Here is a 72,089-nt window from a genome sequence, read left to right as displayed (position 1 = left end):
GCATTTTCTTCCTAGTAAAAGAAATCTTGGTATGACTGAGCTGATAAATGAATCCACCCTGCAACTCTAATTTTGGACTTCTTGTTTGGAGAGATAATAAATTCTTTATTGTTTACACCCATTGGATATAGTGAAAATTGCACCAAAAAGCATCCTAACTGGTCCTCAGAGGTAGAAACCTGAATCTATTTCAACTTCTGGAAGATTGTTATGAGCCACAGACTGTCAACTCCTACACGAGCTGAGAAAACAAGCATCCATGGTCAACTGGGGGCATTGAAGAAATCGCAGTTAAATTTGCTCACCTGTAAAATGGGAATATCAGCAGTAACAATGTCAAAGTTTCATCCTGATGATTAATTTAACTCAGGCAAAGCTCTTAAAGCAGTGCCTAGCACATAGTAAAGACACAATTTAATTGTGAAGTGTTATTCTGGAGATGAGGAGGCAAGAAGGATTGATCATTTGGGGCTAAATTAGAGACACCAACTAGGAACAAAGATACTCACTTGCAAAGAGAAAGATGATGGCAGACACCTGGCATGGCAGGCTAGCCGTAAAGTCACATAGAGGAGATCATAATTACAGTTTACCAGGGCCTCTTCACGTTCATTCCCTTTGCATGAACACAATTTCCCCCATACCCACAGTTTACCATTAATGCTTATGTTTTCAACTTACATAGGAGTTGATAGTTTCAAGTTTATAATACTCTTCCAGAAATTGAAAGTAAATTCAGGTTCTTACCCCTGAGGACCAGTTAGGATGCTTTTTGATGCAATTTTCACTATATCTAATGGGGTTTAAACAATAAGGAATGTATCATCTCTCTATACAAGAAGTCCAAAATTAGGGTTGCAGGGTGGGTTGATTTAGCTGCTCAGTCATATCAAGCTTTCTTTTACTAGGAAGAAAAACCATTTTCCCAAAGCCCCATGTACTCCCCCTAAGTACATGGGTGAGCTGGGTGTGACTGCAGCTCTCATCCAGAGTTTGTCTTTAGGATTGGTTTAGTTCACCTGGTGTGACAGACTGAATAATGAATGACCATTCTTCCCAAAGATGTCCATGTCCTAATCCTTGGAACCTATGAAAATATTAATTTAGTTCAATGACAAAAGGGACTTAGCACATGTGATTACATTAGGGATCGAGAGATTATCCTGAATTATCCAGGAGAGCCCAAGATCCTTATAAAAAGGAGGAAAGTCAATACTAGGAGATGTGATAATGGAAGCCACAGACTGGAGTGATGTGAGGAAGGGGCCACAAGCGAAGGAATATCGGCAGTCTCTAGAATCTGAAAAAGGCATGGAAACAGATTCTCCCCGAAGCATCCAGAAGGAACACAGCCCTGCCTACAGATGAACTTTAAACTTCTGATCCCTGAACTGTCAAAGAATACATCTGCATTGTTTTAGGCCACTAAGTTTGTGATAATTTGTTACACCTGCAACAGGAAATTAATATACCTGACTAACCAGCTGAGACATACTCCCTAACTCCCTTTGTTAGTTTGTATGTTTCTCCTGCAAATAACAGAAGACTGAACTCAAAATGGTTTCTGCAGTTAAGGGATCTATTGTCTCACACATTTAAAAAAAGAGTAACAGAGTCAGGATGTTACAAGTTGGTTCATTCAACTGACATCATCAAAGATCCAGGATTTTTTTCCCCCAAATCCTTGCTCTGCTTTTTTCAGTACAAACGTTTACCTTTTTGGGTTGGCCCACTCATGGTCAAATGTGGTTGCTGCAGTTACACTCATGGTCAAAAGTGGTTACTGCAGTTCTGAGCACACGTTAATGTCTAAAAGTTGGAAGAGAAAACCTCCTCTTTCCTGTGTCATTTTTAAAGTACCAGGAATATTTCCCAAGAAGTCTCCCAGTAGTCTTTGCTTCTCATAGCATTAGCAAGAATGGAGTCATTCAGCCATTTCTAAACCAGTTGCTGAAAGAGGCAAAGAATCAAGATTCACCTCCTGGGACAACTGAAGGTCTGACCTCTTTTGAAGGATGTGCTGGCCTAGTTCCTGGGTTGTGTTAGTGACTAAGAAGAGGGGGAGAAGGATAGCACAATTAGCAAATAGCAATGTCTGTTATACACCCTCCTCAAGGTTCCTTGTGAGCAGTCAACCTCACCAGACAGGACAATCTTCCAAGGTAAATCAGGGCTGTCTTTTAGGCAAGGTGTGCAAATGTCTATAATTCTCATTCTTTTTGCTCAGGATCTTCTGACTACTGAAACATTCATTTAATTTATATTTTTATTTGCATAGGGTAAGCCCTAAATAAATGTTTACTGAACTTGGGGTCAATGTTTGTGCCTCCAGTGATATTATTGTATTATTGTTTGGTTCTCAACCATGTGGGCTGATATTTACAACCTATTGGAGATTTCATGAGGCATAGATATAGAAAAATAAAAGTACTAACTTTCATATAACATTTTCTTTGTGTCATACTAAGAACTTTACATAATTCATTTAAACTTAGCTATAGGAAGTGCTACTGTTTTTAATTCCCATTTTATAGGTGAAGAAATTTAGGCACAGAGAGGAGAACCATTGCTAATCCACAAATTCCTAAAGCAAAACAATTTTCATCATAGCAATATGTTGTTTTAATTATGGCTATATTTAAATGGACGAAATGTCTAGAAAGAAAATATTGGTAATTTATCTGGATGACTCCAAATAAATATTTGATATGGTAACAGGAAAAGAGCAATTAGAGAGCCACCCCTTACCATTGCTTAACCTTTCCCAAAGGGGTGGCTCTCTAATTATATTTTTTAAGACAGTGATAACAAATTAGGAAATACATGCCTGATACATGATACAAACTGCAGGGGGATTTTATCCAAAAAATTATTTTAGGTATAAAATTAAACAATATAAGGAGCACTCAAACCTAAATAAAGGGCCGACAAAAACAAAATGATAAGTAATGTGTATGTGGGAAAGAAACCAACAGAAAAATATAAACTATAAATTGTGGCATAAAACTCTGATATCAACTAGAGGGAAAATGTGAGATTTCAAGTAGTTGATTTGGAATCAAAATCCTGTGGCTTTCCCTAGTTGGAGACCAACATTTTTACTGTTTGTATAACTATGTTGACTATTCTCTGCATTAACCTCTTCTTTCAAAAGTATGTATGGAATATTGTGCTATAACCATTCTACACTTGTAAGCCTAGACTATGTTTTGGCTAGTGGGTTTTCCCAATCACTAGTTATCCATTTTACTGCTATTGGTTTTATACAGCCTATTGTATAAAACTATTGTTTAATTTTATACAATACTATACAATACAGCATATTGTATAAAACTATGTATCTATTGGCTTAATACAGCCAAATGTTTTCATCAATCATTTCATAAATGTAGGGATAGTAATAAACTTCATGTTAAATTTATTGATTCCTTCTAGGAGAGACAATTATGCCTGAAAATGCTGGTATCATTATGCTGTTTGGCACTGTAAGGGAAATTGAGATGGTTTTAAATAATCTACCGAACAGTAGGAATTTCTATACCGAGTAAATAAAGATTTTTTTTTTTTTTAAATTCCCCTCATCTGAGTTCTATTAGAACTAAACTATGTGATACAAAGTAAACCAAGGAATGCCTTCAGGAACACAAAATCCTGAAACACATAAAGGGAAATAAAAGGCTAATTTATGGTAAAATACGAAGCATAAAACACAAAAGTTCCTAAAGCAAAACAATTTTCATCATAGCAGTACGTTGTTTTAATTATGGCTACATTTAAACAGATGAAATGTCTAGACAGAAAATACTGGTAATTTATCTGGATGACTCCAAATAAATATTTGATGTGGTACCAGGAAAAGAGTAATGATCCAGATTTTCTTCTTTTCAGAACTTGACTCTAAAACTGTTCCTTGTTATAACTATTTCCAAAAGGAATTGAATAAAATAGTTCACTGATAATTACGAATGTACTTCCTCTTTGCATTTAGTTTCCCCAGGCTGATTTACTCTTGCCAAGCAGTTCTGAACACATGATTTCCTCTGAATCTCTCGATTTTAAATTGACATTTCTATGGAATGCTAAATCATTGAGGGTAGAGTTTTAATTAGTCTCAGGCCTTTGGAAACCAATTTGGCAGAATACACAAGAGTCCTACAATGTTTGGGTATCTGACCCAATGGTTCTGATTGCAGAAGTCACTTTCAGGAAATAAGACAAAATTCAGAAAATGTATTTATGTTCAATAATGTTCGTTCATGTAGTAAATATACTAGCCAAGACAAGAAATAGTCTAAACAGCCAGTTATGGCAAGATGGTTAAGCAAATTATGATACAACCACTGAATGAGATGTTACTGTCTGCAACAGTTACAATAAAATGAGAAAATTCTTAAATATGACAAGTGCAGGGACATGTAGACGGCAAAAGGCAAAATTGCATTTGGCATTTGATCTTACTTCAGCCATATAAAACAATATGGTTGAATTTTAGTATCTCAATAACATTAAAACTGCCTGTTGATAGTTCAGAAGAAAGCTAATTATTTAGGCGCATATACACATACATGTGTGTTTGCAGGTGTACATGTGTGCATTATGAAACTAAAAAAAGGAATGAGAAACACAAAATTGGGGATAACAGTCACCTCAGGCAGGAAGGCACAGGGTCCGGAGGCACCAGGGAAAACCAGTACAGGAGACATAAACATTTTACTTTTGGACAGGGCAGAGGGTCTTTGTTATTTATTACATCATTTCATGATGAATAAACAATGAAGAATGGCCATGCATGGACCAGTGATTAATATGTGCCATAAACCAATAATTCTGATTCATTCCATTTTCATCATTATTAAAAGAGGAGATTATGAGTCACTTTTTTCGCGTTATACATAAATTTCTACAATTTCTGAATTTCTTTTTTTTCTTTTTGAGACAGAGTCTCGCTCTTTCCCCCAGCCTGGAGTGAAGTGGCGCCATCTCGACTCACTGCAACCTCTGCCCCCCAGGTTTAAGCAATTCTCCTGCCTCAGCCTCCTGAGTAGCTAGGACTACAGGTGCACACAACCACCCCTGGCTAATTTTTTGTATTTTTAGTAGAGATGGGGTTTTACCGTATTGCCCAGGCTGGTCTCAAACTCCTGAGCTCAGGCAATCCACCCACCTCGTCCTCCCAAAGTGCTCGGATTACAGGCGTGAGCCACCGCGCCTGGCCAATTTCTAAATTTCCATAGTTAGCATTATAGTTTTAAAATGTAAAAACAATAAACTGATCTAGAAAGCTTGCAGATTAAAAATAAATTCAATAGATATGTTATACCTGCGTCTGGATAAGCCAGACTTACCCAATTAAGGTGAGGCAATTGAGTGGAAAGCTAGAGGTTAATTAAGACTAAACTGAAAACAGTTAGTGGTTATATTATCTGGGCCTGATTTTATTTTTTTAGTCCTGATTATTTAGTCTTCTCTGAGTATCTGACCAAACTGAGCCTTAAGGTAACAAACTCAAAGTATTATATTTTCTTATAATAATCATAACAGCTAACATTGATTTAATAATTTTACTATGTGACAGGTACTGTGCCAATATTTTTCATCCATGGTCAGATTTAACGCTCACACTAAACATATGATAGTTATTAATATTATCCAAATTTGACAGATGAGAAAACTGAGGCACAAAGATAGGTGCCTTACCCAAAGATCACACCAGCAGTAAATAAGGGAGCTCAAAATTGGAGCTTAATATGGATCAATCCTCCTGCTGAGAAATCAAAAAACTTTGTCCAACGTTCATCTCAATAAATAGTTACCAAACTGGAAGTGTAATAAGCCTGAGAGGGGAGCCTAGGATTCGGCTGTTAGAACCCTGTGTGAGGGTAGATTTAGGGCATAGGCTCTCAGGGTATGGGTCAGGAAACCAAAATTGGAGAAGTACAGATCTTATTAGTCCGTTCTCATGCTGCCCAAGACTGGGTAATTTATAAGGAAAAGAGGTTTAATGGACTCACAGTTCCACATGGCTGGGGAGGCTTCAGGAAATTTACAATCATGGCAGAAAGCACCTCTTTACAGGGTTGCAGGAGAGAGAATGAGTGCCAGCAGCGGAAATGCCAGATGCTTATAAAACCATCAGATCTCGTGAGAACTCAGTCACTGTCACGAGAACAGCATGGGGGAAACCAGCTCCATGATTCAATTACTTCCCACTGGGTCCCTCCCAGGACAGGTGGGGATTATGGGAACTCAAGATGAGATTTGGATGGGGACACAGCTGAACCGTATCAATAGGATATAATACATCCCAAGGATATATTGGCAGAATACTATAGTGCTTTGAGCATGAGATCAAGGGCTATAACTGCTTAGGTTTATATACTGGCTTCACCATCTTTTAGCCCTGTGACCTAGGAAAGATACTGGAGTTCTCTGTGTTTCAGTTCCTATAACTGTAAAGTTGGGATAATAGTAGTACCTACCTCACAGAGTCATTGTGTGTATTCAATGAGTTAATCTATGGCAAGCACTTAGAATGATGCTTGGCACATAGCACTTACTAAATGTTAACTAGTATAATTTTAGCGTACATTTTCACAGTTCTTGATCTTTATTCTCTTTCTCTCTCACCACCTCTCTCACCATCGCCACCTCTGTTCCCCACCTCATTGCACAGTCACAGTTTGCTCTGAATTACTTGGGAAATGAAACAAGGCATAAATATAGAATGGAAAATAACCTTTATAATATTATTAAATTACTTTCATGATATCGAGTAGACTCAAAAATGCAGAAACAAGTATTTTTTGTATTTAAAACACCATAATTTTCTTTCTATGAATAGCATCTTTGCATTCAAGTCTTAGCTCTATCATTAACTATATAATCTTGAGAAAGTCTCCACTCAGCCTCAGTCTTCTCACTTGACAGATAGAGGTGACAATGCCAGGATTGCCTCCTGAATGCTTTACTCTGGAGTGCTTCGGCAGGTTTCTTCTTTCATTCCATGATCCACATTTACATTTAGTGAGTACCAGCTTTGTGCCAGACTCGTGTTGGAGGCCTGACATGCAAAGTATCTGTTACTTTGAGTAATTCATGCTGGAGGAACATGCAGTCCTCGACTGGTGTGGGGTGTGTGTGTGTGTGTGTGTGAGAGAGAGAGAGAGACAGAGTGTGTGCGCGTGTGTGTACATGAATGCATGTGCAGGGATGATGAGGCAGGGTACGGGATATGGATATTCCAATTGCAAATAACAATTTTCAAATTCTGAAAAATACACGAACCACAAAGAGGGGACTAATTGCTGGATTTATCTTGGCCATTCAGGAACAGGCTCCTTTCATTTTGCATGAAACATATGCATGTTTCCATGGGGTTTTCTTTTTACCTATAATTGCCCACATATGAAATATTTGTTTTACATTTGTGTTGGATCTTTTACGATTCAACAAATCTTTAATCCAGCTTCTCAGGACAGAACATTTGTTTTTGTTCGGCAGAAATTTTCTCACTTTTCATGTTCAATTATTCAGTTAGTTAGATAGAAAATAATGATATTACTACCCTTTCATGCTTATCCCTTGACATTTTCCATAAATAGAAACTTTGTTCATTGGCTAGAATCCTGTTTAATACTATCAAATGTCAAAGGCAGGATTTAATATACTAGTCTCTTTGGAGAAAAGAATGTAGGTCTCTAATTCAATTACAAATGAAACTGAATTTGATAGCCCCAGACTACCTGCCAATAATATTTCTGTAGCCACAAATAACCTCTCAACTCAGCATTTTAGTTTTTGGTCAGGTCAGAAAAAGTTCTACTTTGGGTCATGTTAGTCATTAGTTTGCACATTTCTTCAAATGTTCATTTAGTACCCACCATGTGCATATCCATTCAGCAGTAAAGCCCACCAAACTACCCAAGTCCATACCTAGATGGTCAACATTAAGCTACCCTACCAATGCAAAAGGCTATGGTTTTGGCATCTAAATAAAGGAAAAAGACTCCAGAAAAAACCCTAAACTTTTTTTTTGACCTATCATCAGGATATTTGGTATTGCTTAAACTGAGCCAAAAATATTTTAAAATCTTGCTTCTCAAAATGTAATTCGAGAAGATATACAAATGACTAATAAACCACAAAAAGATGCCTGGTCTCACAGTGATAAAAGAAATGAAAAATAAAGCAAGACAAAATACTATTTTATCCTATTAAATTGGTAATGACTTGAAAATTGGTAATATCCAATGTTAACAAGGGTAGAGAAACAGGCACTCTTACTTAGCCAGTGGGCCTTAGTATGGTATGATTTTTCCACTATAGATAGATCAGAAAGCTGAAAAAAAAAAAAGTATTTTTTTTCCAGAAGGAAAAAATCCTAATATGTATCCTTTGACTTTGAAATTCTACTTTTAAGGAATTATCTTAAGAAAATAATCATAAATGTACACAAATGTTTGCCTTCAAGGATAATTGCTGCTCTGTTTTCAATAATTAGTTTAAAAAATGAAACATCCAACAATGAGGAATTGGTTAAATAAAGGATACTATACCCATACAATGTAATGTATGTAATCATTAAAAATAATGTTGTTAGAATATTTTGTGACAAGAATATATTTGTTTTTTTCTTTTTCTCTTTTATTTATTTATTTTTTTTGAGACAGAGTTTCACTCTGTCATCTAGGCTGGACAGCAGTGACATGAACTTGGCACACTGCAGCCTTCACTCCCAGGGTTCAAGCCATTCTCCTGCCTCGGCCTCCTGAGTAACTGGGACTACAGGCCCGTGCCACCACACTGGGCTAATTTTTGTATTTTTAGTAGGGACAGGGTTTCACCATGTTGGCCAGCCTGTTCTTGAACTCCTGATCTCCAGTGATCCACCTGCCTTGGCCTCCCAAACTGCTGGGATTACAGTCGTGAGCCACTGCGCTTGGCCATATTTATGATATGTTAAGTAAAAGAAAGAGATGAACCAACATGTTAGCAGTGATTATCACTAAATATATGAATCTAAGTTGATTTTTAAATTTTTTTTCATTTTTTGTTTTTCTGTATTTTATGTGGTAAATGCATTTGCCACTTTAATAAAAATACTTATAAAATATAATGTAATACTTTTAAGAAAAACATTTATGAAATATAATATAATGCTTTTTAAACTCCTATAAACTTCTAAATGCTATAAAGCAAACAGATACTGGCACTCACCTTACAATCCGTGTTAGAATAACTTTGTTAAAATTTGTATTCTGCTAGTTTTGTCAATTGAGCTCCAAATAATACAGAATGTAATATTTGTTGAAAACACTGTAAACACATAGGATTCTAGTGCCCCTTGTTAAACATTTTGTATAATACATGAAGTGATTATGCACTATTTCAATGGACAGCTGAGATTTGCAAACTTGCACTCCTGTCCATGGGAAGCACATGGAAATAACAGGAACTAATGACAGATGTAGGTACTTTTGTAGTTGAATCCAAAATAACAGAGGTATAAAGCAAACCCTCTTGCTATCCAGGGTGGCCTGCATTAAATTCCTGCCTCTGTCCTTCACTGACTGTTGTATAGACTGAATTTTGTCTCTCCCCCAATATTCATGTGTTGAAGCCTCCAGGGGATGATATTTGGAGGTGGGGTCTTGGTAATTAGATCATGAAGGTAGAACCCTCATGAATGGGATCAGTGCCCTTGTAAGAAGAGACAGGAAAGAGATGAGCTCTCTATTCACCATAGGAGGATACAAGAAGGTGTCTGCCAGTCAGGAACTGAATCGGCCAGCACTTGGATCTTGAACATTCAGCCTGTGAGAAATAAATTTCTATTGTTTAAGCCACTCAGATTACGGTATTTTGTTAGAGCAATACAAACTGACTAAGACAGCTATGTGACCTTCGCTGACTCATTTAACTCCAGTGAAACAGAGATAATGATATTTACCTCTGCCTGTTGTTTTAGATTTAAATGAAAACTGGAGTGACAAGGGTAGAACTTACATTGTATCTGGCAAATAAGTACTCAATAAGCTTTAGCTATTATTAGCATCAATAAGTTCATCACGTGACTGGTGCATTTGAAACCTGCTCAGTCCTATGTGGCTGATGTCAAAAAGCAAGATTAGTCAACAACCTCCCACGTTCCTCAATGTTCCCCAGGGAATAAAAAGTGCAAGAAATTGAATTTGCAAATGCCCTTGCATTCCTACTTTATTTTCCTCTGTGTGTGTTTGCCTTAAGGAATTTTTTGTTTAAAAAAAATGGAGTAGAAGAAAACAGGAGCTGTACACCATAGTTAATACTGCAAAGCCTTGGAGAGTAATATATTCATTGCTTTGTGACCCAGAGCCCAGCAGGGGTTACGGCTTCAGAGTATTCACTTTGATTTGCATAATTCTTTTTCCTCCTTTAAAGTTATTTATTTATTTATTATTGTAAAATCTTTTAAGTCCCTGGATGGGTGAAAATCTGAACAAATTGGTAAACATTCCTGAAGTCCAGCAAAGAGTCTTCTCAATACAAGGAAATGTTCTAAATTATTCAGTGCACTGGGGATAGGGAACAATGACCATTTAATGTGGTGAAATAATTAACCTGCTAAAACAATGAGCGCTCACAGGAAAAATGCAGAAAAAGTTTACTTAAAAGAGGAAAACATTAGTGAGTTCTCTGTCACCTTCCAGTAGAATCAGTAATTGAAAACTCTAGCTCCATGTCCAAAAGTAAAACCTCTCAGCCCTGCACAAGGCAGAGGAAAAAAAGTTGTTTACTTCCTGAAACACACAAAAGCTCATTTTTCAGATCTTAAAAACAGATATAATTTAGAAAAGGGATAACCACAAACAACACTTTCTGCTGAGAACAAAAACCAAAGAAAAAAAATATTTATGGACATTCCCAAGAAACCGCTATGGCAAATCTCACTGGAACTTTAACTCATGTGGAGGCTTTGAAACATCAGCACACAGCAGGAAATGAAAGGGCACTTTTCCCTCTATCCATACCTCTAGAAATTGCAAAGAACGCCCTTATTTTTAGTAAAATTACTATCACATTTACAAGCAGCAGTTCTGGACGTGTGTCCTCAGCTCTGTGCCAGTATCAGTGTGTCACTGTGGCTCCAAATCCACCAGAACGTTTTGTTTTTCAAAAGCAGTTTTGCCTGAAAATACATTCACGTGGAGAGTAAGGAATGAGAGCTGTAGTGAATAATGAAAACTCGGGGTCTGAGAACAAGAGAAATCTGCAAGAGGTCTCAATGAGTATGTTATGAAGAAAAGATCTTTTTTAGCTCCCGGTGAATTCCTCAGCAATTACTGGTTTCTCTTGAAATGATAGCAGTTGCGAGAACTGAGGCCAGAGAGCCATTGCTTGCCTACATCATGGGAATATCCTTGGCCTCTGAGAAAAACAAGCTGCATGGAGTTATTGTGGCATGAGATATGTTTTTCAAAGCCTTATGGGCCTCTTTTTAATAATATATGAAGCAAGCAGACAAATAATCAAAGTAAACAAAGAAAATTTGTCCTTAATTAGGATTTCATAGATATTGCAAAATCGAGAGGCGCGTTCATACTATAAGATAGTGTTTCCAAGCACAGAAACGTGTCTCAGTGTGCCCAACTACTCTCCAAGAAGTCACTGAAACATTTGGACAAATAAAATCCAAGATAAATTGTTGTGGGATGTTGCAGGTAAAAATCACTCTAATTTTGGGGGATTACTCAAAAAAGATATAACAGAAAGCCCTGAAATACTTCTAAAATCATCATATTTCCTTAAAGACAATCTATTATTTTCATTTTGCAATTTTTGTGCTATTCCTAAGACAGCTTTGCCACCCTCTCCCATGAAACGCCTCATTATAAAAGATAGGCATGTTCATCAGAGACAACTGGAAAGAATAAAAAAAAAAGTCACCTATCATTCCACTGCCCAGGTGCTGACATAAGTAACATACTGACATATTGTCTTCTTTTTTATTTTTATTTTACTTTAAGTTCTGGGATACACATGCAGAACGTGCAGGTTTGTTACATAGGTATACATGTGCCATGGTGGTTTGCTGCACCCATCAACCCATCATCTAGGTTTCAAGCCCCACATGCATTAGGTATTTGTCCTAAAGCTCTCCCTTCCCTTGCTCCCCATCCCCCAACAGACCCCAGTGTGTGATGCTCCCCTCCCTGTATCCATGTGTGTTCCCATTGTTCAGCTCCCACTTATGAGTGAGAACACGCAGTGTTTGATTTCCTGTTCCTGTGTTAGTTTGCTCAGAATGATGGTTTTCAGCTTCATCCATGTCCCTGCAAAGGACATAAACTCATTCTTTTTTTATGGCAGTGGATACTGGCATGTTTTTATTTCTTGATATTTTTCTACATACTTTTAAAAACTTAGCTGAGATTGTACTGCGTAAGTGAGGTTTTTCCACTTAATGTATCATAGAAATTCTCAGAAGTCATGGAGAACATAGTTGCCATTTTGAAGGCATAATCATGCTTCATTACCCAGATACACCATATCAGGCTTAACTGTTTTCTCTCTTTTGTGTATCTGTACACTGTTGGAATGTTTTATTATTGCAATTAATGAGAAACCATCCCTGTTAAAGTATGAAAGAATTTTACCTTTATTTATTTGTGTGACTATGTGTACATCTCAATTTTGAGTGCCGACATCAGACATTCTGATTTATCTAATATTTGTTTTCTTTGATGTAGTTCCTCAAAAATTAAGGAGACTTATCTGTATCTAGAGCATACAAAGAACTCCTACAATTCAATCATAAAAATACAGGCCTGGTACAGTGGCTTACACCTATAATCTCAGTAGTTTGGGAGTTGAGGCACGAGGATCACTTGAGCCCAGGAGTTCAAGACTGGCCTAGGCAACATAGTGAGACCCTATCTCTACAAAAAACAGAAAAAGTATCTGACTATAGTGGTACACACCTGTAGTCCCAGCTACTCAGGAGGTTGAAGTGGGAGGACTGCTTGAGCCCAGGAAGTTGAGGCTGCAGTGATCTATGATGTGCCACTGCACTCCACAGCCTGGGTAACAGAGCGAGATCCAGCCTCAAAATAAATAAATAATTAAGAACAAATTTTTTCTAAAAAGACAAATCATTCCATTTTAAAGTAGGCAAAATAGGGCAGGTGCCATGGCTCACACATGTAATCTCAGCACTTTGGGAGGCTGAGGTTGGGGGATCACTTGAGCCCAGGAGTTTGAGACCAGCCTTGGCAATATAGTAAGACCTTGTCTCTACAAAATCTAAAATTAAAAAAATTAGCCAGGCATGGTGGTATACATATGTAGTCCCAACTACTTGGGAGGCTGAGGTGGGAAGATTGTTTGAGTCCAGATATTGAGGGCTGCAGTGAGCTATGACTGTACCACTGCACTCTAGCCTGGGAAACAGAGCAAGACCCTGTCACAAAAAAAAAAAAGGAAAAAATCTGTCTTTACAAGACAGCTTTCAGACATTACAAATAAAGAATTATAGAAGACTCATTTTATACCAATTTCTGCTCCACATATAGTAAATTGTGTGTGAATATAGACAATCTGCATACCTATTTGTATAGTACAAACGGCACACCAGGAAATATTGTAGTGAATTGTTCATGTTTCTCTCTTCTATTTAGCAAATACTACATTCTGTTAATGTAGCAAATATTGTAATTTAGAGTATTCTATTTTAACTTTAATTGACTTCATGAATGATACATTTTTAATTATTTAATATTTATTTTTAATTTTATTTATTTATTTGAGACAGGGTTTCACCTTTTTGCCCAGGCTGGAGTGCAGTGGAGTAATCACAGATTATGGCTGCCTTGACATCCTAGGCACAAGGGATCCTCCTGCCTCAGCCTCCTGAGTACCTAGGACCACAGGCACGCACCACCACTTACAGCTAATTTGTTATTTTTACTTTTTGTAGAGATGGAGTCTTTCTATGTTGCCCGGACTGGTCTCAAACTCCTGAGCTCAAGTGATCCTCCTGCCTTGGCTTCCCAAAGTGCTGGGAGGGGCGTGAGCCACCATGTCCAGCTACATTTTTGGTTTTTTAAACAAACATATGAAAATTTAAAATTTTACTCCAAACTTTTGTTTTTTAAATACAGATTATGCAGATTCCAATCATTTTCTCCTAGTTTAAAAATTTCTTCTTAGAAAATGTAATTAATATTTGGTGTGATAGGAAAGGAAAAGCCTTTTGAAGTCAGGTAAACTTGAGCTCAAATCCCAGCTTAGGGTAATTAATTAGGTAACTTTGAAAAGTTGTCTAACCTCTCTGAGACTCAGTTTTCTGACTTACAAAATAAGGATAATATTTGATTCACAGGGTTGTTGAGATTAAATGAAACATCTTGAATAAAAGAGCCACATATAATTCCTGATTCATAATGGGCCCTTGAAAACTTTAATCTTTCTCTTTTAATTTATATATCGTATGTCTCAGAATATAAACATACTCACAGGAAATATTTTATATAGACACACACACGCACACACCATTTCATAAAAACGTATATTGTAAACAACTTTTGAAATTAAATTGACTACTTAGATGCAATATCGTGGGATTATTTCTAATGTTGTTCAAGGGTACTGGAGCCCAGGCAAAATAATTAAATCTCTAGCAAATTTAGTAATAAAAAAAGTCCCCAGCCATTGGCCATTGTAATTATTCTATTTCTGGGAAGAAAGGGGACAGGTTTATTTGTAGTATCCCGTGCTTAATCATTAGTATTAAATGAATTAGTACCAGAACGAATCAAAGGAGCAAACAGCTGATTACGGCTGCTTTGTAAAAGAAAGAAGTAGTTGACGTTCACACAGGTTAAAGCAGCCAAAAAGCCCTCTAAATAAATGACCAAGCTCTTTTTCTCCTTTTAAACTTGTTTTCTATGGTCTTTAGTTTGTGATTACTTAGATATTCACTTATTTCAGAGGCCTTTTTGTGCAAATTCCAATTTAAAACTCAATCACGTTCTTATTAAATTGGGCTAACGACTGCTTTTAAAAGAAGAAACAAACTACAATAATTTATCTACAAAATTTGACTTTCTATGACTATACAGGCAATTCATTCAATTATAAAAATGACAAAATTTAGTCATAAAATGATCCAGGCTGAAATGAGAAAAGATCATGAAGGCTCATAGATTTATTCATGATTATTGATATATATATATATATATATATATATATATATATATGGTAAGGAAGGATTGTGATATGCATTATAGAACATGGATAATCTGTTTTGTTAATTCAGTAATTCCCTCATACTTTTCCCCACATATATTTTGCAACCATTGTTTGTTATTCAATATAGCTGGAGCGACTGTCCACTTGCATCTGTGTCTATAATTGGTGACCTAGTTGCATTTTACAATCTGGCTAGAAATATCAGTATAATTAGCATATATCTTTCCTTTGGCCTTTCAAAGGGGTATTGCCATCACTAAATTTAAATTCCAGTGGTGAAACCACAGAGAGTGGAATCCTAGCAACTAATTATAAAATAATCCATTTTTTGCTTATTCTGGGAGTTGACCACAGCATAGGGTTGGCACAGGACCTAAATGTGAGAGACAATTCATCTGACTCGACCACACTTGCACCCACCCTGTCCATTGGAGGCATTCTTGAAAATCTTCTTTAGTAATCTATTTTATTTTATTTTATTTTATTTTTGAGACAGGGTTTCACTTTGTCACTCAGGCTGGAGAGCAGTGGCATGATCTCAGCTCATCTCAGCCTTGACCTCCCGGGCTCAAGTGATCCTCTCACCAAAGTCCCACAAGTATCTAAGACTACAGGCATGCACCACCACACTCAGCTAATTTTGTATTTCTTGTGGAGACGTGGTTTCACCATGTTGCCCAGGCTGGTCTTAAACTCCTGGACTCAAGTGATCCACCAGACTTGGCCTCCCAAAGTGCTGGGATTACAGGTGTGAGCCTCCGCACCCAGCCCCTTTAGTAATGTGTTTTACAGGGAAGGACTTTTCAACAAGCTGGACGATTGGTTTGTTTCCTGCAAGAAAAACTTACATTACCATCTAAAAAGGTGGAAAAGTGCGTGTGTGTGTGTGTGTGTGTGTGTAAATTATATGGGAAAATTTTGGAACTTCCCTATTCTCACTGGAAAGCTTTGATAGATAAACAAGCCAGAAGATATGGAAAGACCCTTATTTTCAGGTATGGAAAATATTGCAAAAGAGGTAAATTGATAGAGTTAAAGGAGGCATGAGAGTGCAATCTCCTGGTTCTGGAAGCCAAGGCATGGCCAATTTGAGTTCCCAGCAGAAGGCCTTGACAATGACTTTGTACCAAGAAATTCAAACTTCAAGATTTTGAGGGCCCATGAGAACCAGAGCATGTTGTATTGGAACCGACTGCTGCTTTCTAACAAGGGTATGAAGCTTACAGTGCTACAAAGACGATTACTGAAATGGTCTTACTTGGATCAGTAATTTCTAAGAGCCTGGCCTCCCCAGGCCCTTCTCCAGTACAAGAACTGGTGGCTTCCCACAAAATAACTTGAATTCAATTCTGGGATAAGCCAGATCTTTGGAGATTATTGGACCACATTGCTTTGACAGCTAGTACCTTGTTTTCCAAATAAGTGTCTTGATTAATATTTAAAAAGATGTTAGTATGGTTGAAGTAATTATGAAACATTACATATTACAATCCTCATTTGAGGATTTCTCGTGTAAAAGTCTCCAAAGGATCCTGCGGTAAAAATGCACATTTAACACTATTAAAATGGTGTTCCCAAAACATAATTGGGCACAGTATGCTTAGTGCCACATACCTTTGCCACATTATGAGGAATGTGAGTTTGGGAAACATGCATAATTATGTCAGTTAAGATGCTTTCAGCTTCTAATAATAGAAAACACAAAAGAAAGTAAGTTAATCTAATAGATCTTTATTTTGATCATATACTGAAAAGTCAAGAAGGAGATGACTGCTGTTACTGCTCCAGTGACTTATGTGGGTCAATAATGTCAAGGCCAGCATCTCCAACATTGCCTTGTCCCTGAGGACAAGGTGAGGAGGTGTAAGGCTGCCAGCAGCATTTCTGCTTTTCATCAAGGAATCAAAAGCCTTTCAGAAGCCACCCACCAGACTTCCAGTTCATCCCTAACTCCAGCTGAGCTGGAATAGCCTCTATAGTGGAGGCAGGTAAGGGAGAAAGATCTTGGCTATGACCGGAGAGTGGGCCAACCTACAGTGCCCTTAGCAATGGTAGAATTACCTTCAGGGACTTGTATTATGGTTTTATACTTCCAGCTTCCACCAAGAGACATGGTTAGAACTAGCTACTTGAAATCTACTGCTTTTATAGTGAAGAACATTCGGTTCATGCCGTTGTTGTCCAAAATAAAAGAATAGCTGTAATAAGGCCCACATGAAAAACTCTTCTCAGGCACAATGCTATCTTCCCCCTCCCATGCTCATTCCAGAGGCAATGTTAACCCCTATACAACTTTTGGTTCTACCTTAGCCCTGGAAGCCACATTCTTGGTGTTGGACGGTTCTCTACAAGGTCCTGTGATGTTCTCAACATGCACAAGTGAACTGGGCAAGGTTCTCGTCACTGCTGTAAAATCCAGAGATTGATCTCTCCTTATTTGCTTCTGAGCTTTTTCTATCCTTTTTAAACTGTATTTTCCCCAATAGATTAAAGTATTTTCAAATAAAAGCCCCAGAGGAAAGTTTCAAGTTTTCCCCCCCATTTTGAGTAAAACAATATATCTCCCTTGATGCAAAGACACACAGCCTTCTGATGGAAAAGGGAAAATATAGGCAGATATGATAAATTAGTATCACAAAGATTGCTTGGCTCCAACGATTATTCAATAAGCTCTTTAATCATAAATGAAAATATTTGGTATTTAATGTCTGTCTCTCCTGATAGATTATAAGCTCTATAGCGTTAACACACACTGTTCAAGGACTATTCTGTCTCTCACCTTTTGCCAAATTTTCTCTCTTCAAGCCACACCCACCTTCATCTTCTTCACTCTCAGCAGAAGACTGGCTGCAATCTTGTTAGTAAAGGAGAAACTGATTAGCCCTCTACTTCACATCTCTATTATCATCTACCTTCTTTTTCTTCATTTTTGTCCATGAGAAGAAAAATATTCTTCTTTCCTCTACCCAAGGCTGACCCCTCCATTTTTTGCTTGTGGTCTCATCACTTTTTCCGGCTTTTTCTTTTTCTTTTTTATTTATTTATATGTTTCTTTTAATTTTATTTTATTTTATTGAGACAGAATTTCACTTGTCACCAAGGCTGGAATGCAATAGCATGATCTCGGCTCACCACAACCTCTACCACCCGGGGTTCAAGCAATTCTCCTGCCTCAGCCTCCTGAGTAGCTGGGATAACAGGCACCCACCATCATGCCTGGCTAATTTTTATGCTTTTAGTAGAAACGGGGTTTCATCATGTTGGCCAGGGTGGTCTCGAACTCCTGGCCCCATGTGATCCACCCACTTTGGCCTCCCAAAGTGTTGGGATTACGGATGAGAGCCACTGCACCTGGCCCTTTTCTTTTTTAGAGACAGGGTCTTGCTCTGTCACTGGGGTAGAGTGTAGTGGTGCAGTTAAGCTCACTAAACCTTCAAATTCCTGGGCTCAAGCAATCCTTTCACCTAAGCCCCCCCCAACTAGCTGGGACTACAAGTGTGCACCACCATGCAGAGTTAATTGTTTTATTTTTGTAGAAATGGGTTCTAGCCTGTTGCTCAGGCTGGTCCTAAACTTTGGGCTCAAGTGATCCTCCCACCCTGGCCTCCTAAAGTGCTAGAATTATAGGTGTGAACCACCACACCTGGCTGTCCAGCATTTTCTATCACTGATCATCTTGCCCTCTCATGCACTTCAACTGCTGCTTCCATGTGGACCCCCATCACTTTGTCCACAAAGATTTTAAAGTCCTCCCCATGCTAAAACATTTTTAAAACACTCTTCAAACTATGCTTCTCTTCCTCTTCTCCCAGATTTCTTGAAAGAATAATCTGTACTTGTGGTCTCTTCTTTCACATTTTCTTAACCACTTGCAAACTCACCATTCGAGTGAAATTGTTAAATCTAATGATCATCTATCAGTCCTCTTCCTCTTGGAAGTCTGTTAGACAAAGTTAATATAGATGAGACTTGTTTCTCCCTTAGCTTATGACACTGTACTGCCTTGTCTCCTTCTGGCCTCTCCTCCCATCTTAATTATGCTCGTGCTAGGATAACTAGTTAAACCATCATTGCAATAATCTAGATTGAGGTTAAGAAACTAAATGTCCTTATGTCTGTTTTTGTAAATTAAGTTTTATTGGAACATCCTTTGTTTGCATATTGTCTATGGTTGCTTTTGCGCTCCAGCCGCAGAGTTGAGTAGTGACAGGGTCTAGCTTGGAAAGCCTGTAAAATTTAATAACTGGCTCTTTATAGAAAAAGTCTGCTGACCCCTTTCTAGATGATCTAGACAATCTAGATCTAGATGAAAGACTGTCTGCTAGCAGGAATCAAGAGGGGATTGCTATAAAATATATTAAGGAAATGTAAGTGATAGAAGTTAACAACTAATTGGAAAGGGTGCTGTAAGAAAACACAAACTTTTTAATGACATGTAGAGATTTCCAGTTGATGTGTGGGGGAATAGTACTATGTTAACTAAGGAAGTACTATGTTAAATAGTACTATGGAGCAGGAAGTTTGGGTGAGGAGGTGATACCGAAAGGGAGAATATGATCATAATTTTACTCAGAGCTATTTTATGTCTGGAGTTACTTATATCGTATCTAAACCTCAGAATCGAGGAATAAGATCGGGGTGAAGGTGAAAAATTTGGGGATGCCTATGTGTCAGAATAAGAAAATATGGAACCTCAAAGGGAAGTGTTTATAATTTAAAAGTTCCAACACATACCAATTTCTCTTTCCTACAGATTAAATAATTGTCAAGATCTGCACACCATTTATCTCTCATCACACTTCATATCCTTTACCTGGTAATTCTATTATGTACAGTTGACCCTTGTTATTCCTATGAATCAACTGTTATTCCATATCTGTGAATTTACCAACTTGCCAAAATTTATTGGAGCTCCAAAATCAACCTGTATGGTCCTTTTATGGTCATTTGCCGACGTATTCAGAGTGATAAAGCAATTCGAGTCATCAGACACAACTCATTCTGAGGCTGAGCAAGAGGACATTCTGCCCTTCTTGTTTCAGCTCTCACACTGTAAAACAAATGCCCTTTCGTGGGTAATTTAGTGCTCTTCTTCTTCTTCTTTTTCTTTTCTCACATTTTGATGCTTTTAATTAGTGATTTCACTATTTAAAATGACCCCGAAGTATAGTATTGAAGTTCTGCGTAGTGGTCCCCTGCACAAGAGGACTCTACTGTGACTTACAGAGAAAGTGAAGCAGCCTCGTTGTCTGGGGTAAATACCAAGGTTCTTGGTCTCACGGCCAAGGAAATTGAGGTCACGGACACACACACACAGAGTTAGATTGGAGCAGGAGTTTAATAGGCAAAAGGAAAGAACAGCTCTCTGTCACAGAGAAAGGGGTCCGGAGAGGGTTGCCAGGTTGTAGTAAAAATGTCAGGGTTTTTATACATGGACTAGTGAGAAGGGGGGCATCTTATCTTCCTAGGACCCGAACATTTTGGTTGGGACCAGGTGTCCTATCTGCATAGAGCAGAGTTTCTATCAGCCTTTACCCAATTCCTTCACCACATAGGCGGACTTTTAGTCTGTGTTGCTGAGTGCTGCTTTGTGTCGCTTATTTGGGAGGGAGAGTTTCTGTGTCTGTTCCCAGACATTTTCTTGCAGCTGCAGACATTCCCCAACAACGACCGCTTCTAGCTTCGCTATCTTACTGTGCCTAAAGGGAAAGGAATGTATTTATTAAGGCCCACTGTTTTTACTGGGGCCCACTGTATGAGTGTGACGTTTGGTGATAACCCAGGAGACTCGCCCCCTCCTTCTGTGCCCGAGTTGTTTATCTGTGTTTTACAACCTGATCTTCTCATCTGTCCAGGTGCACCCTGAGTTTTTCCCAAGGCTGTTTTATTTTTTGCCTGTTGCTGTGTGACTTTTCAGGCAGCCTGCTGCAGTCTGAATTTTTCCAATGATGTTTCCTTTCCTTCTCCCTCATTCCCCTCCTCAGGAGAGGAAACCCTAACTGCTGTTAGGCAGATTGGGCGTTGATCTTTCTGGTTACTTCCTGCTGGAGAGGGGAGTTGTGTGCGGAACAGCAGCTAGGATGCCACCAGGGGCTGGTTTAAGGGTCCTCAGATGAAAGGTACGTTTATGCATGATTCCATTTTCATTACCACTTGGAGCTTGATAGCCTCTAGGCAAAAAGAAATAATTTGGGTGATTAGGAGACATGTATTAAAACGAGACAAGGAAGTTAAGGGTAAGCTTAAAAATCTTGAGGCTGCTGACGCTCCCTGATAACTGGTAGCTATAGTTATGCCTGTTAAGATTTGGGTGTATGGGCTGGGCGCAGCGACTCACTGCCTGTAATCCCAGCACTTTGGGAGGCCGAGGCGGGTGGATCACGAGGTCAAGAGATCGAGACCATCCTAGCCAACATGGTGAAACCCTGTCTCTACTAAAAAAAAACTAAAATAAAATAAAAATAAAAAATAAAAAGATTAGCTGTGCGTGGTGGCACGTGCCTGTAGTCCCAGCTACTCGGGAGGCTGAGGCAGGAGAATCACTTGAACCTGGGAGGCAGAGGTTGCAGTGAGCCAAGATCTAGCCACTGCACTCCAGCCTGGCGACAGAGCAAAACTCCATCTCAAAAAAAAAAAAAAAAAAAAACCAACCAAACAAGAAACAAACAAACAAAGATTCGGGTGTGTGGGGCTTGGCTTTGTGCTTTGTTCAACTTTCTTGATTTTATCCTTCCAAAAAGATTTTTGGGTTATGGGCACCCTATTTATTCCTGTTACCCAGCAGGATCTGCAGGATAATTGCTTAGAACTGGAATATTGATCCAGATTTTTACATTATCCATTCCTTTTTGTCTCCTTTGAGCCACAGCTGGAGATTGGTGGTTGGCTCAAAGGAATAAGCATGGTTAGTTTAAAATGTAGGCAAAAACTTAAAAACAACTAATGAGACTAGAAGTTAATAATAGATTCATAAGTTTGGAACACATTTTCCCTCTTCCAGTCCTCATATCTGTTAAAAACAAATCATGATAGCACTGAGTTGTTTGCAAAATAGACTTTAGTTTTAAACTTGGGTTATTTGCATAAAGTGCAACAGGAATAACTATTTTTACATAGTTTTTTTTTTTTTAATTAATTTATTTTTTTTGGAGATGGAGTCTCACTCTGTCGCCCAGGCTGGAGTGCAGTGGCACAATCCTCACTCACTGAAACCTCTGCTTCCCAAGTTCAAGCAATTCTCCTGCCTCAACCTCCTAAGTAGTTGGGATTACAGGCACCTGCCATCATGCCCAGCTAATTCTGTATTTTTAGTAGAGACAGGGTTTCACCATGTTAGCCAGGCTGATGTCGAACTCTCGACTTCAGGTGATCCATTCACCTCGGCTCTCTGGGATTACAAGCGTAAGCCACTGCGCGCAGCCACGTAGGCCTTTTAGATTGGCTTTGATGGAAATTTATTCCATAAGGAATCTTAGATAAGACTTTCTAAAGCCCAGCCCAGACATGGGTTTGTACCTTCAAATATCTGTGAGTTGAGTAAACTTCCTTCTTGAGGTTCCAAGATGTGTTAATCCATGTTCAGTAATTTCAATTACATGTCACAATGGTAATTCTTAGCAATTTTTAACTGTAATGTAAAACCTGGTAGGTTGTTTTAATTATGTACTAGATGCAGACAAAGTTTGATTCCTTTCCACGTAGTTAGGAGCATGGTTACTTCCGTATGTTTCCAGGCCTTACGAATAGTGAAGCAGGCAAGCTGACAGTTTTTAAACGCTAAAGAAGCAGTTTGCAATCTTAAAACATTTAGCAAACCTGGTATCTGACCTGTGTAATTTAGACCACATTTTTACACCTTGAAGACATTTATATTTTACCAATAGTTCCTAAGACTTTTTTTATTTTTAAAGATTAAAGTCACGTGAACTGAAAGGTACCACAGCTTTTACTTTTTCCTTAAAAAATTTGATTTAAGTGCTTATTTTTCTTAAGCCAATCAGAGCTCTTTTTAAAAAGACATTACACACATAACACATATGTAATCACACAGACAAACAGCAGAAGATCCAGTAGTTATATGATTAACATTCGCCAATTTCCTAGTTGGATTATTGGCCTCTGGGTGAGGCCCTTTAAGAACAGGACTAGGAATACAATTTCCAGGGCCTAATAAATAGGCATAGACAGAAGACAAAGACAGATTTTGAGAGGTACTTATTCACCTCTAATTTCAGGAGTTCCATGAGGAAAATAGAGATTTTTCCCAAAATGGGATTTCTGTCACCTTTTCTGTTTTCCCAAGAAGTCCCAGGCTACCAGAAGTTATTCTAGGGTCTTTCATGCGTGCACCAGGAGGGGCAAAAAGTAATTATAGTGAAAAAAGTAATTCAGTCGACTGAGAAAAAAACCTTTTCCAGGAAAACAAGATTTATGAAGAGAAAAACATAAAGGCCTTTTAAATATACCCATAGCTTGGATATCCACTTTGAATTAAGCTGAACACTCTTTAAGACAATCCCTTGGCCGGGCGCGGTGGCTCAAGCCTGTAATCCCAGCACTTTGGGAGGCCGAGGCGGGCGGATCACGAGGTCAGGAGATCGAGACCATCCTGGCTAACACGGTGAAACCCCGTCTCTACTAAAAAAATACAAAAAACTAGCCGGGCGAGGTGGCGGGCGCCTGTAGTCCCAGCTACTCGGGAGGCTGAGGCAGGAGAATGGCGTAAACCCGGGAGGCGGAGCTTGCAGTGAGCTGAGATCTGGCCACTGCACTCCAGCCTGGGTGACAGAGCGAGACTCCTTCTCAAAACAAAAACAAAAACAAACAAACAAAAAAAAGACAATCCCTTTTCCTTAAATAAAACTTTACAGAGAATGTAAACAGTGATTCTTACCATTTTTTCCCCTAGTTTGCACCACTACCTGTTTACAATCATGTTTAGGTTCTCCAGTTTTCTCCAGGAGAAAGTGGCTCAGGCAAGAGCAGGTTTTCCACTGGCCTGCAGATCCCTCTGGCAGCAAGGCTTGATACATAAGTGGGCAATTGTCTGTTACCCAGAGCCCTTCCTTGGAGGACAGCAGTGCTGCTATATTGTGGGGGGTTAAACAGTTATATTATTCCCTATGGTTACCCCAGTGGCCTCTGGCACCAGCAAAACCACCACTGTAACTGCTTGTAGGCAGGCTGACAATCCTTTAGCTGCCAAGTTAAGTTCCTTGCTTCAGTAACCCACTGGCTGTTGAGCTGGACCTCAAGCCTTAGTTAAAACTTCCAGGGCCATTTCCTTCCTTTTTAATACCTAGAGACTGAACGCTTTCCCTATGGGAAGACTGAGAGCTAGTGTTTTAAGTAAGGATTGCTTTAACTAGTTAAAGTCTTTTTTGAGCCTCAGGTTTCCAAAGGGGGTGGGGGCAAGTTTTAACTGTTTGAGTTTCTCTTAAGAGGTGGTATAAAGGGTGAGCCATTTCCCTGTACCCAGGTACTCACAGACTGCAAAATTCAGTAATGATGAATAAACCCCCTTAACTATTAAAGGCAATGGGCTTAATCCTTCCCTCACCTGGTGCTCTGGTTCCTTCTGATAAGATTAGACCTAGGTACTTTACTGAAGTTTGACAGAACTGAGCTTTAGATTTTGAGACCCTATACTCCCTTTCAGCTAAGAAATTGAGGACAGCCTCAGGGCCTTTCTGAGACTTCTTTGATTGGGGCACAGAGGAGAATGGCATTTACACACTGCAAAGTTTTAACTTCAGCATGAGAAAAACTAGGAAGATCTTTAGAGAGAGACTGTTTCAGCAACTTTCTTTTGATATCAGGGGCTACCTAAGTAATGAAGTTGTTTCTTATGGAATTGGGAGACAGGGAGGTATATTTTATTAAAGCTTCTCTCAGCCTTTCCAAAAAGGCGGAGGGGTTCTCATCTGGTTTCTGGTTCAACAAGGACAGTTTAGAGTAATTAAGAGGTTTTGTTCTGGTTCTTTGCAAGCCTTTTAAAATGCACATTAGAAAGTGTTTTCTTTGCCATTCGTTTGTGGGATCACTAGGGCTCCATTTACGGTTTTTAAAGGGGCACTCTTTCTATTGAGAATGAAGATCCTGTCTCTCTTTTACCCTTTTTTTTCCTTTAGACATTTTCCTTTCAAGAATTTTAGACTGCCAGCCTGGCCAACATGGTGAAACCTCATCTCTACTAAAAATACAAAAAACTAGCTGGGCATGGTGACACACACCTGTAATCCCAGCTACTCAGGAGGCTGAGGCAGGAGAATTGCTTGAACCTGGGTGGTGGAGGTTGCAGTGAGCCGAGATGGCACCACTGCACTCCAGCCTGGGTGACAGTCAGACTTGGTCAAAAAAAAAAAAAAGAACTTTAGGTCAGCTATAGGAGATATGCTGTTTATCTCTGAATGTTTTTGCTGCCTATAATGCTTTTCAGTAACAGAGTTTGGCTTAAAGGTAGCATAGCATCTCTCTCTATGTTAGATTAAACACTTGGGTTAAAGTTTGGAAAGCCTCTATATACCTATCAGGGTCATCAGAATATCTGCCCAAGCTGCCCAAGTGTCCCTTTATTTCCCTAATGTCATGTAATGAGAAGGGAGCATGTAACCTAGTGGTACCCCTTCCATCTGGCATTTCTTGTAGGGGTAGGGTAAAACTGGGGCAATGGAGAGTTTCAGAGATGGTGGAGCTGGAGGAGCTGATGGCACAATTGGAGGGGTCCCTGGATAAGGGAAACTGGAAGGACTGGGGCACTTAGAAGCCACCTCCAATTGTTCCTCTAAAACCTGCTCTTCTGACTTAGGGAAACTACTCTCTACAGACCTGCCTGATATGATTGCTAAGAGGGCTGAGTCAATTGTGCAATACTTGCAAAGGTCTGGGTTGTCTCACAGGGCAGAGAAAGCCTGTACATAGGGGACCTTGGACCATTTACCCTTCTGTCTACAGAAGAGATCTAATTGTTGAATAAGATTAAGGTCAAGACTTCCTTTGGCTGACCGGGTCTGTTCATTCTTGAGATGGTAAGAAGGGGATGTCCTTGGGCAAAAGAAAATGAGTTTTGGGGTCAAAGGAGTTCAAAATGCACTCCAGAGGAGTGCAGGCTGGAGATAGCTTGCTACCCATCCTAGGAAAGAGACAAGAGAAGAGGCATTCCTCAGTCTCTTTGTTCTTTTTGGTATGACCCAAGGTAGAGGGGAAGACAGTGGGAGCATCCCCCTGACTGTTCTCCCTCCTTGGTCACTGGGTCCCAGCACTGTGTGTGCCACCCAGTGGTTGCAGGCATGATCCTCAAACCATGGTCCCAGAGGAGCTAAATAATGGGGATAGTCACACATACCCATGTAGCCTTAGTCCCCTGCCTGGTGATTGTCCTTTGATCTCCCAGACTTGTGTGACCTGTGTGACTCCTTGATGGATGAATCTTGGGAGAGATTATGTAACAGTTGCATTTGAGCAAGGCCCTTTAATGGAGGGAGCGTACTGGACTGAGCTTTATACTCTGCTATTATGGACCGGACTAGAGAATGTATTCTTAGGTGATGGTTCTAGTTAACTTCCAGACATAAAATCCCCTTTCTATTTAGATGCCATTCTAGTTGTAGGCAGAATAGGTGTCTCAAGAGAACATAAGGGTCAATTGGTGGCCTTCCTGCTAATGAGAGTATTGAGACTAAAATTTGGTTTTGGAGAACATTTTTCTCCTCACTCCTGAAAGCAGAGATCTCCTGCTTGCAGAGGGGACATGACGTTTGGTCTCTAGCAGATGTGAAAAAGAGAAGAACTGGAAAACTAGAGGCATTTGGCAAAGGGCATACAGGTCGCCCAGGGAGAGGATTCTCATTCCACTAGGTGGCTATGAAAGCCTTGAAATACCAGGCAGTAACTTTGCCTCCATATGCCCTCTAAACAAAGGACAGAGAGTGAAGTCTGACATGTGGCAAGTTGTTCCCATAGCATACCTCCTAGCAGGAGAAAGTTAATTTGTCTCATAGAGGGGCTATCCAGTCCGACTGGGCAGTATTAGCTCCTCATGTGGGAAAGGAAACAGCCCGGATGGAAAGAGAGTTGTTCACTGGCTGGGGTGTGACCTTCTACCCAACCCCAGGAAGTGCTGTCATTAGGAGTTAAGTAGTCTTTGAGATGTGGATTATGAACACCTCCTGTCTGTAGAAAGTCACAAAAACAGCAATCCTTTGACCTGCATTCCTGGTTGCTAAGGGGCTTGGTAAACTTGCCTAACTGAATTATTTCCCCAGGATGTAAAAACTCCTGCAGCAGTGCCTACAGAGAGAGCATAAGAGACACAGTGACTGTGGAAAGGAAAGGAGAAAACTAAGGTTTACATAGGAAAGCTTGGTGATCCTATGGCCAACACCTGGTTGGGCAATTGGAGGCTGGGGTCAGTCCAGGAGTAACCATGGTCAGAAATCCTCAGTTGCTCCAGGACCTCTTCCAGCCCTGTGCAATAGGAAAGTTCTCTGTGACAGAAAACTGGTTTGGACAGAGCCAACATTCCCAGCACCCTGAGGGCACTGGGGATGGACAAGTCTTCCCCTGCAAGCCTCACATCTGAGTCTTTAAGACCAGCAGCTAGCCCTTGTGGCTCATTAATCAGCAGACAGATGCCTTGTTTTTTGATAGTTCTTTGAGAGAATAAAAACTGAGGATGAGAAGCCTTGGAAGTGAAAGTAGAGTCTGCTCCCTTACCCTTCTGATGAATTCACCTTCAAAGCCTGGGTGAGCCCCCAAAAAGCAGCAGCCTCATTGTCTGGGGTAAATACCAAGGTTCGAGGTCTCAAGGCCAAGGAAATTGAGGTTGCAGACAAACCCACACAGAAACTGGAGCAAGAGTTTAATAGGCAAAAGGAAAGAACAGCTGTCAGAGAGGCGTCCCCAGCGGGTTTCCAGTAAAAATGTCACAGTTTTTATACAGTGGCTCGTGAGGAAAAGGGCATCTTATCTTCCTAGGGCCTGAAGCTTTGGTTGGGACCAGGTGTGCTATCTGCATAGAGCAGAGTTTCTGTCAGCCTTTACCGGATTCCTTGATCACTTAGGCAGACTCTTAATCTGTGTTACTGTGTGCTGCTTTGTGTCACTTATTTGGGAGGGAGAGTTTCCTGTGTTCCCATTTTCTTGCAGCTGCAGACATCCCCCACCAACATCCACTTCTGGCTTCCCTATCTTAGTGTACCTAAAGGAAAGGAGTGTGCTTATTAAGGCCCACTGTTTTTACTGGGGCCCACTGTATGAGTGCGAAGTTTGGTGTTACCCAGGAGACTCGCCCCTCCTTCTGTGCCCGAATTGCTTATCTGTGTTTTACAGCCTGATCTTCTTACCTGTCCATGTGCAGCCTGAGTTTTTCCCAAGGTTGTTTTATTTTTTGCCTGTTGCTGTGTGACTTTTCAGGCAGGCTGCTTCGGCAGTCTGAATTTTTCCAATCATTTTTCCTTTCCTTCTCCCTCAAAAACACATTAGGTAAGCTTCATTCAGGCATGAATTACAGTGCTATTGCCTGTTAGTTCAACGTTAATGAACCAACAATATATATTAAATGAAGTACGATTAAATAGAAATACACAAAATTATGTATTGATCAATTGTTTAAAATGCTATGAACAGAGCCTTGCAGGAACCTAACTCTGTATTTCCCCAAGGAGCAATGATTAGTAACTAAAGTGTGGGAACTTTATAGAACATAACTACCATGAATAATGAGAACTGACTGTTCCTTAGTCTACAACCAGATTATAACTATCTTGAAGAATCCCTCATTCATGTTTTGTGTAACATGTAGTGCACTGTAGTGCAACATGTAGTACAGTTAAATTCATTCATTGACATTTTCTAAAAATTATTCCTTGATACCAGCAAATAATTGTTTTCAGATTTATATGCCTTTACAGATATGTTTATTAGACACAGAGGGTTCATAGATGACCTATGTCAAAGGATAGAACATCCAGACATACTTTCAAGAACAATAGATTTAGAAATGCTTTGAAACAAATGACAACCACAGATATAAAAAAGTGCTTTTTAATTTTTAGCCAGAATGATCAAGTTGATGTAGTTTTCTTACTGGAATACTCATAATAATGTCTGTCTATATGCCTCAAGCAATATTATTATTTAATAAACCATGGCAGGGAAGTTGTAATTTATGTAAAATTTACAATTATTCTTTAAACTACTTTTATAAAATTATAAATCGATGATAATCCCCGCAAACTGAAGTCAAATAATTTTAATACTACTTGAAATTAAAGTACAGTTGTTTATATAACAATGAATAAGGACAAGATATCAAACCGAAAATTCAAAAATAAACAGAAGAAATGTAAACAGTTATAAAATATCAATATTTATAAATGTTGCTTAGAGGAAGGCTATTCAAAGCATGGCCCATTAACTATTCGTGAGCTGTCCAGAATGAAAGAGGCTTGTACCAGAATGAAAATCAATTACATCACTAATCATACTGGCTCAGTTGACTTTTTAAAAATAATAAGACGTCTTTGATAAAGGAAGCAATGTGTTGATTTATATTCTGGCACAAGTACCTTATCTCAGTACTGACTAGAGCAGGGGTCCCCAACCCCCAGGCCATGATTGGCCTGCACAGAAAGTGGGGGGCAGGGGGGACGGTGCCAAGCATTACCGCCTGAGCTCAGCTTCCTGTTAGATTAGCCATGGCATTAGATTCTCAAAGGAGCTCGAATCATATTGTGAACCGCACATGCAAGGGATCTAGGTTGCATGCTCCTTACAAGAATCTAATGATAAATGTAATGCACTTTAATCATCCTGAAACCATCCCCCTATCCCCCCAGTCCTGTGGAAAAATTTTCTTCCACAAAACCTGTCCCTAGTGCCAAAAAGGTTGGGGATCGCTGGACTAGAGAACAGTTAACGGCTTACTTCCTTTAAAGTGCCATTACAATTTCACTACTCAGAGCTAGGTTTTTTACTGTAGGGAAAATAATTAAATTGCAATTGTAATTGCCATCTATATATCATCTATTTAAAAATCGTATCTATTTAGGGATTCTACCCAAAAAGCAAATTAAACTTTAAAATATCACAATATAACACTTATCTTTGCATGTGTTCAAGTGTTACTGACATTTGTCCACTCATAGGGGCTCTCTAGATTCCTACTTTAGAGAAATACATTATGCTTTTCAATTTCGGGAGAAAAAGAGTAAGAACTGAATCATTTGCTGAAAAGCTCTTAAATGATTGGTTTATTTTCATATTTCAATCAATAAAATTATTTAAATTCACACCTTTGTAAAAAGACTGCATTTTTATATTCTTTGTGCCACCACTAGTTGCTTTTCTACTATAAAACTTAGTATTAGGAAAAAAGGCATGGAAATTTACAACTCTGTATTCTACTAATTAAAGGTAGATGTAAACTATTTTAAGATTTTCAGAGAAAGAGAAAGTTGGTATAAAGTGTCTTTTTACAAATGAGTTTATAATTTAAAATTCAAATATTTCTTGATTTTTGGGGGGATGGCATAATTCCTCTAAAAATTAAAAATACAATATGGTCTTCAGAAACATAATCATTTCCTCATTATCCAATGACTTACTAAGCTTTACTTGCATTATCTTAATACCAAAGGCAAGTAAATGGACAATCAACAATTTATAAACAACTCATCAATTTTAGATATACAAGGGCTCAATTTAGATTATACAATGTCTGGTTTGTTGGACCAACAAACTACTTAAAGAATTTAAATGTCATAAGAAGAGAATATAAAGTCATATAAAGAATATAAATGTCATAATTTATATGTCATAAGAAGAGAGCTCCTGGGAGGGGGCACGCTGGCTCTCGCCTGTAATCCCAGCACATTAGGAGGCCAAGACGGGTGGATCACTTGAAGTCAGGAGTTTGTGACTAGCCTGGACAACATGGTGAAAGCCCATCTCTACTAAAAATACAAAAATTAGCTGGGCACAGTAGCATGTGCCTGTAATCCCAGCTACTCAGGAGGCTGAGACAGGAGAATTGCTCGAACCTGGGAGGCGGAGGTTGCCGTGAGCTGAGATCATGCCACTGCACTCCAGCCTAGCGACAGAGCGAAACTCCGTCTCAAAAACAACAACAAACAAAACTCCTTTGGCACCTGAGTTGAGCACAATATACCACAGCAAAGAATCTTGAAAACTGTCTAAAGAATGTATTGTATCTATCTATAGATACATACATACACCTATACATACACACATGTGCACACATACACACACAAGTAGAAACAACTTTTCCTTAACAAATGCTAAAGATGTTAAAGAAAATCACCATGTGGTCAAATAAAGTGACCTGACAGTTATTCAAAACAGTTTTAAGTTATTATTAAAGAATTTGGAAACTTATCAAAATTTTGAGAAGTTAAAGGTCTAAAGGGGGAACACCAGGTTGTTGTTACTGTTTGTCAAAATATTTCTTTTGATACAGCAACACGGTCATGAGATCAGTTATCTTAACATGATAACAGATCCAATATAACAGTCATCAGGTGAAAATTCATAAAAGATTACCCAAAAAGGACTAACTTTCCCCATCATTAGGGCTGGATATAGTCTCTAGCCATAAGCAAACATTTTGTTCTCCCTAGTCTCTTTCTTGCATTTGTCCCAGCAAAAGACCACAATGAGGGGCCACTCTGCAGATGGCTTTAAGCTGAGTCTCCTCACTCACTAGGAATTTCACACAAGAACTTCAGACGAGCCTGATGTCATGTTTTATGATCACATCAGTCTTGCTATTGCTGACTCGGGCCTGTGTTAATAGACCTACCGGTGCTGTAATTTTTTATGCATACTTTTAGAACTCTGAATGACTGACTTGTATTCTAAGATACAGAAGACATCTAAAATTCAGTAAGCTGTCTGAGTGTGTCAACATTTTCTTCTATATTCAATTAATAAATATGTTTGCCTAAAAATAGAGAATATTTAACTTTACCTAAGTATCTTCTACCTAGAAATTCTGGAGGATTAAAAAACTCTACACTTGCATACCAAATATCTCCATCCAGACCTTATCAGATCTCAAGTAGGTTGGGAGGAGGAAAAAGACATTTGCGTTAAAATGAAGCCATGCTACTCTTTTCTCTGCTCCAACTTGTAAATATCCCTGATCAGGTTTCTAACTCCCTCTTTGCTCTGGTTAAAGGATCTCTCTCATATAACAGACCATAGAGAATGAAAATCTTATGCAGTTTCAAAATATTTGTAATTGAAAACATTTTCAATTGTAAAATGTCTCTTGAGCATCTATAAGGTAGAAATTACTTTGGCTTAAACTTCATACTGCTTTCCTAAACAAATTATGTTAATAGAGGCATGGTATAAGAGTCACCTTAGAGAGAGAACCCCTTAAAGTCCAATGTCTTGCGTTCAGTTTACACCAACCATAATAAAACTCAAGCCACTTTTTTTGTTGATATGCAAAACATTTTGATAAGTTCATTTGAACTTATTTCATTAACATGTAAACTCACATACATGTACAATTTTACTTTTTGTCATATATTTAAATATTTTCTTATCTGCAGAGCTATCTCAGGATATGAAATCATAACATGCTAGCAACTAGTAATTTAACATTAAAACACTCCCTAAATTATTCTATGCCAAAGTGCATTTACAATATAAACATGTCATATATGAAGCTACAAACCATAATCTCACTGGAGTGGATATAAAATTTCAAATTCAGTCCAAATGAGTCAAAGAAAAAAGTGCTAACACAGCAAATCTGAAACAAGTTCATGGGGATTGGGTAATGAGTCATCGAAACGAAATCTTTTGGAAACCATGCTGCTATCGTCTGGGATATTCTCTTTGTCTTCTCTATCACCACAGGTTCCATTACAGGAGGATTTAGAAGTCTTGTCTTCAGAGGACCTTATAGAATGATCCTGAATTTGAGAGGAACTGGAAGTTTCTTCAGGGTGAAACAAGTTTTCAAAGTCCCACTGCTGTAGCCAAGAATGAGAAAGGCATATCTCTGCTGTTGGTCTTTTCCTTTGAAAGAAAGCAGAAAGGGAAAATTGGGAATAAAAAATGAAGTTGAAAATGTCTTCAGTTTGATAGATTATAGACGTATTTTTTACTTATTGTGAAAATAAAACATACTCATAATATAAAATCCAAACAGTACAGAAGAGAATAATAATGATAATAGCAGCTAACTTTTACTGAATGCTTAGTTATATGCCAGGGACTATTCTATATGCTTCAAATACGTTATTCAACAATCACAAGAAACTAACGAAATGGGTACTATTATTCCCCTCATTTAACAAATATGCAAAGTAGGGTACCAGGAGGCTTGAAATTTACCCCAAATCTCCTAACTTGTAAATGGTTAAGTGGAACTTTGACTCTAGCGTCTCTGCTTTTAAGCATTACACCATATTATCTCTCATGAAGGTAAAAAGTAAAATTATTTTGTTTTTTCATTCCCCCATCCCACCTCTAGATATTTTTTCTACATATATGTGCATATACATACACACAAACATATACACACACACATACATACACACACACAGAGATGGCTTCACATACTCCGTTTCTGCAATTGGCTTTCTTCACTCACTCAATAATGCATTTCAAGCATTTTTTCACATCAGTACAGAGTTAACATATTTATTAACAGCTGTATTATTTAGTACTCTTCCATATGGATACACCATAATTTAACCAGATGCCTATTGAAGCTTCCAGCATTTTGCTATCATAAATATGCTGCAATGAATATTGAGAAAATGTTTTTTGGGAGCTTCTCTATTTTCATAGGATGAGTTACTAGTAAAGTTACTGGGTCTTTATATTTTGAAAGATGGTGCTTAACTGCCCTCCAAATCACTTTTTTTTTTTTTTTTTTTTTTTGCAATGGAGTCTCGCTCTGTCACCCAGGCTGGAGTGCAGTTGCGTGATCTCAGCTCACTGCAACATCTGCCTTCCAGATTCAAGCAATTCTCCTGCCTCAGCCTCCTGAGTAGCTGAAACTATAGGTGCACGCCACCATGCCCAGGTAACATTTTGTATTTTTAGTAGAGATGCGGTTTCACCATATTGGCCAGGCTGGTCTCGAACTCCTGACCTCATAATCTGACCACCTTGGCCTCCCAAAGTGCTGGGAATAGAGGCATGAGCCACCATGCCCAGCTGACTCGCTTCTTTTGTAAGGCTGTCAAAGGGCATCCAATCCTTCAAGATTTCCCAATCAGTAAATGATACTTGTTATGTAAGTAAAATTATTTAACTATAAAACATTTACAATAAAGTCTTATAACCAGCCATGTGTACTGTAAATTTCTATGTCTGATTATTTTAGGTAATTTCAGGGATTAGTAGTGGGTTGTGAGAGAAATAACTCAAATCTTTTCTTCATTTCAAAATCCCCTGTCGTATATTTTGTATCTGAAGTTATGTATTTGTTAATGATTGCTCATACCACCTCTCTCTTCATTTTACCTAGAACTTGAGCATACTTCTAATAATTTTATACTATTTTAGAATATACTTTTCTTGATAGGCATATATTATTTATTTTGTAATAGTATTTAAACAAATTAAATCTGTAATCATATTTAAACAAATTATTACTTACTCTGGATTTTTTACTAAAAGGCTCTGAATAAAATCTGTGGCCAGCTGTGAAACTGATGAAAAAGTTTCTTCTGAATAATCAACATTAACTTGAGAAATATTGAGGTATGTTTCTTGATTATCTTCTCCCACAAATGGTGATGTGTGAGTTAACAACATATATGCTATTATACCAATATTCCTGAAAAAAAAGGGAGGGGAACTTAAAAAGTATATTAATTTTTAAACATTTATATAAAGTATAATCGACATTCAACATACTCCTCTCCTCAAAACTGGTACGGTTAAACCACAGACTTACATTGCTTTTCAAAGTTCCTATATTATTAAAACTAAAATAATGATCTCAAAGTGTGCCCCACAGAAAGAGAATATAAGGGAATGCACGTGTTATATAAATACAATGTATTCAATAAATATTATTATTGCTACCATCTATCCTTCACACAGATACCTGCTGTGGAGTACACAAAGCTGCTGCAGCATTTCCTAAATGGTTTCCAATGGCAAAGTAATGACTTGTGAGATATAAAGAGAGGTTCTGCGCAAATAGAGGCTGCAAGTTTGGCGAAGCACAAAGCTGGGCAGGCAAATTTTTTCACTGTAAACATTTTAAAATCTGTAAATATGTTAATGGCAAGTCTGGTGCCCAGGAGCCAGAAAAAGACAATACAGTACATGTTTCACCAACTTATTTAGCCATATCATCTTTTTTCCTGGGCAAACACATGAGCAGTTCCACAGAACACAGAAAAAGTCTAAACTTTCCACCTGGTTTGTAGAGTCAGTCCCCTTTGTGGTCTCAACTGAAGCTCCAGTATCAGTTCTGGTTCTATTCCCTATCATATTCTCTCTTTGCTAGCTACAAAAACTCAATTTCCCAGAGATGTACTCTCATAAAAGTACATTTTTCGGTGGACCTCACCTCAATATTCTGCTTAACAAATATGTTCTTCAAGCTTTTTTTTTTTGGTCACCCAGGCTGGAGTGCAATAGCATGATCTCGGCTCACTGCAACCTCTGCCTCCCCAGTTCAAGTGATTCTCCTGCCTCAGCCTCCTGAGTAGCTGGGATTACAGGTATGTGCCACCACATCTGGCTAATTTTCATATTTTTAGTAGAGATGGGGCTTTGCTATGTTGGCCAGACTGGTCTCGAACTCCTGACCTGATGATCTGCCTGCCTTGGCCTCCCAAAGTGCTGGGATTACAGGTGTTAAACCACCACTCCTGGCCAACTCTTTTAGACCTAAATCACATGTCTCCCTTCATGAGGTGGAGCCCAGCAATGGTCTGTCTGCTGCTGCTTCTATGCTTATTAAGCATTTCACCTTTATCCTAAAACATGTATCACTGTACTGCAGTTATTTTGTTCCTTTACTCAACTGACTTTTCATCACAGAGAGAGATTTTCCTATTTATTTCCATACTTTTGGCTCAGAACTTAAGTATTATTTAAAAAGAATGGATACGTAAATATTTTCCTGTGGCATAATAATGATATTCAAATAAAATCTTTTGAAGAAAGTCTTATTATTTACTCTTGGAGTCAAAGAACCTCAGAATATACATTTCCCAACTTTCCATAAAGAAGTATTTAGGTAACTAACAAAATCTTACCACATATCTGTTGCTGTGGTAATGGGATCATAGTTCAGGATTTCTGGAGCTGAAAGAGAAGATAAAATTTAAATTCAATACTGACAAATTTTAAAACAAGAAAATCACTTTATATTACATTATAACTGGGACCAGGCATGATGGCTCACGCCTGTAATCTCAGCACTTTGGGAGGCCAAGGCAGGTGGATCACCTGAGGTCACAGTCAAGATCAGCCTGGCTAACATGGTGAAACCTTGCTTCTAGTCAAAATACAAAAATTAACCAGGTGTGATGGCACATGCCTGAAATCCTAGCTATTCAGGAGGCTCAGGCAGGAAAATCCCTTGAACCCAGAAGGCACAGGTTGCAGTAAGCTGAGATCCCACCACTGTACTCGAGCCTGGGCAACAGAGTGAGACTCCATCTCGGGGAAAAAAAAAAAAAATTATAACTGGATTTAATTTTGGAAAGTCTAGTGATACAAGATGATAGAAATTTAGCACAGTATTAATTATCTTGTGATTGGACATTTAAATATCCCTAATATTGAGTAAATTATATGATCAGATGGTTCAAAAACACGGATAATATTCTTGGAGTAACTAGTGGCTAGGTAGTTAAACTCATTAAGTTTAATCTCAGAGAAAACAATTATAAAAAAGTAAAATGTCGGAAGCTAGAATTAAAAAAAAAAATTTAGTTTTATTACTTTGGAATTAATTTGCATTATTTTATTAGACTAATTTAGGTTTTTCTTTTGGGGTAATAGGATCATGTGCATCTGCAATGACATTATGAGCAAATTTTGCTGCTCGGAAATGCTAGATTTTCTTTTTTCTTTTTTGAGACGGAGTTTCACTCTTATTGCCCAGGCTAGAGTACAAATGGCATGATCTGACCTCACTGCAACCTCCGCCTCTTGGATTCAAGCAATTCTCCTACCTCAGCTCCCCCAAGTAGGTGGGATTACAGACATGCACCACCACGCCTGGCTAATTTTGTATTTTTAGTAGAGACAGGGTTTCACCATGTTGGTCAGGCTGGTCTCGAACTCCTGACTTCAAGTGATCCACTCGCCTTGTCCTCCCAAAGTGCTAGGATTACAGGTGTGAGCCACCGTACCTGGCCAGAAATGCTAAATTTTCAAGTGGATTAAACATTCCTCTTAAATTATCAAGGACCTAATTTCCAAAGTGATTAATTTTCTGCTGTCTTCACTTGCCAAAAAAAGTGCAAAATAAATTCTCTATGCTTTCTAAACATTACCATTTTATTTCAAATTAGTAGAGTTCAAACTAGGATTTATGAGTGAAAAATTAGTTTGTTTCATAATACGGTTTCATAATTTCTCCAAAGAGAAACTGTTTCCTAAAGCCTAACATTTTTATTAATAAAGCCTTTAAATCATATACAGTCAGCTTCTGTTAAACCACCTACAACATTTTCACATACGTCTGTGAGCTGTGTTACCAATAATTACATTCATTTATCTAGGACTCCAGTTAGCATTCAAAAGTTAGTAATTTTCTCTGTTTTTTATTTTTGGAAAAGACAGCTGCCTAGCTGAGTCACATCTGTTCTGTTTAACTGTATCTTTTCAATGTCCACATGGGGATGTCAGTATGAACAACAAACAAAAAAAGGTAAAAAGATTGTAAGTTAAAATACTTCAAATTTATATGCTGCTTCATACAACTTAAAACCTTTCATATGCATAATCTAATTTGTTGATTTCATACAATATACTCAGATTACCTAATCAAAGGTTCTTTTTGGCACTCTTCTTCAAAACCCTACTTTCACAACCCTATGCAAAACCTTATATTTTAAAGCAGAAGCAATAAACAAAAATGGGGCGGCCAGCTAACAATTCCTGTAAGTTTAAACTGAAGATATCTGTATTGCGAACAGCTCTGGAATTAGGACCAGAGAGAAAGAGAAGTGAGAGCTAGCCAGGCTTCAAAGACAATCATGGGCCACCTGACTGTCGCATTTTTTCTTTTTCCATTTTTCTCTTTTTCCCTAACTTCCCTCTTACTCATTTCTTTTTTCCTTATGTACAAAGCCTTTATACACAAACGTTCAACTTGTACACTTACATATTCAGTGTCCCCTGAATTGCTGTAAATGTTTCATACTTTTATTCAATACATTTCATTTAAATGTGTCGTAACCAAGTTTTAATGTATCAAAATACTTGAACCAATTAAATCCTATTAACTGAATTGAATTACATGCTCTAAAATATAGTTCTACAGAGGTATCATTTACTTAATAAATTTCAAAATGGCATAGAAAATAAAAGGAAATTCTTACCTAAATATTCTGGTGTTCCCATGATTTCCCGAAGTTCACACGCATTCCCTATTTTTCGAGACATTCCAAAATCTACTATTTTAATGTCGCCGAGAGGGTATATGCTGCTCAGTAATATATTCTGTGGCTAAATAAAGTACAACAAAAACATGGTAAGTAATATACAATAAAAGCATACTAGTCTCAGATGGGAGGTATATTAAGTGGAATCATCACTTGAGTCATGAGTCAATATAATTTGAGTATATTGAGTCATGCATCAAACATTTACTGACTTACTACTTAGGAGGAGCTATTAGTCAATGATGCATAAAGCCAAAAACACACCCAGAAAGGATTCTAGGTTTGAAGAAAAAAGAAGTTAAATGGAAAGATTAAGATATAGAATACTCAGTAATAAAAAGACTACCTCATTCTGTCAATAAGAAATTCCAAGAAGGCTTTGCAGTACAGATGGTGCTTAATCTGAGAAAGAGTATGCTGGTTAGAAAGGTGCTCTGGGTAGCTGGGTGCAGTTAAACATGTGAGGTGCATGGTTATTACACCCATTTTACAGTAGAAACAAGTACAATTAGGTTAACAAACTTGAATATGAGTAAAAATCTTCATTCTTAGCCAATACCATCCTGTATTGTAGCTTCATGCAGAATACTTGGGGCCAGAACGCAAATAAATAAATAAATAAATTCTAAAGAATTGGAAAAAAAAAAAAAAAAAGAACAAAAAGGTGCTCTAGGGAGCAGCACTAAAGAAGGCATGAAGGAATGAGCATGTAAACATTTCCAGAAACGAAAAATGGTTCAGTACAATGTGATGATTCTGGATGAGCCGGGTCTGACTGTTCCCTGGCTTTAGCTTAGACAGTAAGAGGCATAGTACACCTCATCCATTGCCTCCTAGAACCACGTGACTTTGCTTTACTACTATCGCAGGCCCACAGCCTATTACAAAGTTCCCTGCTGCTGTCATAACCCGTACCTTTGCCAAGGTGCTGCTCCCAAAATCTGTGCAAAGAATTATAACAGTCGCTTAACTTTGGGACAATCTCATGCTTGTTTATTATTAAAGCACAGAGCCTATTACAGGAGAAAAGGTAAAGGTAATTAGCTCTGTTGTTGTCAATCACAGGTTTATATGCCATCCCGGACTTCAAGTGCTATGCGATGCTATGTAATGTACTTGGGTTGATGTTAGCAGGAAAATGACCCAACAGGAAGCTAGTGGGAGCATGATTATCTTGGCATTTACTATGTTGCTTCTTTTCCAATATTTTATCAGTTGGGGAAATAGCAGGGACACTAGATGGTAAATACTGTCCCCCTGGCTCCATAGTGGGGTCCAAAACAGAACTACAGGGTTTTATCTTTTGAAAAAGCAGTAAGAGGGTTTGGAAATTAAGAGAGAGGCCTGTGCGGTAGGTGGAGATTTTTGAATTATTATTAAAGTGGTGGTAGAAGCCAAAGGATCATGCAAGGAGACCACATAAAAATAGAAGAATCTAATGCTTAAGAAATGAGAGACAGACTGATTCAGATCTTAAGGTCCTTGTGTGGCTATGAAGGAAGGATAAGGAGAAAGGATAACAACATGAGAGACAGAGAAGGAGAAAAGGAGAACACGAGAGATGGAGATCAGAGACTAGAGGTTCGGGGCTTGGGTAAACAGTCTGAATGATCTGGAAGGAGCCAAAAGACTGAAAATCTCAAGACAAAAATGAATTAAAGTAATAGCAGCAAATGAATAAGGATTAGCAGGATTTATTTTCAGAGATGGAGATTACATAATTGAGCATTTCAGAGATAGACGGCATTTTAAAATAAGAAGGTCCAGGATGTGGTTGCAAGAGTGGGATGGAATGGAATAATTCCATCTAATGTAGGATTAGAACACAGGAATGATGCATTTTAAGAGCCCAGTAAATTGAGCTGCTCACACATGCCGTCTTCTCCTTTCTGCCAATATAAAATTAAGGCCATGTAGCACACAGGTAAGCAAAGAGCACACCAGTGCAGTCTAGACAACCAGGAACCAACCATTGTTTCCTGTTAATACCAGTTTGCAATTCTGCGTACTAAGAGCAGAAGAACAACACAGATGTTGCATTACTTTAAATCACATGTTACATTACCTTTAAATCGAGGTGTACAATGTTATTCTGATGTAGATAATAAACTCCTTCAAGTATTTGTTTAATGAGTCTGATAACATCATTTTCAGAAACCATTTCAGCCAACTCAGGTAAACATAGGTTGAAAATTTCTCCACCTGCAGCACTGAAATAAAATTCAAAGAACAGAGACTTGAAAATCCATTCACCTAAACACTTTTAAATATTGTGTACCTGTTAAGTAAAAGACATACAACTATATAAATGTTAATACACTACACTTAAAGACAGGGCAGAGACGTGAGAGATCTTTAAGGAAAAAAATAAGTGATGATGGCTGGGCGCAGTGGCTCATGCCTGTAATTGTAGCACTTTGGGAGACTGAGACAGGCGGATCACTGAAGATTGGAAGTTCGAGACCAGCATGGCCAACATGGTGAAATATCTCTACTAAAAACACAAAAATTAGGCGGGCGTGGTGGCAGGTGCCTGTAATCTTAGCTACTTGGGAAGCTGAGGCAGGAGAATCACTTGAACCTGGGAGGCAAAGGTTGCAGTGAGCCGAGTTGGCACCACTGCACTCCAGCTTGAGCTACAGAGCAATACTCTGTCTCAAAATAGAAAAGAAAAGAAAGGAAAAGAAGTGATGAGACTTCTTCAAATTCTGGGTACTAATACTTGAATATTAATAAATAAAACTGAATTGCTTTATGATCCAATAATGTTGCAGCCTGCCTTCACCGCAATAAAGATAAAAAAAAAAAGTAGCTCTTTGTGCTCTTCTCATATATATACATCTATATGTATTCATACATATATATGTTTTCATATACATGAATTCTTAGATACATATCATCTATTTTGAGCCTCATGACAAACATGTGAGGTACATGGTTATTACACCCATTTTACATTAGAAACAAGTACAATTAAGTTAACAAACTTGAATATGAGTAAGAATCTTCATTCTTAGCCAATACCATCCTGTACTGCAGCTTCATGCAGAATACTTGGGGCCAGAACGCAAATAAATAAATAAATAAATTCTAAAGAATCGCAATTTAAAGAATACTGAAAAAGGCACAGTAAAAAATTCCTAGGTTTGGAATGAATTATCGAAACATAAATCCTAACTCTTCTATTTACCTGCAATATAACTTAGGGTCAGTTACTTATGGTCATCCATACAGCAGAAATATCAATAAAATCAACAGATTTTTTTGGGGGGGGGGGGATTAAATCTAAATAAGATAAAATTGGTCAGTCAGATCATGCAAAAACATTTATACAGTTATTCATCAAATTTGTAAGGTATATTTGGGAATACACAAGTATATTCTATTTGAAAAATAGGAACTCACTCTAGAAAATACTATTACTATATCTTTATTTCTTTGCCTCACTGCTACAACCACATCAAGAACGGTATCTAGCATGCACTGCAGTAGGTGGTCAGTAATGTTTGTTGAATGAATGAATGATGGAATGGGTGGTGATTCTTTAGAGGGGTTGAAACTGGGGATTCAGAAGTCTCAGTGACTGCCAAGAGGAAGAAATATGTCATAAGTGTTGGGAACCATAAGAAGAAAAAATAATGGTGGGCTCAAATTTGAGTTCCAAGTTGAAAGTCACAAGGACTGACATTCACACTGCAGATATAATTTGCAATTGAGCAACCTAAACACAGTAAGCCAGTTAGAAGCCACAAAGATTTGCTGCTTTACACTTTCTGACTTTGCAGAAAAAAAACTATAGGACAGCTTATAGGGAATACACATGAAAGCTCCAATCACATATATGTCACTTTAACCCCATTACACCCACTGAAACTCGCTGTAAATTCATGAGATAGATAGATAGATAGATAGATAGATAGATAGATAGATAGATAGATTTTTTTTTTTTTTTTTTTTGAGACACAGTCTCACTCTGTTGCCAGGCTGGAGTGCAGTGGCGCCATCTCGGCTCACTGCAACCTCCGCCTCCTGGGTTCAGGAGATTCTCCTGCCTCAGCCTCCCGAGTAGCTGGGACTACAGGCACATGCCACCATGCCCAGCTAATTTTTGTATTTTTAGTAGAGGGGGGTTTCACCATGTTGGCCAGGATGGTCTCGATCTCTTGACCTCATGATCTGCCCATCTTGGCCTCCCAAAGTGTTGGGATTACAGGAGTGAGCCATCGTGCCTGGCCAAGACATTAATTTTAATATCTGCCTCAACATAACATGATAAAGATAATCTGAGTAATGAAAAGTGTAGTTTGCTGTTAAATTTATAGTAGTGAACTCTAAAATAAGGTATAGAAAGACAATTTTGGGAATTTACATTTTTTAATCTAAAAAAAGAAATAATCTTCGAGAATAATTAATATACAGACTGCCTAGAGGCCCTTGGTCTGCATGTCAGAGTGGGAACCCAGGCACAGACTGGCAGTGACATCATCACTCCTTCCCTTTCCAGTTATATTGTTTAGTTTCAATGATACAAATCCTCTCAAAATAGAAAGTGGTCTAAATACATTCCTGCAAGGACACTCAAAATAATATTACAAATAATATTATATTAGGTAATAGTATTAATGCAATCATAAGCAAATAAGAAAATGAAGAAAGAACCCTTTAGATTCTCTTAGAATATATTTTTGTTATGTACTTTATAAGATATAAATACTAATAATCTAGTCCTATCTTATAAAAATCAGACCAAATAACTTGAAATGATTAGGAAACAGTATAAAATACGAATTTACATATCTACACCCCCTAAATATATAAAAAACAGATGTGTATTCTTCATATGTACAGCAACATAAATTGTTTAGGTAAGAAATTTAATCTTGAATACTTTATGATTATTTACCAACCTTGTATATTACAAATTCACTAAAGTTACTTCAATAACCAGAACATTCCTCCAATTCTAAACTTAAAAACAAAATACAAGAAAGTAAAGTGAAAGTAAGGAAAGCGATTCCCAGTGCCTAGGAATAGACAGGATAGTACGGAGCATACAGGAGTGCCTACTGAAATCAAGACTGCCCGGGTTTCATTCTGGCTCTGTCACTAACCAGGCTAGGTGAACTGGGACAAAATGTGCCTCTGTTTCTTCTACTGTAATGTGAATAATATAATAGCTCCTACTTCATGGTCTAAGAATTAAATTGGATAATCCACATAAAGTATCGAGCACAAAAGATCCTAGAAGAATCAAAGCAGATCATTTCAATAAATACTTATCACAGTGTCTGACACATGGTAAATATTCAATAGACAGCAGTTTTTTTTCTTTTCTTTTTTTTTTTTAGACTGAGTCTCGCTCTGTTGCCCAGGCTGAGTGCATTAGCACAATCTTGACTCACCACAACCTCCGCCTCCTGGGTTAAAGAGATTCTCCTGCCTCAGCCTCCCAAGTGGCTAGGACTCCAGGTGTGTGGCACCACACCCAGCTAATTTTTTGTATTTTTAGTAGAGACGGGGTTTCACCGTTGTTAGCCAGGATGGTCTCGATCTACTGACCTCATGATCCGCCTGCCTCGGCCTCCCAAAGTGCTGGGATTACAGGTGTGAGCCACCGCGCCCGGCCAATAACAGCTATTATTACAATGAACCAACAAACACTAATTGCAAATCTAGCCAGTGTCTCGCCTTTCCAAAATTTGGGGCTTTTTGTTGAACTCCTGATTTTGAAGGAAATTTTTAAAGTCTTTGCTAAATGAAAATCTATTTTTAGAAACACTATACGGTACATATAAAGATGCACACACTATATACTCTTAAGTGAAAAAAGAGGGTTACAATAGAATATGTCCAGTAGATCAAACTTTTGTCTCTAAAAGTACATATGCACAGACCAAAAAATGAGAATAAGTTTTAAATACAGGAACATACCATAAAGTAACGATCATTTACATGTGATTTCTCTTTTCTGTATCTCCTAAATTTAACACAATGAATAGGTATTACTTTTATAATCAGGGAAAGTATCCTCAGAGTTTTTTGTTTGTTTGTTTCAATAATAAGATCAAATAAAATACTATGATCGTCAGCCAATCACACTGTTCCTTTTAGTTTGATAAGCTGACCAATGTCTTTCGTAGGACTGCCATTTCTCACACAACAGAGGAACATAGGTGGAGCTACAGAAAATAGGAAAATTAGAAAGAGTTAAGAGGAGGGAAAGAACAGATAACACAAGAAGCAAATTGCAGAAGTTAGCAGAAATTGGAAAAAGAAACAGAAGCAGTGAGTAGCAAACAAGACTTTTGTTAAGAAAAAAAAAAGAAAAAGAAAAAATATCTACAGTCAGAAAAGCTACCTATATCATTATCATTGACCTGGGAGCTACAATCAGGTGACTTCTACTCTTTCTCTCTAACAAGAGTTTGCCCCTTGCAGGGATATCAACAAAAAAATTTAGAAATTCAGCATCTGTGTTCACTTGCTAGTGCATGTATACATGTGTTATGTGTAAGAATATGTGACAACAGTACTCTAGCACAGATTACACAGTCAGGAGAACCTATGTGCTATATATTATCTAGATCTACATCTGTTTTTTATAGGGAACAGCAAGTAGAGAAAATCTTTTAGAAATATTCCTATAACATAAAGTTAATATATGAAAGATTAAAATCAGAATATTTTCCTATCAAAAATGATAGATTTCTGTGAGTTACAGAGAGCCAAGAATTTCAGTAAAACAAAGTAATATCTCAATTATCCATAAAATGCAAATCGAGTCATATAGCTTTGAAAAACCATGGTAAAGATTTTTAAAATAAGCATTTATTTCTAGTGATCAAAAAAACTTGTTTTAAAATTTGAATATTAAGAGTCTCTTTAAAATTCTATTCCTATGCTAATGGAAGAAATACAGTCCACGGGATTTTAGAGTGAAAAGACATTAGAGTATTAACTAGACATATGATGTGAATATCAATCTCCCTTTTGGGAGGATTGTTTTAAAAATCAAATGGGAATACAGATAATGTGCCTATCACAGTGCCTGCCAGAGTGTAAATGTTCAACATACGTTATGGGTAAAATTGTTAAGATCATATTAAAATGTTATTTCTCTGGTGATTGAGATCATTCCAGAAGGTAAGGCTTTCTGTTTTGCATGTTTTGTTATAGTCTCCATCCTTTTCTGTTGGGTATTTAGTATTTACTTAGAGATGTTTAGTAGACAAACTTTCTTGACAAAAAGAAAATAGCATTCTCACATAATCTCAGAGTTGTCTCTGATAACTGTAAGTTCCCCTTTTGATCTTCCCTATTTCTAGGACAAAGTTTTTGTTCTGTGCTCTCCAAAAGGTAAGTACTTTTTGTTTTTTTTTTTGAGACGTGTCTTGCTCTGTTGCCCAGGCTGGGGTGCAATGGTGCGATCTCAGCTCACTGCAGTCTCCGCCTCCCAGGTTCACACCATTCTCCTGCCTCAGCCTCCAGAGTAGCTGGGACTACAGGCACCCACCACCATGCCTGGCTAATTTTTTGTATTTTTAGTAGAGATGGGGTTTCACCGTGTTATAACCAGGATGGACTCGATCTCCTGACCTCGAGATCCGTGCACCTCGGCCTCCCAAAGTGCTGGAATTACAGGTGTGAACCACTGTGCCCAACTAAAGTTAAGTATTTTTATGACCAACTTTAATTTGCTCAAAATGCAGCATTAAAAACGTAATATGTCCAATTAGATAATACGTTCCTTCCAGAAGTTTTTTAAAAAGCTTTTTAAAATGTATAGCTATATTTTATTTATTCTACAAATATGCTTTAAAGACACTTGGTATGGTAAAGTCTTTGTCTCATGGATGGTGGTGATAGAATGACTCAATTATCCTCAGATTTTTCTCCATATGTATAAATAAATCTAATACTACCTTCCAGAAAAGTAAGATTTATATTACTTTCTGAAAAAATGAAAGGCTAAAACAATCATGTAGACTTCATAACTGGCAATGAAATACTTTCCTATGAACTATGTATTAAAATAAAAAATGAAAGATTTTAATAATCATTAAAATTGACAAGCAGGTTGCAAGAATCTGAGATTAATTCACAAAAGTAAACTGATTTAAAAAATAGGTTAGGCAGAGGCAAAACAAAACACAAAAGCAAAAAGAGGCTACAGTTGTTCCAAAAGAAAGTTCTAGATTGATTCATATAATTAGCAAATGTAACAAATCAAAAAAGCGTTTTTTTTTTTTTTTTGAGCAAAGTCTCGCTCTGTTGCCCAGGCTGGAGTGCAGTGGTGCAATCTCGGCTCACTGCAACCTCTGCCTCCCAGGTTCAAGCAATTCTCCTGCCTCAGCTTCCCAAGTAGTTGGGACTACAGGCGTGCGCCAACATGCCCGGCTAACTTTTTGTAGTTTTTAGTAGAGATGGGGTTTCACCATGTTAGCCAGAATGGTCTGGATCTGCTGACCTTGTGATCCCCCTGCCTCGGCCTCCCAAAGTGCTGGGATTAAAGGCGTGAGCCACCGCGCCCGGCCAAAAATGTGCCTTTTAAAAGTGACTCTGTGCTGCTCATATGGAAGGAAATTTGACAACATCTAATACAACTACATATGCATTTACTCTTTGACCAGCAATCATTCTTCTAGGAATTTACTCTAAAGCTACATCTCCATAATAATTCCCATTCACAGAAGGTCAACTGACTAAAGCAAGATCCAACCATACAACAGAGTACTATGCAGCCATTTAAGAAATCAGCCGGCCGGGCGCGGTGGCTCAAGCCTGTAATCCCAGCACTTTGGGAGGCCGAGACGGGCGGATCACGAGGTCAGGAGATCGAGACCATCCTGGCTAACACGGTGAAACCCCGTCTCTACTAAAAAATACAAAAAACTAGCCGGGCGAGGCTAGGTGGCGGGCGCCTGTAGTCCCAGCTACTCGGGAGGCTGAGGCAGGAGAATGGCATGAACCCGGGAGGCGGAGCTTGCAGTGAGCTGAGATCCGGCCACTGCACTCCAGCCTGGGCGACAGAGCGAGACTCCATCTCAAAAAAAAAAAAAAAAAAAAAAGAAATCAGCCATAATAATAGTTAAAAAGATGCCTATGAACTAATGTAGAATGATTTCTGGAATATATTCTTAAGTAAACAAAAATACAAGGTGCAAAGGAGTATATTTAATATACTACCTTTTCTGTAAGAATAGTAAATATATACAAGTTTGCTTATATTTGCAAGAAGAAACACATAAAGAATGAGCCAGAATGAATAAATGTGGTTACCTATAAAGGTTACCTATAAAGGTTCAGCTGGAAGAGAGCAGAAGGTTCTTCATCACTTCTCACATTCTATATTGCATCTCCCCGCTCTCACAGTGAAAATCCAGGTCCTCAGCAATACTTGCTCATTCACTTTACCCAACAATACGTACAAAATAGTTTCAGCATAACAATACTTATACTACTACCAACAGCAAACTACTTAGTACAACTGGTGGACTTGAATTGGAGCTATGAGACAAAATTCACGATTTTGAAAAAATATGACTTCCTAACACTATCCTTAGAAAAGGCCTAAAAATTATGATACTCCGTTAAAAGTGAGCATGTCCAACACCCATATTTGGTTTCTAAATGCTATTCTCCGCTTAAAATAACCAGAACTTCTCTCAGAGAGATGGCTGATTACAGGTCTGGAGCAGGGAAGATAACAAGATGACCCTGGAAATCTTGGTGTGCATAAAGCAAGGGAGTCCTCAAACACTAATGAGATTATATCAAAAGGACATAGGAAGTAGCTTGAAAGGGAACCACTGATAAGCTTGGGACAATTTGAGCATGAAAAAAAGACAGTGGCAGAAACTGATTAGAACTCATTAATTAAAACATAATGGGTTATTTTCCATTAACGTCATGTGTTAATTTTTAAAAAACATGAAATCCATTGAAATATTAAAAAGTGGGAAAGGGAAATCACTAGATGTTAAAGAAGATAATATTGGCCAGGTGTGGTGGCTCATGCCTGTAATCCCAGCACTTTGGGAGGCCAAGGTGGGCAGATCACGAGGTCAGGAGATGGGGACCATACTGGTCAACATGGTGAAACCCTGTCTCTACTAACATACAAAAAATTAGCTGGGCGTGGTGGCGCATGCCTTTAATCCCAGCTACTTGGGAGGCTGAGGCAGGGAAATTGCTTGAATTCGGGAGGCGAAGGTTGCAGTGAGCTGAGATTGTGCCACTGCACTCCACCCTGGCGACAGAGCAAGACTCCATCAGAAAAAAAAGAAAAAAAAAAGATAATATTCACATGGTCTGTAAATATCACAACACAGATTAATTAAAAGGGGAAAATGTTCCTTTACAATAAGGAGAGCTACAAGACATCTTAAGCATGTTCAAAATTAGGAAAATCAGTAAGTAATAAAACAACCTGACTTTATTGCCACCTAATGTGATACAATACACATCATCACCCACACCAAATACTTCAGCATAAAAAGGAATATCATAATACCTACAACTTTCAAATGGTTCAGTAAATGTGACAAAATGCCAACAACTGGTGAATAAAAGTGAAGATTATAAGGATAATTGTTAATTGTACTATTTTTTCAACTTTTCTATATATTTGAAATTTTGTAAAATAAGAGTCGGGGAAGAAAAAGTGTGTAGGATGATTTGAGGACAGAATTGACTGGGTGATAGTTATTAAAGATTCAGGCCAGGCACAGTGGCTCATGCCTGTAATCCCAGGACTTTGGGAGGCCGAGGTGGGCAGATCACTAGGTCAGGAGATTGAGACCATGGATGAAACTCTGTCTCTACTAAAAATACAAAAAAAATTAGCTGGGCTTGGTGGCGGGTGCCTGTAGTCTCAGCTACTCGGGAGGCTGAGGCAGGAGAATGGCGTGAACCCTGGAGGCAGAGCTTGTAGTGAGCCGAGATCGCGCCACTGCACTCCAGCCTGGGTGACAGAGCAAGACTCTGTCTCAAAAAAAACAAAACAAAACAAAAAAAAGATTCCACCATTTTATTTTCACCATATAAAAATTACTCCACACTACTAAAACAACGAAAGCTGATTAAATGTTTACCTTCAACTGAGACTACTAAATGTGACAATGCCACCCCAAAAGCAGAAGGCATAGTAATTAAGCCGAAGTCCTAGCAATAAATTTTAGTGGGTCTTAGTCACTCTGGTAAGAAATTTAATATATTAATCTACTTAAACATTTTCTGAGTGCTTGCTACATTTCAACTAGAAGTATAGAGATCAGTAAGTTCTGCCAGTTTACTGAGTAAGGTACCTGAGTCAATTTTCCGGAGTATGAACAAGGTCCATCCATAAAATGTCTCAAATCTTTCCGATGTATTTTGTCGCTGCTGTTTGGATGAACCCCCAAAAGAGGATTTTATGAAAGTAATCAATGTTCTTATGTATATTCATCCTCTAAACCTAGTATTCTACTACTGTTTTTGACAAATGTTAGCTACTTTTGACACACTTCAAACATGCAGATATTATGCAAGTAGGTAACTTTTCAAAGGTCAGCTGAAGAATCTTTGACAAAAATAATTATAAAATGTATGAAAAATGAAATCATATTGCTAGTATCTTGGTCTTTTCTGCAATTCTAATTTATTTTGAAAGTGCTATATAACACGCCTTAATATGGTTCTGGGAAATGTACACAGTATTCATTCTTAAATGAACTACTTGTCAGTTGAACATTTTGCAAAATCTTCATTTGCATTCACAAGTTGATTCCAGCCAATCTATTTTGTGGAACAAAAACATTAATTTTAAAATAACTAAATACAAAAATAAGGTTAATCTACCTTTAAATTTAAAAAGGCAATGATGCAAGTTAGTTACTAAAAAGAATTACTATAGTTAGCAATACGTTTTTTTACTAAAATAAACACTTACCTCTTCGTAGTTTACCATAAAATGTATTTACCTTATTAAAAACTATTGGCACCTAAGGCATACTAAACATAAATCTAGCTGATCTCTTCCAGTTGTCGCAGATGTTCAAACACATTTTACATACTCAGAATAAACGTGTCAGACAACCATGCAGCAAAGGCACTCTGTAAGAGTCACGTGTCAATATACTCGGTAACAAACCAGTTACCTTAACAATCCTCTACCCCTATCACCTGGTGAACTGTAGAATACTGGGGTGTTCTCACTTTTTCACAGACTTGTGGCAAGAGATACATTTATTTCTTATTGCTACAACTAACATAGTACTTTACACATTACACATACTAAATGTATTTCTTTAACAAACAATGTACTAAGCATAGTTTTATGCCGTTTAACTTTCCATTCTCCTTATTTTCTTGAAGCTATTTTTCAAATAGATGAAGAAAATATACAAATTACTTCAATTCTATCTGCCCATCAGATTGTGTTCAGAAAAATTCAATCAATCAGCCATTAACAAAATAATGTATATTCCCTTCTCCACAGTCCTCAAATGTTGTGTTTGTCATTTGTTTATTCTGTGCTGTTAGTTTTTGTGTATTTGCCTGAGGCTGTACATTTAGTCTTATGAAAATATCTGAATATAAATTAGGTCCCTTTTTCATTTTATTAACAGGAATCTTTACAAGTTCTTGTCACATTTTTATCATTCCTATTCTTGATATTTTAATCATCTTATCATACCAATTAAAATAGGTACCATTTAGTATATACTTACTATTCCAATATCAAAATGATTTCACTTGTATTTTCATAGACCTCATGAAGATTAATAACTCGGGGACAAGACTTTGCCAATTCAAGCACAGCAATCTCGTGTAAAATCTCTGCTCGACAATCCTGTCCTCTTCTTCTCTTTTTTAGAAATTTTGCAGCATATTCTTGGCCAGTAGATTTTGATATACATTGTCTAACCACAGCAAATTTTCCTCTGGGGGAAGATGAGAACAATCAATTTTAATTTTTCTGCAGAGAACAAAGTTAATATATTACAGATTCTGTTCTACCTCCAACTTAAAGTCAATTCTTTGAAATATCTGTGCAATTAGGAACTTATCTTTGTTCTCTAAATTGAATCAAATATCATATGTACTTTTATAAAATGTATAGTGCTATCATTTACAAAGGTAAATGGCAAACTATAACAACAGGATAAGACAGAACTATATTTATTCTTCACTATTAAAATGATACATTATCTTGGGAGGCCGAGGCAGGCAGATCACTTGAGGTCAGGAGTTCAAGACCAGCCTGGCCAACATGGCAAAACCCTGTCTCTACTAAAAATACAAAAATTAGCCAGCCGTTGTGGCGCATGCCTGTAATCCCAGCTATGCAGGAGGTTGAGGCAGGAGAATCTATTGAACCCGGGAGGCAGAAGTTGCAGTGAGCCAAGATCACGCCACTGTACTCTAGCCTGGGTGACAGAGTGAGACTGTCTCAAAAAAAGAAAAAAAAGATACATTATCATTGCAGGCAAATAATCTCATTTGCATACCAACTCAATGCCATGCTCTGCTCTTGGTATAAATTACTGTGTTTAAGTATCACAACAATCCTATATAATAAATGCTCTCCTGTTCTTCACACCTCAGAGAAGATATGTAATTTAGTCAAGGTAAAGATTTAAACTCAGGTCTATTTCCAAAAACTGTACCCTTCATAGGGTATCACATTAACTCTGTAATTAGAATAGCTTACCTTCAATTATAAGAAATTAAAGTGAATGCAAAAAATGGATATTTGACTTATTTAACTTTATTAGTAATTTTTCCTTTTAACACAATGAATTTTTACCACCTTCGAAACTTTCTATCACAATTGTCAATTGTTTTAGAAATATATCTTAGTAATGCTCAGTAGTCTTTGAAGCCTGTAACAGATAACTAAGGTATATGTGTCCCTCAGAAAATATTCAAAGGTACTTCAATGATAAACTAAGAAAATAATGGTTATCAACAGCTAGTGCAAACATACCCATTAAGGTCGTGTTTATCATTTTAGAAAGAAGTATGCTTTTAGCTCTCTCCAATGGCAGTGCTTAGTAACCTCTGCCAAAATTTAAAGACACCGAAAATTCATTTCTATCGGCATATGTGTGTACTGTAAGCCTACAGTTGCCCAAAATTTATTTTCACAAAGGCCTAAAGCTATTCTGAGTCAAGGGAAACTAATAAAAGCTATTCTATTGACTGTCTACCCAGAAAAATGTACACAAGCCCTTAAATAGGAAGTTTTACATATAATTCCAGAGGGTTTTCAGATCCTAAAGCCCATCCATAAACCTTGTAAGGCTGAGTATAGGGGATCTGAAATTAAGAACCTCTACCTTAAATTTTGAATTACTCTCTGGTTTCTGATACTAACAAATCAGGTATAAATAAAAGATCTTCAGGAAGTAATGTTTGCTCCAGAACTCCTCTTGCCCCAATTCCCTTCAATATATTTCTAACACAGTCTATCTGACTCTTAGCATAGAAAACAAAACTTGGTGTTTAGGGGGTACTGGGTGGAAACTGTGGGACTAAATTGCTTGACTGTATTTTACTAGCTATTTGCAAAGGTCAAGATAACAAAGATTCCTACTTTTTCTTACCCAAATTTCCTCAAAATTGGTGCTAATGAAAAGTACCGGAAATCAAACTATAATTTCACTCTTCTACATTTATCAAAATATATTAATATATCAATGAAATAAATCTGCATATAAAAACCTGATTCTTTGAAAGCAGTTTTAAGATTTGAGAATGTTTAACTATAAAATATTTTCTCATGGTATGCAGAAGGAATACAAATTGATGGGTTTCAATGAGCACACATACACAAAAATTAGTCCCTTCACTTTATATTCAATCCATTGATGTTTCATACATTTTATCCTGGATAAACTCAGTCAGAATAAGATTAAACACCTCATGAAAGGTCATAAATGGAATCGGAGCCCCAAGAATAAACTGTGAAATGTGAATTCCTAATTTTCTGTTCTAATCACTATAAAACAATTCCTCCCTTTTAAAATAATTTTGTTGGGCCGAGCGCGGTGGCTCACGCCTGTAATCCCAGCACTGTGGGAGGCTGAGGCGGGCAGATTTCGAGATCAGGAGATCAAGACCATCCTGACTAACATGGTGAAACCCCATCTCTACTAAAAATACAAAAAATTAGCCGGGCCTGGTGGCATGTGCCTGTAATCCCAGCTACTCAGGAACCTGAGGCAGCAGAATCGCTTGAATCTGGGAGATGGAGGTTGCAGTGAGCTGAGATCGCATCACTGCACTCCAGCCTGGGGGACAGAGTAAGACTCTGTCTCAAAGAAAAAAAAAAAAAAAAAAGAAAAATTGTTAAAAGAAATGTAACTCACTTGCTTCTATCAATTCTTACTTAGATTTCGAAGCAAAAACTTGTCTAAAACAGGAAGGAAATTTTGAGTTTTATAAAAAAATTCACTTGTAAAATTTAGGAAACAGAAACCAGTTAGCCAAGAAAACTGGACATCTGAAAAAACAGTTTATAGTAGCACTTGTGACAATTCAGTTCTGCAATAATTTTATTATTTATTATATCTACAAGCCAGAATTCTCCCAGAAACAAAGAACAAAATTAAATAACCCTTCTTATCTAATTGTTCCAGGTATTACCAAGAGGGTTTTTTTTGTTGTTTGTTTGTTTGTTTTTGAGATAGGGTCTCAACTCTATCACCCACTCTGGAGTGCAGTGTTAGGATCTCAGCTCACTGCAGCCTCAACCTCCCAGGCTCAGAAGATCCTCTTACTTCAGCCTCCTGTGTAGCTGGGACCACAGGCACGCACTACCACTCCTGGCTACTTTTTTACATAATTTGTACAGACAGTATCTCTCCCTAGGGTGCCCAGGCGGGTTTCAAACTCCTGGGCTCAAGCAATTCTCTGCCTCAGCCTCCCAAAGTGTTGAAATTTTACAGGCATGAGCCACTGCACCCGGCCCAAGAGGCTTTCTTAAACAAGTACAGCACTCATTAATCCAGGGCAAAGGTGACCACATGATGTGGATAATGATTTATTTATTTGTCAACGTTCACCACTAAGTAAAAGCTCCATGAGGGCAGGGACCACGTCTGTCCTAATTATTACAGTAATTATAAAATCTACAGTTCATTAACATATAATAGGAAGTGAAATATCTGTTGAATGAATGCCAGAAATATGTATCCACTATAATACCATACACTATGCTATTCTGTATCCTGTACTTAAAGTGTTTGTATTTCTTAAAAGTTTGAGATTCCAATAAAATTATATATATATGTGTGTGTGTGTGTATATATATTCATTTATATACTATGAAGGTAGATATTTTTACCATAATTATCAGATGACTTAGGAAAAAAACCAAATATTTGTTTTCTGTTCTAAAATGCTAATTATAGTTTGAAAGTATAAAAAATGATCTTTAAAATGTTTCTATACCAAATGTAATTGAAACATTTAAGAAAAGTTAAAGCATTTAAAAATAATCCTTAAGTCATACCCTAAAAAGGCAAGGCTAACTAGATTTCCCAGCAGTGAAAAGGTCTAGTAGTTACCCTTCTGCATTCCCCTTCTGCATTCTAGAATACACAATAAAATGTGAAAGGAGGCAGGAGGGTAAGCCACAAAGGAAGCTGACGTTTATTTCTGAATCTGCCTCACCCTTCTAACCACAAGAAGTCCTATGAAACCTTTGCCTCAGTTGGGGGAGGGGTAGAAAAAACTTACCCAACATGTTAAAAAACAGGAACAATGCAAGTTTTTTGAGAATAGTAAAAAATGAACTGTTAACTTTTACATAATTTCCTTTAGTTTGCTAAAGGAAAATGAATTATTAAACACTAGCACTCTGAAATAAAAAAGTTGATTTAGAAAGGTAACTTTCAAAATGTGCAAACCTCAGAAGAAATGATTATGATTCTAATTTCCATTTCACAAAAGTATAGGATATTAAAATTGGTAACAATATTGAAAGAACTTTCAGTACATTCTTGGCAGATGAAAAGTCATGATTTCTAATTTATCAAGATCCAATAATTAAACATATCAATATTTACCATGTGGTTCATTAGCCTATATCAATTCAAAAGAAAGATGTTACTTGGTCTCTTTCATAAAGATATTTTAAAATGGGAATTTAGCAATCAATCTAAATTTATTTTAATCAAATTCTATCATGAGTTTTTGATCTAAAATTCTAAAAACTATGCCTAATTCAACTTTATTTATGATGGCACTTCATTTATAAAGCAATTTAGAATTATTAGTATTGTCCTCACAGTTTAAATTGTCCAAAGCCCTCAAAGCAAAAATATTTTATAGACTTTTTAGCTCCTATAATATCCTCAATTTTGAAAAGTTAATTTAAAAAATGTAAGTAAATTTACTCATCAAATAGTAACTCAGAAAAATAGAAAAGAAATTGCCTTTTGTTGTGTGTACCGTTCAAGATCTTGCATAATATTCACTTCCCTGTCGCTGAAGCATTCAAACTGAGGCTGGATAACAGTTTGCTGGGGAAATTATAGGAAAGATTGCTGCACTGCATACAAACATTGTATTAGTAAGACCACGGACCACTGAAGTCTTTCCAATGCAGAGATTCTATGGTTCTATGCAAGATACAGGAAACTTAAAAAAGAGAAAAAAAAGAAAAAAAACCCTTTCTTCTTCCTATTATAATGCAAAGTGAAGTAATTAAGATTTAGAACAATTTCTTAAAAACATTTTAAAAGGTTCTAAAAACTGTATCTTGTAATACACCATTAAACACCCAAATATTTTGCACATTAAATTAGTATGCCAGGTATTATGACATGTGCTTTTATATTTAATTCTTGGTCAATGAGTTAGATATTATACTTCTTTTTTTTTTTTTTTGAGACAAAGTCTTACAGTGTTGCCCAAGCTGTAGTGCAGTAGTGTGATACTGGCTCACTGCAACCTTTGCCTGCCGGGTCCAAGTGATTCTCCTGCCTCAGCCTCCCAAGTAGCTGGGACTATAAGCACAAACAACCATGCCTGGCTAATTTTGTATTTTTAGTAGAGACAGGGTTTCACTATGTTGGCCAGGCTGGTCTCGAACTCCTGACCTCATGATCCACCCGCCTCAGCCTTCCAAAGTGCTGGGATTACAGGCGTGAGTCACCACGCCTGGCCAGATATTATAATTCTTATTTTGCAAAAGAAAGGCTGCATCCAACATCTGCAACGTGAAAAAGCCAGGACTTGCCTCTGCCCTTAAGGTAAAAGGCCACCAAGAATGAAATTACTTTTCATGATTCAGTCAACTTTTCTTTTCACATTGAGATTTTCAAAGATAAAAATCAATCACACTGTTTTGCTGCACATTTATCAACAAAAACATGGACTTAGTAAACCATTTAACATACGACAAAACATTTACTTCCAGAACTAAAATCAAACTGAAGATACATAATGACCACCATCTTCCAACCCTTCATGAAGCACCTTTAATTTAAAGCTCAAAAGATGCTGAATGTATAACTTAAATAACTTGGTATATCTTTTATAACTTTACATATATTAAAATGGTAGTACAGAATGGTTTCATAATATCATGTCACTCTTGGCCATACAGAGTTTATACACTGGTTAAGGGAAAATAATTTGTAAAGGCTTTTACTTATAAAACACTCATTTGTTGTGACATAGAATCAGACTACGAAATGTGAATTCATTCGTTCTGTTCAACTTAGGATATGGGGGAGAATCTTCCTATTCTTTTTTTTTTTTAAAGCCAAACACAGTATCCTAGGAATTTAAAAAAATATTTCATTTAACAAAAACTTACAGAGCATTGTACTAGGCACTTTACAAATATTAACTAACTTAATTCTCATAACAACCATATAAGATAGACACAATTACCTTCACCCCTACTTTTCAGATGAGGAAACGACAGCACTAAGAGGTACAGTAGGCAGGGCGCAGGGGCTCACACCTGTTATCTCAGCACTTTGGGAGGCCACGACCAGAGGACTGCTTGAACCCAGGAGCTGAAGACCAGTCTGGGCAACATGGCAAAACCTTGTCTCTACAAAAAAACAGCCCAGTGTGGTGGTGTGTGCCTGTAGTCCCAGCTACTTAGCAGGCTGAGGTGGGAAATCCCTTGAGCCCAGGAGACAGGAGGTTGCAGTGAGCCAAGAACATGTCACTGCACCCCAGCTTGAGCAACAGAGTGAGATCCCGCCACAAATAAAAATTTAAAAAAGAGGTACAGTTATTTAGTTGAAGTCACACACCTAGTAAATGGGGGAGTCCAGACTTGAACTCAGCAGTCCACTATGCTGAGCTGCCTCTTCCCATGCACAGCCTCACATAAGGACAGAGACCTCCTATGAGAGGCTCTGAGGCTAGGTAGGTTGTATGATGTAAGTTCACTAAACCCTCCACAGATTTGGTTTTCAAGTCAGTTAAGACTAGACCCTAGGTAACAGCAACAGAGATGACAGCTTTCCTTCCTAATCACTGTTAAATAACGATCCCAGAGTGAGTTTTATAGAATTATAAAAACACAAATCCAAAATCTGAATTTAGATGGCATACACATCATATGGTTTTCTTACCTCCCTAGCTCTTTAGATGTAAGCATATAGAAATTATTAAAGTTTTCCATTTTCATTGGAGTTTGAGGAGTTGTAGTTAGCAGGCCTGAAATACTTCGGCAATCAAATCTCCTCCTCGACATGTTAGGTGATTCCTAGGTCTGCTTCTTTAGTCACTTATTTTTACCTATGCAAAAAAAGAGAAGACAGAGAAAAGATGTTATCTCGGGCAGGATGTGCATAGCTCCAAATATAGCTATAAAATACAACTAAAAAAAAAAAAGATTTAAAGAGCACATTCTACCCAGGAGGAAAAAACAAAAAGCACACACATAAACCAGTAACACTGTGGCACTTGAACGAAGTTACTGACTTCATTTCAGAATAAAACTACTGTGAAAGTTCTCTCAATTAAAAAAAAAGAGTTATGAGAAAATTTTAACACAAACAATCAGTTAGTTTCATCATAAAACTCCATTCTTTAAAGTTATAGAGGTTTCAGCTGGACACGGTGGTGCACGCCTGTAATCCCAGCACTTTGGGAGGCTGAGGCAGGAGGATCACTTGAGGCCAGAAGTTCAAGACCAGTCCTGGCAACACAGCGAGACCCCATCTCTATGAAAATATTTAAACATTAACTGGGTGTAGTGGCTCGCACCTGTAGTCCCAGCTGCTTGGGAGGCTGAGGCAGAAGCATCACTTGAGCCCAGAAGTTTGAGGCTGCAGTGAGCTATGAATGTGCTATTGCAGTTCAGTTTGGTCAACAGAGCGAGACCTTATCTCAATAAACAAATAAATAAATAGATAGATAGATAAATAAAGTTATAGGCTTCACATAATAGGTAATTTAATACAACAAGGTAATAATTATTCATTTTAAACTTATTTTCACATGGCTAAAGAAATTTGGTGGTAAATGCACATACTGTGAGTTATATTACTGATGTGAAGGACTACAAGAAACAGAACTTTTTCCATGGATTGGCTATGTTTCAGTACTCAACTCAGAAACTCTCAAAGGTCTTACGAGTCCCTCCTTTGACAGCACCTAGCACAGAGCCTGCTATGTATGAAGTGCTCAATAATTTTGTTGGAGGAGTGACTAATCTATACATAAAGCTTTATTCCGAAGTTCTGTATCTGAAGCTCGTATATATATCTGGAAATTTTTGATGTTTACATGCGTTCAGTGTTATCAAAACTATTATGTTAATTGCATTCATAAAACAATAACAGATACTATATTTCAAGACACTTATGACTTACTGCTATGCCTACTTAATAAAATATCAAGTATTATTCTTTTAGCACCCTCCTGCTAAGCATTTGTGCCTTCTCTGCCATCTTTTTTTCCTATTTTCTACTTACATGTACTGTTCTTCATCTTCCTAAATTCAAACGCCAACTACATTCTACTTAGCCAAAATGCAGTGTCATTAGAGTTCAGTGTTTTCAGTTTCTACATTTTCTCTTTTTGGTGTTATTCTCAAATTATGAATGTGTCACTGCAGTTCAGCCTGGGTGACAGATGGAGACCTTGTCTCAAAAAATTAAATTAAATTAAATTAAAATTATAGCTTTCACACAACTAGATAGTAAAATTGTTGTCTCTACATCTCTTAGTCTTTGGGGAAACAAAGCTCTAACCAGTTTTGGGGTACATCTCTAGGAGGGTCATAGTGTAGCATTCTGAGAATAACCTTTAGACTGAAAGACACCTGGGTCTGAATTCCATTCATCCATCATACCAGCTATGAGACCTTAATTAAATTATTTAACTTTGCTATTGTTATGGGCTGAATTGTGTCCTCCCCCAAATTCCTAAGTTGAAAAACCCTAACCCCTGTATCTCATAATGTTACTATCTTTGGAGATGGGGCCTTTAAAAAGGTGACTAAGTTAAAATGAGGTCATTAAAGTGGGCCAGTTAGGACACAGACACACACAGAGGAAAGACTATGTGAACACACTAGGAGAAGACTGCCATCTACAAGACAAGAGTGCAGGCCTCAGAAGAAACCAACCCCGCACACACCCTGATCCCAGATTTCTAGCCTCCAGAATTGTTGAGAAAATATACTTCTGTTAAGTCACCTGATCTGTGGCAACACAGTTATTTAAAAAGAAAACAATACATGTAATATTTCAAATATAAGACAAGGAACACCATATACAAACATTTACTTTCCAATCTTATTACTTGGTCATATTTCATTTAAATTCAGAATAAAACATATTAAACACAGCCCCTTCTTTCCACCCCCAGTTTACACTCCCACTAGCATTGGATGGGACAGTTTATCACTACTTTGACAATACTTGCCCAATTCAGACTTTTAATTTTGGCTATCCTAGCGTGATGAAGGTGAAATGGAATTTTGTTGCGATTTACTTCGCATTTCCCTGTTTATTAGTGAAGAAAGCTTCGACTGTGCTGCCTCTAAAGTATGGATGATAAAAGAATCGATCTTCCAGTGCTGCAAGGATTAAAACTTAAAATATGCTGAACTCATGTCCACTGACACAGGTACAATGCAAGTCACCAGGACATATCGTTATTGTTCCACAAAACAAAATTAACATTCTACCCAAAAATACTCTCCCTGCAGTTCCCTGCCATTGTTGAACAGCTGTACCATTTCCATGTACAAAATTCTCATCCCAACTTAGTCTAAACTTAATTCTTAAAAGCATTTTTGTTTTCTATTTTAACTATTTGTGTATCTTCTTAGTTCTGATAGTGCTCAGTTTCACTGATTTTTTTCCATGGTTCTGAAATATCAATATGGGTACCAATTTCCTCATAAGTTCATATATTTATTGGAAATATACCTACATCACAAGCTGCTTTAGGCATCCATTAAGCATTTCTTAAATTAATTTTCCTTTTACTTACTGCATTGGAACCAACTGTCAGAGCCAAGATATTTTTCCATTTCTTCTCCTTTAGCCAATTTTGCATATAGTGGAGCATGAACGTCACCTTTGTCCACCAAGCCCTCCACAAATATCTGGTTGCCCTTCACATAAGGTACATGCAGGTTATCAGTCAGTTCTCTGTTGCTCCTTCTTGTATCTTCCTAAATTTCCCACCAAATTCTCTTTAACTCCGACCATTCTCAGGCCTTTTCTTGTCTTCTACCACACTTCATATACCTATAACCGATTCTAAATTACCAATACGTCTCACTCCATTTGAAATCCATTTCATAACATTTTATCAGGTTATACCGGTTAAAAAAAATCTTAAGGGATCTGGTAAGTAAATTTATATGCATGTGTATACACGTTTATAGGCACAATTAGATCCTATAAAAAGTGTAATAGAAGGTAAGACACAAGTAAGCTTTTAATCACATAGTACTACTAAAAATAATGGTATCTCACTTATTTTTAAAGATTTTTTTCCATTAGTTCTCATCATAATAATTGCCATAAGAATTTAGAAGTAGATCAGTGAAGGAAGGAAAAGAAGGAAATATTAGGTTTGACCTGGGCCTTCACTTACTTGAATGCAGAAAGCAAGTGTGATGTGAACAAAAGCAAGACTATGTCTACAAACCTCTAGCTCTATTTTAAAAAGTATTTATCATATACTTATTTTCAAAATTATCAAGTAAGTTTTTAAAAAATAGAATATATAATAATAAAGACATTTAGAAAATCAAATTGTCTGTTTTGATTCCTTCATTAGCTCCCCAGCAGAAGCAGCTTTCAAGTACTTACAGCATGACACATAAAGGCCTCTGAGGCCAAGTATACACTAGCTACATTTCCTGAGGCACTCATATTTCATATTTTGTCACCACATCTTTGTTACACTTCTTTGCCTGAAAAAGCCTTTCTACTTTCCTTAAATGGCTAACTCTTCTTACACATCCTTCATAACTCAACACAGAATGGCCTCTCCCCCAGGAAGCTTTGCCTAAAAACCACAGGTTGATTTAAATGCTTCTCCTTTATGCTTCAAATAAGAGGACCCTTGGCATACTTCCTTACCTCAAAATGTAACATGTTAGATTACAGTTCTGTTTAGTGTTTAAAGGGCAGCATCCTTTTACTTTTGTGCCTAAGCCACCAGCATGGTATCTGCCACCTGGTAGGAATTTAAAAAATGTTTGATAAACTGAATTGTCAGAATTATCAGATAGAGCAAAAAGAAATTGTAGGTACATCTCATGTCTTTGAGGGGTTAGGAGAACTTGAGATCCATCTTGAATTTACAGTACTGGAGCTCTGAATGCAGCTAGTCTCTGCTTAATTCAGTATTTGGACAAATAAAGTATTTTAAATTGCACTTACAAAATGTCAGTTCTAAACAGGTAGCCACAAAGTCTGGAAACACAGATAAAATGATTTTGTCATATACTATAATGTAATGCCAATAGACCTTTTGTTTTTTCCACTGTTTCCAGACAAGGTGGCTACTTGTTTTTAATACAAGCTATTAATACAAATACCTACTGCAGTTAAGAACATCACTCTTTTAAGAGCCACCAAAAATCAGGAAATTCAGGTAAGTGTCCTATCAAGATTTACCACTGATAAGTTTAGATCTTCACGAAGTAAACTGGAAAGGCAACAGGAAGCAAAGTAAGCCCCAAGATTGTAAGGGAAGCGACTCCTGTCTACATAGGCATTTCAGGTATTTACTGCTAGCAAGCTTTCCCTAGGAAACCGAAAAAGAGATTTAGCGTCCATCAAAAGTAAAGGAAGAACTTTCACCTGGTGTGGCAGAAGTATTCGTTTTTAATTAGTCACTGATTAGAAGCATTGGTATCAAGACGGAAATGATGACGATTTCCAATTTCAAGGAAGAGATTCCTTATATGTATTCTGCTAACAGGTTTTGTTTTTAAAAATATTTTGAACAGAAAATATAATTCATAAATTTAATCCTCTAAAAATCACAATAGGAAGTCAGCTAAACTAACTCTAATCCAACTATTCTAGTATATACCATCCAAGGGCTGAAGAGTCAGGCAATGACTCCTAGGCCTGATTCTGTGCCAAGACCCTAAGGCCTAATGCTGTGTCTTCCCACCTCCAGAAAAAGAATTAAACCCTGTAATTGTGAACCAGGACAAGACGTTGAAAAACGGAAACAGAGTGGGGGATGCGGGGGTGGGCAACAAATGCATGGTGCTTGTCATTCACAAGATGGAAAATTAGGTTTCTGTTGTAAAATATTGTTTACTTAAGAGCACCGCTGAAGTACTATTTATTCAGTAACTATCACAATGCAAAATGGAATCTGATCCTTTAAGAATTAAAGAGGAAATTACCATCTCACTGTTAAAAATTTTCAATGCTTAGAGTATCACTACACACTCTTTTGGAGTAATTGCAAAGGGTCAGGGATGAACCAAAATATAATGCATATAAATATTAAAAGAAACTAATATACATCTTTTAAATGGCACTGAAGTCTGAGGTTAAATGTTCTGGAAAAAGGATAATAATAAACTTTTAATTAAGTATGCCTTGAAAATTGCAACATTACAACATAGTTAGATAAAAATAAGTGTTTGTAACTTTGTAAGAACATTTCTTAATTGAAATATTCAAAGAAATAGCCTTTGATAACAGTCCAGCATAGAATACAAACTACAGTACTTAAACATAAAATCACTGAATTTTGTCATCAATATGATGAAAAACTAAAGCAACTGACATTTGAAGTTTTCCTAAGTGGAAAGGTAGTAGATAAATGATTGCTAATGTTTCTGACAAAACAAATACCCATACAGTGCAAAAGATTTCTTTACAAAAAGAAGAATCAATCAGTATCCTTGAAAAGTAGTAAGCCTAGGAATACCATTTTTTTTTTTTTTTTTTTTTTTTTTGAGACAGAGTCTCGCGCTGTCGCCCAGCCTGGAGTACAGTGGCGCGATCTCCACTCACTGCAACCTCCGCTTCCCGGGTCAAGCAACTCTTCTGCCTCAGCCTCCTGAGTAGCTGGGACTACAGGCACGCGCCACAATGCCCAGCTAATTTTTGTATTTTTAGTAGAGACGGGGGTTTCACCATATTGGTCAGGCTGGTCTCGAACTCCTGACCTCATGATCCGCGCGCCTCGGCCTCCCAAAGTGCTGGGATTACAGGCGTGAGCCACTGCGCCCGGCCAGAATACTATTCTTAACTGACAATCTTACACACAGAAAATGTGAATTACAATATACTATGCATGCAATTTGAGGACAATTTAAGGATTAAGTGAAAGTGTCATTAACTGATTTCCTTGATTTCTTGTGTCTCTAAAATTAAAACAAAAATATTTTGATAAGGAAATTCTCCCTTTTAATTATCAAAGAGCTTTAAAACATGTTAAAATGTTCACTTAACAGCAGTAAAACAGTGCAAGCTTAAAAATAAAATTATCTGACTAGAAACGTCCGCCATAAAATGCTTGTATCTTCTTCAAATTTGTTACTCATACGCTAACACAGCGATTAGTCAAGCCTCCTACTTCCTAAAAACGGATTCTATCTTAACCAAATTGTAATTCACTAATCAATGATCCCAAGATAAACTGCAACCATTCTATCCACACACAAAAAAGGATGGTCTCCAACTACAGAAATTCTACTTTTAAAAAGTCTTGCCAGGTAAACAAATATATTTCACCTCAATTTTGGATCCCTACTTTAGAAAAAAGTGATCTAAACTGTACAATATGTATCTCAAAAATAAAACATCTATTCATGCCTCCAATTATTAAGATACTAGAAAAAAATTTAATTGAGCATCTGCTCCGAGGAGGAGGATCCGAGGGAGATGAGTGTAAAACTTTTGCACTGCTTCTATGGACCAGTTTTTTTTTTTTTTTTTTTTAAATACACAATCCTACGGGTATACGGTCTAATATTTATAAAATAAGCACTTGTTGAAAATTACTTCTGAGCAGTTCACCATAAAACTAAAAAACAGTGTTATCAATGAGAAAGTAGGTTTAGTATATTTTCCTTTAATAAAATTGTGCTGCTGGGTTCAAAAACGCTGCCACTCATTTCTACAGGGCTACGCCGTCTCCGCGCAGACATTCTCATAGACTTGAAAACGTAAAGTGGCCACACGTCACACACGTCAAACGTCCCTGGCAAGGTTCAGCTTATCATTAGCACCACAGATGTAAACATTACGTCGACAAAACAATCGGTGAATGTGATACACAGTCCTCATGTGTTTAAATATTAGTGAAATCTGATCAGTATTATGGTTTTAAAAACGTATTTTGTTTCTTAACTCCAATTTCCAAACTGATGTCAGAGTGCCTCTAGTCCAGACAGAAACTAATGCCAGCTACCAGCTGCTATAAAGCCTCTTTCAACTTTGTCTCTACTCCCTCGGAGGGAATTCAAATGAAACGCTTTTCCCTACAATAAAACAAAGAGCCTGGGTAAATGTCAAAAATCGTTGGCATCCAGTAGTCGTATAGTTTGAGGATGAGTCGTGCACACTAAGTGGGTTACAAGGCATCAAAGTAAAAATCAGATCGCTGAAAAAATCACGGAAACAGCTGTAGCCCGTCTTGCTCTCTTGCTGGTTTTAAAACACTGTTCCCAAGCAGTAACTGAAAACGTCCCACAAGACGAGCACGAACTTTCTCTAGACTAAAGGCAGCTGGGAGCAGGACGCGACCACGAGTTCCATGGGAACGCGCCCCGTACCCACGCCGCAGCTGGGACTCGGGAGAGGCAAGGGTGACCGCGTGGCCGTGCTGTGGAAGGGACCCGCGCGGGCCCGCCACGAAGGCGGCTCTGCCTGGCGCGACCCGGGGCCGGCCGGGTGGAGGGCGCACGGGGACATACGGACACGCACAGACACAGACACGCGCCCGGGCTGAGGAGGGTGGTGGGAGGACCGCCGGTAGGTCCCGGCGCCGAACCACAGGGAACCGGGACTCCAGCCGCAAAGCGGAGAGGCGCCAGCAGCAATCCGCCACCTGAGGGGCGACGGAGTCTGAGCCCCTCTCAGCCAAGCCAGGGATCCGAAGGGACCCTGGACCCCCCGCACCGCCTAAACGCTCCTCGGGTCCTCCTTCCTCACGTTCCAGGTCTCTGCACCGAGGGGGCTGGTTCCGTCGCAGCCCCGAGCCCACCCGCCAATCCCGCAGGACACTGACCGCTCCGGCCGCTGCAGGTTCTCCCGGGACTGCCCCCACGAGGGGGCCGCTGTCCCGCCCCACGCCGGGGGCCGCCACAGGACGAGTTCTCTAGCTCCAGCCGGGCGAGGCGCCAGAGAGCTCCGAACGTGGCAGGACCCACTTTTACTTTTCCAGACAAGGGCCGACGGTTGTGACCTGGCTTTCCGTGAAGTGACTCCCGGCGACGGCAGCGGAGTGGACTACCGAAGCTTGCAGTTGAGGTTTGAAAACTGCAGCCGCGTCTGGAGCATCGGCGTTCGCCAGATCCCTCCCCCTAGGTCGGGAGAGCCAATCGGAGCGCGTGCGGAGGGTGGGTCTGTCACGTGACGGGAGGGGCGGGGGACCAGCCGGGGGCGCGTGTGCGGGGCGGGGCCCGGCGGTGAGAGGGTGCGGCGCCGGGCGGGCCCGAGGAGGGGCGGGGAGGCGCAGCGGCGTGGCGGCGCAGGTGGGGCGCACCGGGGCTGCCGCGAGGGAGGGGCGGAGGGGCGGAGGGCTGGAGCTCCTGCTGGGTGCACTCCTTCCTACCTTCAGAGAGGTCAGTCGAGAGGTGTGAATATCCGGAGACCTGGGAGAAGGAAGCCGGAAAATTCGTCCCAGCTGCCTGCAACTAGTTACCAAACTTCAGTGCCTACCAAAGACCTATTTTCTGACTCTTCCTGGGAATCTTCCTTAGGACCTGAACCTACTATCTAAGTGGAGAACCCAGTTTTCTTCAACTTGGCAGAGGTTCCTCGGAGCGTCAACATCAGTTGGGGATTTATGGAACCTGGACCCCACTGCTAAAGTCTGCTGTCGCGAATGGTGTTCCTTCTGAGGCATTGACTGAAGGCAATGTAGGGAGGGTCCCAATAGGCTGAATAACCGATTTTGCATATATGGTGCCAAGGAAAAAGATGAAAGCCCTCAGCAACGTACTCAAGATCTGTTACCCTTTGAAGACAGTGGAAATTTTCAAAGTTCTGTGCAAGACACAAATGTTTTACATAGATATATAATCCTAGTTTATATGTATAGGATACACACATACTCATACATATATGGGATTAGTTATGTAATCTAGGATTGCTTTCAGAGGACATTTAAGATAATTGCAGAAAGCCCTTCCTTGGGAAAAGATACTGGGAGTGGAGTCGTCCTCTTGCTTTCAAAAGACTTAATGCTCAGTTAACATATAAAGGACAGGTTTTCTTGTTCTATCCCACCAAGCCAAGCAAATTCCTATGAAGCTAGCTGTTTCCCTTTCCCACTGCATTTTCCCCAAGAAAAAGGTATAGAATACATCACAGCCCTTTTTATGAAGTCTGTTTGTTGTTACTTACGTTAACTCATCCCGGTTTAATAATGTCTTGCCCCTAAACCTTGTCAAATGAAGAATATTGCTTCCATCTATCTAATGTCTCGTTGCTAACAATTGGGCTGACTAGAGAAGCCTAAAGTTAGGATGAAAATAAACAAAATGGCACACACTGGAATTAACTTTTCTGGGGTCTAAGAATCCGTAAGCAATGAGACTGTTTCCATCTTTTCTTTCATGAACATAGGTGTTGCATTCAGGAGGTCTCAGCACCAGTACCAAAACTAGTAACCTCATGGTGGTCACAGGATTACATCATTACGGTGGGTTTTGGGGTTGTGTGTTTAACTTTGGACCTCCTTAATTTCAACATGTCATCATTTGCCAGCTTTTGACAACCTTCTCACACTCACCCCATCCTCCTCGTCACTAATCCAATCCCACATCACTTCACACCTAAACACAGACTTTTCTCTCTCTGGCACCACTGTAAGCCAGTCCTCTTGGTCACAATACCTCTGCTGTAATCAGCCAGCCTCCTAGGGATATTGTCATGTCTTGCATTTTCCTGCTTCTGCCTTAGCTCCAGCTTATCACCATCCTCCTCATCCACACCTGTTAATCAGTTTCTGACTTTAAGAAGGTTACCCTCTTCAGGAATCAGAACTCTGCTGATTCCTACTTTCTCTTCCCAGCCTGATCACCTCTGCATTATGTTCTTTGGTGCAGGGCTGATAGTTTGTGTTTCTTTTATGACCCTAAATAGGTTGTTAATCCTTGTGCCTGATGTCAGATTTGTTAACTAGGATTTATCACACTATCCCAAGGACATTCAACTGCACTTGGTCTCAGGCACTGTGGTTCAAGTAACAAGGAATTCATGGTGCTGAGGAGGAGACAGTACATCTGTGGCCTTGCAGGAAAATTCAGAAGTCAACACATTCCTCCATCCACCTCATTTACCTAAACTCATTCATAACCATGTCAAAGATTATGTTCTTGCTCTCATTCCCTCGAGTAGGAAATCTCCAGGTGAGCTGATGGTCATTCTGTGGTCATTGCCTCTGACCACACAGTTCATTAAGTTGACCTTCCCTGAATGACACAGTCTGACCATGGATGGTGGTTGTTATGGGCTCATTTGTGTTCTTTTCCAGTTCATACCTTGAAATTCTAACCCTCAGGAACTCAGAGTATGACTGTATGTGGAGATAGGGCCTTTAAAGAAGTAATTAAGGTAAAACGAGATGAGTGGCCCCTGATCCAAGATGACCAGTGTCCTGATAAGAATAAATTAGGACACATACAACACTAAGGGTCAACCCTGTGAGGACATAACAAGAAGGTGGCCATTTGCAAAGCAAGCAGAGAGGTCTCAGAAGAAACAAGACCTGCTGATATCTTGATCAAGGGCCTCTAGCCTCCAGAACTGTCTGTTAAAGCCGTCCGCTCTGTGGTATTTGTTATGACAGCCTGAGCAAACAAATGCAGTGGTCCTCCCAGATCACTCCAGGTTAGTAATCACACACTGACTAGGAGTGATCCTTCCCAGTCACCGCAAGTGGCTTACCATACGTGGCCAGGGCAGGTGATCCTCTCTGGTAATGGCAAGACACTCACCATATTCTGTCCAGGGAAGGGACCTTCCCCAGTCACACCAAGTCAGTCACCTCGTACTGACTACATAATGATCAGGAAAGTGACTCTCACTGATTCCATATTTACTCCCTATAGATACAGAAAAGGAGGGTTTTGCACAGAGACGAAGGCCTCAAACTCAAAACTCTAGCCCCTGACACACCCTCCTTCTGAAGAATTTATGTGGAAAAGGCAAAACAAGCTCTACTACCTGTCTAGAACTGAATACACCAGAAACCTGTGGCCAGGCTAAAGGTAGCCAGACACAGGCAAGGCCAACAGCCTCTGAAGGGGTGTGGCTCAACCCCCCACCCAACAGGGGTGCTCACTGAATGGAGACAGGCTCCTCCAAACAGATCCCCTCTCTGGAGGTAGGAATGGTGAGTGTACTCAGATGGAGATGTCACAGTGCATTTATCCATGGTGCCTACAACAAATTGCAATTTTGAAAGCACTGAGAACGAGAGACTCTAAGAGACCTCACATTCCCTGACTCTCTTGAAACACTATTAGCAAAGGTAATTGGGGCATGTTTTGTCTGATGAGAATAATAACTCAGGCTGGTACAAGTGTCTTCCTTAAAGGGTGACACAGTTTTCCTCTCCAAAACATTCATGTTCAACTAGGGCCAGTATGCCAATCCAGCCACTCACTGCAGTTTATAGTGTATAACCTGTCCTGTAAAAGCTACCCAGAAGAAATGCCATGCACATTGGCGAATGTTCTAGTAGTCATATTTTTAAAAGTAAACAGATAAAATTAATTTTAACATTTTATTTAACCCAATATTTCTAAAACATTGTCATTTCAACATGTAATCAACATAATTATTGAGACTTTCTTTATTTTAAAATATTTATAGTAAAATAAAAATTATTTTACGTCCTTTTTTAATATTGTCTTAAATTTGGTGTGTATTTTATACTTACAGCATGTCTCAATTCGCATGCCAAATTTTCATCGGAAACACTTAATCTGTATTTAGATTTCACAAAATTTACTGTTGCAAAAAGCAGATTCACATTCCTAAGTTGTTTTGAACATAGTAAAGTTTTTCACACCAGGTGCAGTGGCTCATGTCTGTAATCCTAGCACTTTGGGGGTCCAAGGCAGGTGGATCATTTGAGGTCAGGAGTTCAAGACCAGCCTGGCCAACATGGTGAAACCCCATCTCTACTAAAAATACAAAAATTAGCCAGGCATGTTGACAGCTTCCTATGATCCCAGCAACTTGGTAGGCTGAGGCAGGAGAATCACTTGAACACAGGAGGCAGAGGTTGCAGTCGGCCGAGATCGTGTGCCACTGCACTCCAGCTTGGGCGACAAAGCGAGACTCTGTCTCAAAAATAAACAAAGTTTTTCAATAACTAAATAGAATATCAGTTTCTTACTCTAAATTTAATGACAATGAAATAAAATTGAAAATTTAATCATGTTAGCCACATCTCAAGTGTTCCATGGCCACGTGTGGCTACTAAGTTAGGCAGTGTAGGTCTAAAGGGCTAGAAACGTGCCTTCTAATTGTGTCTAAATTTCCAGTGCTAGAGACAATCAGAGCAGTCTAGAGCTAGAAAAGTTCTTGCAGTTCAGTAACCCAACTCCCTTGTTTTAGAAGGTAAGAAACCTACAATGAGAGAAGTTGAGGGACTTGCAAAAGATCACACACCTAAACTAAGTGTGCATATCCGAACAATAATTTAGGTCTCCTGACTCTTAATCCTAAGATATTATTTAAGCCTCTTCATATCAGACATACTTCAGGATAAAGTAATTTTTAAATTTATCTGAATCATCACTCCGATGATACAGGCAAGAGAAAGCAAACCTGTATCCCAACTGCATTCTCATAACCTGATAAAAGCACACCCTACAATATTTAAGGCACCCTCCTTCCACTCTGTCTTGGGGTCCATGTGGTTTCATCTGTCAGCCCTCTTACCTCAATGCGTCACCGCTTCCTCTCTTTGGAGCCACCTGGCCGAACATCGCTGCCACCCGCCCCCAGAGCATCCGGCCACATTTTTCTGTCTGCAGTTTTCCTCTCCCAGCTGTCTACCACACTTTGTTTAAGGTTGTGCTTCAGAGAATCCTTTATATTTGCAAACCAAAATATTCAGTAGAAACTACAGCAAAGTTGTAGAAGAGCTGCTATGCTCCAGCCACAAACACACCAGGCTCTAAAGTTCTACCTTGTGAAAAGCTGTGAGAGAGAAAGAGAAGATATATGTGTGGTTAAGTGTGTGACATCACACAGCTCTGCCTTCAAGTCCCAGTTCTGCCCATTCCTTGTTGTGTGACTTTGGGCAATCCTCAGTTTTCTCATCTGTAAAATGGGGATAATAATAATAGCTACCTCCATGAGATTGAAATGGGATAATGCATACTAAGAACAGTGCCTAACAAGAGTAAACCCTTGGTTCCATTCCTATAAGCTATTATTATTTACCAGTGGTTTGCCAGCTCCCCATGTGCACTACTGCACCCTGTGACTAGTAAGATGCTCAAGACATTGTGGGTCCTATGTAAATATTTGTCAAATGGCTTTATAAGATACTTTTGATTTTCCTCAAATCTTATGGTTGATGCTAGTAGGG

General features: G+C 38.4%; 1 protein-coding gene across 3 annotated transcripts; it reads right to left on the bottom strand.

Moving 5' to 3' along the window:
- Positions 1 to 29,121: 29,121 nt before the first annotated feature.
- STK17B (serine/threonine kinase 17b) lies at positions 29,122 to 71,707 on the bottom strand. 3 transcript variants are annotated; one of them, XM_010381607.2, is made up of 9 exons: positions 66,543 to 66,677; positions 61,314 to 61,573; positions 58,439 to 58,604; positions 51,563 to 51,775; positions 40,918 to 41,062; positions 38,790 to 38,916; positions 36,492 to 36,540; positions 34,874 to 35,053; positions 29,128 to 33,279 (listed from the first exon to the last, which is right to left on the bottom strand). In XM_010381607.2, the coding sequence occupies exons 3-9, from the start codon at positions 58,558 to 58,560 to the stop codon at positions 32,997 to 32,999; spliced, it is 1,119 nt and encodes a 372-aa protein (XP_010379909.1). In that variant the 5' UTR covers positions 58,561 to 58,604; positions 61,314 to 61,573; positions 66,543 to 66,677; the 3' UTR covers positions 29,128 to 32,996. The 3 variants fall into 3 exon arrangements, with proteins under 3 accessions (XP_030771814.1, XP_010379909.1, XP_010379908.1); XM_030915954.1 differs by lacking the exons at positions 61,314 to 61,573; positions 66,543 to 66,677 and adding an exon at positions 71,435 to 71,707 and having other exon boundaries at positions 29,122 to 33,279; XM_010381606.2 differs by lacking the exon at positions 61,314 to 61,573 and having other exon boundaries at positions 66,543 to 66,788.
- Between the last annotated feature and the right edge of the window lie 382 nt (positions 71,708 to 72,089).

Source organism: Rhinopithecus roxellana, chromosome 14 (genome assembly GCF_007565055.1).
Source record: "Rhinopithecus roxellana isolate Shanxi Qingling chromosome 14, ASM756505v1, whole genome shotgun sequence".
In the NCBI taxonomy this organism is placed as follows: Eukaryota; Metazoa; Chordata; class Mammalia; order Primates; family Cercopithecidae; genus Rhinopithecus; species Rhinopithecus roxellana.
Note: the sequence above shows the minus strand (reverse complement) of the source record. Positions and strands in the feature narration are given on the sequence as shown.

Excerpts from the sequence above, each read along its gene's own strand:
- STK17B (XM_030915954.1), bottom strand. The coding sequence starts at position 58,560 with ATGTCGAGGAGGAGATTTGATTGCCGAAGTATTTCAGGCCTGCTAACT. Across the intron at positions 51,776-58,438 it reads ACATCTAAAGAGCTAGGGAG|AGGAAAATTTGCTGTGGTTA; the intron begins GTAAGAAAACCA and ends ATCTTCCCCCAG. Across the intron at positions 35,054-36,491 it reads ACCACAGCAACAGATATGTG|GAATATTGGTATAATAGCAT; the intron begins GTAAGATTTTGT and ends CTTTTTTTTCAG.